A 72,089-nucleotide genomic window follows, 5' to 3' on the forward strand; every position below is an offset into this window, starting at 1 on the left:
GTAGGTAACTAGAGCCTATTTGAAACCTAAATATTTATAAAGTCTAATCAGAGAGGGATATGTAGGGGTATAAAGAATTAAACATCAACTCACCCCCCAAGAAATAAGAAAACTCATCATGTATTTAAAAAGACATATCTAGGTCAAGTTATGATGTTAACTAGATATCCCAACCACTGTATGCTGATATGAGTAAAAAAAAAAAATTTTTTTTAAACCATTTTTGCAAGAGCCTGACCAGGCAGTGGTGCAGTGGATAGAGCGTCGAATTGGGATGTGGAGGACCCAAGTTCAAGACCTCGAGGTCACCAGCTTGAGCGCAGGCTCATCTGGCTTGAGCAAAAAAGCTCACCAGCTTGGACCCAAGGTTGCTGGCTCGAGCAAAGGATTGCTCAGTCTGCTGAAGGCCCGTGGTCAAGACACAAATGAGAAAGCAATCAATGAACAACTAAGGTGTTGCAACAAAAAACTGATGATTGATGCTTCTCATCTCTCTGTGTTCCTGTCTGTCCCTATCTATCCCTCTCTCTGACTCTCTCTCTCTCTGTCCTTGTAAAAAAAAAAAAAGAAAAAGAAAAAGAAAAAGCATTTTGCAAGACATTTCTGGAAGTAAGAGATATGTTTTTATTTAACCAGCAGAATTTCTGTAAAAATTGAAACTGTTATTTCTGGCAATTTCCTAGAATATCCCCCAACTCAAATGCACATCTGACTCAGCCTCATAAGTATCTGTGTAGTAATAGGTGGTGTGTCACTGAGAACCACTGAAAACAAAAGAGTAAAAGGAACAAACCATATATGGAGAAATCCAGATCTTCAAACCCGTTGTCACTCCTGTTCTACTTTCTGATTTCTCCGAGTTGAAGTGGGCTGTGCTTTGTAAAACGGAGGAGCACACTCAGAATCTGCCGCGGCTCTGCCTCCCAGCCTCCCGGGATCCCTGCCAGACAGACCAAGCATGCCAGGGATCACACTTGCTGTAACAGCCTGGATGCTTTCTGTAGCCTCCAGTTATACACATTCAGTAAATAGTTTGCCAGATATCGACAATGAAGCATTTATCAAAGACTGTGTTCACTTTCATAACAAGTTCCGATCAGAGGTGAAGCCGGCAGCCAGTGATATGCTATACATGGTAAGGAAAACATCCGTGTTTGTGGCATGTCCGTCCAAATCAACTGTGTACCGATTTTGGAGGCAAATGGTTGGGAACCCTGCATGTTTGTTTCTTTTAATTTTTTTATTTTTTTTCATTGTGATTAATATACTCAGTAAATTTACCATCTGTGATCAAAACCCAGCCTCATTTTCTTTATCAACAACTCAGCAAATATATTTCATTTCTCATTTTGGACACTTCCTCTTCTATGGTTACAAATAGATTTCACTTCTCTTTTTTGTCGTTTACTTCTCATTTAATTTTTTGTGGGTGTTTTCTTTGTGGTTGTCCGTTTTGTCTCTGAGTTCACTTTTTTGTTGCTGCCAGCAGAGTCCTGCTTCCCCAGGAAGATAGGGTTTTGATTCACTCAGGCTTGGGCTTGAACCCCAGCTCTGCGGCTCTCAGTGGGTTTTTAACCTTTCTGAGCTTCTTAGGATATAAGGTATTGTAGTCATTGAATTTTATAAAACATGTGAAACAGCACATTCAGGTTATTCCTCACTTTTCACTAGTTCTCTTCATGTCACTCTGCGATAATGAAAGACCTACATTCTTACCTGTTTTCTCCAACTGAAAGAAACCTGAAAAGAATCCTTGCTATTATGGGAGAAAAGGTGAAAAGCAAACATAGCATTCAGTGTTTGTTTTGCAGCCCTTACAATAAAGTGACCAATCGTCCTCCTTTAGGGAGGACAGTCCTTCTTTTGTAAGTTCCGCCCTCCCTGAAAAGTGTCCTCCTACATGTCCTCCTTTTTGATATTGGAAGACTAATCTGTGCATGTCCATATTTGATCGATGCAGAGTCAATCCACTGCGTGTGAGGTGCCATATTTGTATTTGACATGACGATTCGTCAAGGATCAGTATCTAAATGAGTACTTTTTTCTTACAAATATTATTAAAAATTAATAGGCATGTAAGTTTAATTACAATATAAAATATTACAAATGTTTTATTATGCATTTATCAGATTATAGTGTATTACAGTTATTGCAATGAATAAAATATTTTTTATTTACGATATTTTTTTCTTCAATATATTTTTGTTCTTTTCTTTGTAAAAAAGTTGGTCACTTTACTTAAAGAGGCAGCATGTGCCCTGAGCACCAGAGCGCCCCGCGCGGCTCCTCCGGGGAACTGCACTCCCCATTTCAGCATCCAGCCGCCATAGCTAGGACCTGTGTATCTGAGCATCTGAGCCTTATTTTGATTTATTTTCTGCTTCCATTAGCAAGATGTGTCCTCAGGTAATAGCTTTCCCACTTTACACTATTTTGGCATACTGAAGGTTTTGTAGGTCGGCTCTACTTTCCAAGAGCGAGGGAACCCTGTAATGGATTTTCAGTGAAATGTTGGTCTGTGTCAATCACTTAGATACTAAATATTGACACTACATGATCATGTTTCCTACTAGCCCTAGAAGACCATACTTATCTAGAGACCCATGGCTCTTTCTCTATTCTTGTCATCACACCTCATTCCCCATTCAAATTCCCAATTTGGTCACTCCAATTTATTGTTGGATTACCAGGTCCTGTTTTTTAGGTTTTGGTTTTGTTTTTTAAGATTTTAATTATTGATTTTAGAAAGAGGAGAGAGAAGGGAGGGAGGAGCAATAAGCATTGACTCGTAGTACTTGCTTCTCGAATGTGCTTTAACCCAAAAGGCCTGTGGGTTTTGAACCAGCAATCTCAGCATTCCAAGTAGAGTCTTTATCCACTGTGACACCATAGGTCAAGCCAGTTCCATTCTTCACCTTCTTATTGTTTAATGTTTATTTTTTTTAGACTTGGGACCCAGTACTAGCCCAAACTGCAAAAACATGGGCTAGAAATTGTTGGTTTGAACATAACAAAGAGCTTCATCACCCCCACAAGTTGCACCCAAATTTCACCTCGCTGGGAGAAAACATCTGGACTGGGTCTCTCCCCATCTTTTCTGTGTCTTCAGCCATCACAAATTGGTACAGTGAAATTCAATACTATGACTTCAAGACTCGGAATTGCAACAATGTCTGTGGCCATTACACTCAGGTAAGGATCTACTCTATATTTTCTGGAAACCACCTTTTCATGGGTGAGGAGTGTAGGGGCCCTGAATAGGAACATAGAACAGGGGCAGAGTTCAGTGTCCTGAGGCAAAGGCCACAGTGGCTTTACTGACAAAAGTACTGAACGCACTACTGTGCTGAATGCAGCACAATAGGGAGAGAATTAGCAATTCTTTTTTTGTTTTAAGATTTTATTTATTCATTATAGAGAGGGGAGAGAGAGAAGGGCGGAGGAGAAGAAAGCATCAACTCCTATATGTGCCTTGACCAGGGAAGCCCAGGGTTTTGAACCGGCAACCTCAGTGTTTCCAGGTTGATGCTTTTATCCACTGCACCACCACAGGTCAGGCCAAGAATTAGCAATTCTGATTAATCAATATGTGGGGACATTTGAGCTACTTCACTTGCCCTTCAACCTGCTCTAAAGAAGTTTCCCTTCCTGACATCCACATTCTCTTCTCCTCATTTTTGTTCCTGCCTCTATTTTTTATGTATCAATAAACACCCATAAGGACTGGGGTCAAGGCTGTCTCATAAAACTTATATAAGGAATTGTAAAGCAGTCTACCTTAGATCTGTCCATGCATGCCATGTGGTCTCTGAGTAGTCATTGTCTCCAAAACAGAGGAGAATACTGGGAACCTAGTGTTAAGAAAATATACGGAAAGTTAGTACATCTATAAATATGAGAGTTGGGGTTATAGGTTTTCTCTTAAAAATAAATAAATGGAGCCTGACTGGTGATGGTGGATAGAGTGTCTACTTGAGACACTGAGGTCCCATGTTTGAAACCCCGAGGTCACCAGCTTGAGCACAGGCTTGCCTGTTTAAATGTGAGATCATCAGAATGATCCCATAGTTGCTGGCTTGAGCCCAAAGGTTGCTCACGTGAGCAAGGGATCACTGGCTCGGCCAGAGCTCTCGGGTCAAGGCACATATGAGAAACAATCAATGAACAACTAGAGTGACGCATCTACAAGTTGATGCATCTCACCTCTCTCCCTTCCTGTTTCTCACACACACACTCAAAAATAATGATTATAAGCCTGACCAGGTGGTGGCGCAGTAGATGGAGCATCAGACTGGAATGTGCAAGACCCAGGTTCGAAACCTCAAGGTTGCTGGCTTGAGCGCAGGTTCTTCCAGCTTGAGCGCAGGCTCTTCCAGCTTGAGTGCAAGGGTCGCTGGCTTGAGCATGGGATCATAGACATGACCCCATGGTCACTGGCTTGAGCCCAAAGGTCCCTGGCTTGAAGCTCAGGGTCTCTGGTTTAAGCCCATGGTTGTTGGCTTGAGCAAGGGGTCACTCTCTCTGTTGTAACCTCCCAGAAAAGGCACATATGAGAAAGCTATCAATGAACAACTAAGGTGTCGCAACGAAGAATTGATGCTTCTCATCTCTCTCCCTTCCTGTCTGTCTGTCCCATCTGTCTCTCTGTCTCTGTCAAAATAATAATAATAATAACAATAATAATAATAGTAATAAAATAAATAAATAGAACAGACTCCAATACAAGAGGGGATAGTGTTTGAAAAGTTTAGTTAAGTGGACAAAGGTAACAAGGCTTTGAATAATTTTGATAACAGCTATCTTCCCATGGGGCTTTATTCCACTTGTGAGCAAAGGACCTAATCAATAGATTTTTAAGTATCAGTGCTCTACAAAATTAGAGGCAGATGTTTTGGAACTATAACATTGGGAGAAATAAACCTCTCAGACAGAATTATTTATAATAATTGATGCTTTCATATCTTCTTATTCTTTCAAACATGGATCAAGAACTTATCAAGTGCCCTGGCCGGTTGGCTCAGCGGTAGAGCGTCGGCCTGGCATGCAGGGGACCCGGGTTCGATTCCTGGCCAGGGAACATAGGAGAAGCGCCCATATGATTCTCCACCCCCCCTTCCTTCTTCTCTGTCTCTCTCTTCCCCTCCTGCAGCCAAGGCTCCATTGGAGCATATATGGCCCGGGCGCTGGGGATGGCTCCTTGGCCTCTACCCCAGGCGCTAGAGTGGCTCTGGTTCGGGGCAGAGCGACCCCCTGGAGGGGCAGAGCATCGCCCCCTGGTGGGCAGAGCGTCACCCCTGGTGGGCGTGCCAGGTGGATCCCGGTCGGGCACATGCGGGAGTCTGTCTGACTGTCTCTCCCCGTTTCCAGTTTCAGAAAGAAAGAAAAAAAAAAAAGAACTTATCAAGTGCCACAAAAGGCAAAACAAAACAAACAAAATAGCCACACCCTCTATGGAGAGGCCAACACGCAAACTTGTATAAACCACGCTGTGGCTTTTCTGCCCCCAAATCGATAGTATTAGTCCCAAAGCCACATTCAGAGCCTCTCACTGAGATGTTTTTTACTCAACCTGGTTTTGGCTTCCTAACCCTAACTCATGTTGGCAACATTATATTTAGAAAGAAATCCCTGGGCAGCATCTTCTGAAGTCTTCTTGATAACCTACTTTCCTATCCTGGACATATTATTTGCTTTATTTCCTGGCAGTCCTGGTTAAACAAAGAACTTTTATTATTATTATTATTATTAAACAAGAATATCAGAAAAGCAAACAACAAGTCAAAGAAAGTTGTTCGATTTTGCAAATGAAATGCAAAACCAACTTTTATTTCATTGGTGAAAATGCACTATACAAAAGGCTGAAAGTACTGGACTATCTGCACGTTAAAGCCTATGAGCTTGCTGATATTGTTACAGGTAAAACAAGTTTGGCACAGTTGCAGGGGCTTATTGTGATAAGAAGGACAGAACTGATTTCAGTGACATTTTCATCTCAAAATTTTTGTAAGCAAGGAGGGGCTATGAAATCATTGGTAGTATTAGTCCATTTTTTGGAAATATAAATAAGGTTCCCCTAGGCTAACCCCACAAATTATCAATTTTGGTTTATGTTTACAGATAAAATTAACCGGAAAATAATTTTGGGGGGGTTTCCACAAGTCCTAGAGGACAAGAAAGCTAAATCTAGATGACCTACAAGTGGCCTAACATCATGCACTATGGTGTTTAAATCTCCAGACATAATTGTCAGTTTGAGGATGCCAACCCTTCTTCAAGGAGCATTTAAGCTCTGCCCTATGCCAGGCACTTTATAAGGCAATGGTCACAGCTCTTAGTCCAGATTCTTAAAAAACAGAAAGCAAGGCCATAATTTGTATGCTGGCACTTCACAGTCACAGAGAAGTAGGAGTGAGGAGAACTGGGGAGGGAACCAGGGAGGAAGGGACACAGCTGGAAAGGCTCTGACCCTCGGGAGTTCACCTTTTGGAAGAGACACATGTGTAAATGGACTTGACAGTGCATTGCCAGTGCAATTTGCAGAACCTGACAAAGTAGCATGTGAGCGAAGAGGATAGAGCAACTCACCTGGCCAAAGGGAGCTATGAAGACAAAGGAGTTCTTCACACAGCAGAAATCATGAGTTGGTTCTTGAAAACTAAGTGAGAGTTTGTCAAATGAAAAGAGAACACCATGCAAAATTAACAAGGTGTAGAAGGTGTACAATGCATACCATGGTCCCGGTACTGCAGAGGAAGGGCTAGTAGTTTAGCAAAGGCTGTTAAGTTGACACAGACTCTTAAACCGTGCAAGTTAAGACGCTCATGCCTATCATTCCAGGAAGCCAAAACTTGATTTTTATGTCATAATGGCCTGATTTTAGAGATAGCCTTCCCCAAATTAACTGAGCATTGTTGTAGGTCTCCCCCTTACATCTAGGGGGAGAAAGGAGGGCTAATATTTGGACCTGAGAAAACTCATTTCCTAAAATCCACTCAGGCATCAGAGCCCAAGATGAGTGATCCTAACCTGTTCTCCTTAAGAGACAGTCTACCCCCACTTCAAAGAGGGACCTCCATTGTGGGGACAGTCTACCCCCACTTCAAAGAGGGACCTCCATTGTGGGGACAGTCTACCCCCACTTCAAAGAGGGACCTCCATTGTGGGGACAGTCTACCCCCACTTCAAAGAGGGACCTCCATTGTGGAGAACATGTCCAGGCACCCCCAGGTCCGGGAAGAAGCACCACTAGCAGTCAGTTGCTTTATTATTTTTTTTAATACGGAAAACACTTCATGAATTTGCACGTCACCCTTGCACAGGGGGCCATGCTCATCTTCTCTGTATCATTCCAATTTTAATATATGTGCTGCGGAAGCAAGCAACATAAATACTGTTTAAGTGAGCATGCTGCTTAGCTTTCTCTGTTCAAGATCTCATTTAATTCTCACTGCAAACCTGTAAGAGAGTCACTAGTCTCCATATATGAATGAACATCCTCAGAAAAGTTAAGAAATTCTCCTCCCGATGCCATTTAGTCAGTAAGAAGGAGAGCTAGCATTTAGATACCAGGTATGGTGTAAAGATTAAATAATACAATGTATGTGAATTATCTAGTAAGTACTAGTATTTAGTATGCACTGAACAAAGATTACATTTTCCCCTGAACTGGTTTACCACCAGTTATATTGAAAGAAGGCTCTACTTGCACAAAACCTTGCTGGGAGATTCAAGATTTTACCATTTAAAATTCATGATGGGTTTGACCTGTGGTGTCGCAGTAGGTAGAGCATTCAACCTGGAACACTGAGGTCACCAGTTTGAAACCCCAGGCTTGCTGGGTCAAGGCACATATGGGAAGCAACCACTATGATTTGATGTTTCCTGCTCCCCCACCCCCACCCCTTTCTCTCTGTCTCTCTCCTCTCTAAAATCAATAAATAAAATCTTTAAAAAACAATTCATGATGGAAACCACCTCAAGTACGTATTATAACCTCTTACTTATTATCATCTTCTATGAATAAAAAGTAAGGTATTTTCAGACTTTCCCCATGAGGGGTAGTTGTATGAAGACAATAAATTCAGATCTATCACAAAGGTATGATACATTTGATACTTCTTAAATCTTAACACTTTTAGCTCTGTCTTCACTAGAGGTGATCTATATTGTGAAAGAATTTTGGCATATTAATATGAAAGAGTATTTAAATTACATATTTTGTTGCCAACACTTCAGCTTTGTCACGTTTGGGGTTCGTTGTTTTACTTCTATAACTGGGTGGGGCCACAGCTTAGGTTTGGCAGTGTTTAGGATGCCCACTAGATGGCACTCACTGTTGGTTTCAGTTTTGTGTTTATATCCACCCTACCCCACCCCAACCCTCTTGACATTTTTGGGTTTTTTACACTCTCACAGAAACAAAGGACGTGTGACACATTTCACAGTTTTTCTAGCTATCTTTTTATATGTTGCACATTTAACATATTCCCGATAATGAGCCAGATGGACTCATAATTGAAGGGAAAAAGATGGTGGGAGGGGTTGTTAGCTAGAAGGGAGAGACATGCCTGCCTCCTCTGAGTTTCCCAAATGCAGTGCTTTGGTTAGAAAGGTAGGTAGTTCCTGGCTCTGCTAAAAGGCGAAGCACGCTGAAGGCATCCTGCTTGGGCCGTGGGCTGTCCCCACAGGACTTCCTGGTCACGTAGATTAAGTCCCAACGCTCATCTATAAAAATCAGGGCAACACCTCATTATTAACTTGTTATGAGGTTAATATGATGTCACATGTAAAGTGCTTAACATTGCCCTGGCACTGGGTAAAATCTCGATCAGTAGCTCTTATTTTTTTATGCTTATGTTATTTACCATATTAAAAGAAATTTTAAAAACACATACAACAGAAATCTGACTGTTAAAAAAGTTTAAAAAAAGGTTTTTTTTAAATATAAGCTTTTTTCTTTTTTAGATTTTATATATTCATTTTAGAGAGAAGAGAGAGTAAATGAGAGAGAAAGCAAGGGAGAGAAGGGGGGAGGAGCAGGAAGCATCAGCTTCCATATATGCCTTGCCCGGGCAAGCCCAGGGTTTTGAACCTGGGTCCTCAGCATTTCCAGGTTGTCGCTTTATCCACTGCACCACCACAGGCCACACTAGTTATAAGACGTTAAACATGAACATTTGCTGAGTGCTTTCTGTGTTTCAGAAGCTGTTCCAAGCATTTTCTTATTAGCCCATTTAAAATGTCAAAATAAACCTGTGGAGTTGGTGTTATCCTCATTTAATAGCTGAGGAATCTGAGGCCAAGGTCACACACTGAGTGGCTGAGCTGGAATATGAATTCAGACTTTGTCTCTCCAAAGCCCCAAAATTTAACCCAGACACTGAAACACCCACGAAGCTTTTATAAAGAAACCAACTTGAATGGGCTACATTAACTGTGGTATATCCATACAATATTATTCAGCAGTGAAAGAAGTGGCTACTAATAGATTCAACAGCATGAATGAATCTCAAAATGCATATGCCAGATGAAAGAAGCCAGATTCAAAAACTACATTTAAACTGATCCCATTTGTATAATATTCTGGAAAAGGTACAACTATAGCGACAAACAAATCAGGGCTTGCCAGGGGCTGGGGGTGGGGCAGTGGCTGACTACACGGGGGTCACAGGGAATTTGGGGGGTGATGGAAGTGACCCAGATCTTGAATATGAATAAGGCTACACAACTATATGCTTTTGGCAAAATTCATTGAAGTGTACACCTAAAAGGATGGATTTTACTCTATGTAAATCACAGCTTTAAAAAAGAGACAAACTAAAACACAAAGTGAAAACTAATGAATATTAGCACACTCTTGGGAAAAAGAGGCCAGAAATAAAAAGAAAGTAGATAAAGAAAAATAGCATAAAGCTTTAAAAGTGGTGGTGGTGGTGAGGCGGGCGGGCAATGAACACTGATATGATGACACTGAAAGAAAGTTCTCAAAGACCACAGGGTAAAAAGAAAATACAAAATGAACTGAAGTGATAGGAAAGGATTGAGATAATAGTGAACCCAGTCAGCACGAATCAGAATCACCAGAGTTGAAATAGAGATTTCAAGGGCAATTCCAGTAACCATCAGTGGGTCAGTCAGTCAGTCTGAGAGGTGTCCAGAAATCTGCATTTTAAATACAGAACTCCAGGTGAAATCACTTTGAAAGGCAGTGAGTAAAACTTAAGAAAAGTTTAAAAATAAATGCAAAAAGATTGGAAAGTAAAAGTACAAAGAGCAAACCTGAGAATTAACGGCCATGAAGCCAGGCTCTCTCAAAGAGAGAGAGGCCTAAGCCGCTTGGGTACTTGGAGCCCCTGCCAGGGGCTCCTGTGCGTGAGACAGGGAGCAGGGCGGGGCTGTCGCCAAGAGGAGCGCCCCTCTGTGGGAGACCCTAGCTGCCTGCCCGGACCCTCCCCAGCTGTCAAACTGAGGATGAGGACACAGAATGAAGAGCACCAGCCTCCTAGTCTTTGCCAGCCACCTGCTGGCCTCTCCCTCGCCCAGGACCCACCTTTAAGCTTTGGGGAAGCTCAGACTCCATCCTCAGTTCCCCTCTAACCTCACTGTGTGCTCTCTCCCCAGGGAGTGCTTTTTATTATTGATCTTTTTTTTTCAAGTAAACTTGATCTTGTCCTGCAGCCGTAATTGTCTCAGTCCTGAGTCTTTCTCACTGTGGGTCCAGGAGAGGCTGCGGTCTGCTGGAAGACTTTTCCTGGCTCTCAGACAGCTCCCTCCGGCTTCAGCTCCCTCACTACCTGGGGCGGGTCCTCTGCCATAGACCCCCTTACACCCCCTGCTCCCGGCACAGCTTCAGACCTGCGTAATGGTCAGACCCCCTCACAGTCAGACAGCCTGAGGGACAGCTGTTCTCTGCATCCTGTAACGGCACCACTGGCTCCAGCCCAGTCACCTCTCATCCTCCATGTCTGCACGGTCCTGATCACAAAGATGTGAAAAAATTTATGAGTAAAAATAATTTAAAATGCAATTTGGTATCACTGTAAAAAGGAGTGCTTTTCATCACTGGCTTAGCTCCATATACAGTGTGTCCGTAAAGTCATGGTGCACTTTTGACCAGTCACAGGAAACCAACAAAAGACAATAGAAATGTGAAATCTGCACCAAATAAAAGGAAAACTCTCCCAGTTTCTGTAGGATGATGTGGCAGCATATGCACATGCGCAGATGATGACATAACACTGTGTATACAGCAGAGCAGCCCATGGCCATGCCAGTTGACATGTGGACAGTACAGAGGGAAGTTCAGTGTGTTCTGTGGCTCGCTAAATTTGAATCCATGACCAAAGTGCAACGTGAATATCGGCGCGTTTATAATGAAGCGACACCACATAGGAATAATATTACTCTGTGGGATAAGCAGTTGAAGGAAACCGGTAGTTTGGTGGAGAAACCCCGTTCTGGTAGGCCACCAGTCAGTGACGAGTCTGTAGAGGCTATACGGGATAGCTACCTAAGGAGCCCTAAAAAATCTGTGCGTGAGCCCACATCAAACTGCACTGAATAGGTATGAAACTGGGAGAGTTTTCCTTTTATTTGGTGCATATTTCACATTTCTATCGTCTTTTGTTGCTTTCCTGTGACTGGTCAAAAGTGCACCATGACTTTACGGACACACTGTACAGACTAGCTCTTTAAAAGTACTTTTTTTCTTTAGGTTCTGTGACACCAGACACTACAAGATGAGCTATATAATTTGAGGGGCCCAGTGCAAAATGAAAAGGTGGAGTCCCTTGTTCAAAGAGAAGGGGGAAAGTGCCAGTCGGGGTGCTGAAATGTGCGGCAGCAGCACTGGCTTACACCCACTGCGCAGGGTTTCTGCTCACAGGGTCCCTGTCCCCGCGGCTGGCTGTGCCCGCTGCCCTCCTGCGTCACTGACCACTCCACTCCCTCTCCCCTTCTGCCTGTCGTTCTTTACCCCATGCTCTCACTTACTTTTTCCGCTATGACCTTTGCTTGTGTGGTCTAATCTAGTCCCATGTCTTCCAGATTCATATCCCTGAACTGCATGCAGATGGCTCCGTCCTGCAGCCACATCAGTGCCCCTGGACACGTGACAGGCATCTCGAAGTAACAGGACCTGAACAGAACCTTGTCCTGCTCCCACCCGTCCTCCTCCTTCCGTGATTTCCCCACCTCAGTTAATGCTGTTGGGCCTAAACATGAACATGATTTTTCTCTCTCCCTCTCAACCTCACACTCAGAGGAAAAGGAAATCCTCTCAGCTTTACGTGTATGCTGAACCACGAACCTGATCAGTTCTCAGGAACTCCACGCCGTCATCCAAGTGCATCTTCTCTTTCTTGTACCAGAGACAGCCTCCCAACCCTTCCCCTTCTTCCTTTCCTCTTCTCAGTCCATTTACTTCATAACAACCAAAGGGCTCTTTCCAAGACAGGAAAGAAGAGCCCATGACTCACACACACACACACACAGGGTTCCCTGTGACCTGCTCTTCTGCCTCTGACCTCATTGCCTCTGAACCTCCCTGGCTCACTGGATCCCAGCTCTGCTCTCCTCCTCGCCGCAGGCCACAGCCCGGGCCTGACCCTGCGGGCTCCCTCTGCACAGTGCCCTTCCTCCCTCAGGACACAGCTCAGGTCTCAGCCTAAATGCCCCCTTCCCAGAGCTATTTTCCTGAACACCCAAGTTAAAGCTGCCTCCTCCACCCCATCAGTCACTCCCTACCCTGTTACCGTTTTATTTCTTCATTGCACTGTCAAAAATGATCTTATTCTGTATATGTTTACTTCACACACAGACACACACTCACCAATAATAATTTGTAAGTCTTGATTCCACCTGCATTCTGAGCACTTAAAACTTCCCTGATGGCGTGAATGCACTACCTAACTAGAGTGCCCACACCTCACCATGTTTATGAAGGCTCACTCATGATCAAATGTTCATATCTCTCTTTTATTTTTTCAGGTTGTTTGGGCAGATACTTACAAAGTTGGCTGTGCAGTACAATACTGTTCTGCAGTCGTCACAGGTGCTAACACTATTACCAATGCGGCACATTTTATATGCAACTATGGACCAGCGTAAGTGCCCAAATCAACCTCTTTCTATACATTTTTTTAAATTCTATTTTACAAGTATTTATCTTCATTACAGAAAATCTAAAATAAAGTGTAAAAAAGAAAACTAAGATTAGCCTTACTTCCTCTTCCTAGAAACCTACCTAGCCATTAACATGCTGGTACATTTTCCTGTGTGTTTGTGTGTGTGTGTATGTATCCACCCTTTATAAAAACTACATGAATACAGACACACATTTTTAACAGTAACAAGACTAAAATATCTTCAGAGACATAGATTAGTTGAATATGATAGAAACACCACAAAATGAGAGATTGGTGTTACTTTATAGTTATTGGTTTATTACAAACTTGACCATTTTTGCACAATTGACAAAACAGAAATGACTCTGATTTGAATTTCTCAATTTACTGAATTGAATTGTTCTATTTATGTAACCTATTTCATTCACTTTTGACAGTTTTGCTTTTGAATGGATATAATTCTAAATGACCAGAATAATAATACCACTTAATATTTATCAAGTAATTATGGAAATTACATGAGAGCCCTGGCCAGATAGCTCGGTTGGTTAGAGCATCATCCTGAAGTGTAAAGGTTGCTGGTTCGATCCCCAGTCAGGGCACATACAGGAACAGCTTGATGTTCCTGTGTCTCCCCACCCCCACTTCCTCTCTCGCTGAAATCAATAAATAAAAATCTAAAAAAAATAAATAAAAAGAAAATTACCTGAGAAAGCTTTGTAAAACACCAGCTATATGCAATGCCTGGCAATGGTGTTTGAGAAGTATTCATAATTACAGTGGTCCCTCATCTATCGCGGGGGTCAGGTTCCAGAACCCCCCGCGATAGGAGAAAATCCACGATGTAGCAACCTTATATTTATTTTATTATTCATATATATTTTAAGGCTTTATAAACCCTCCCCACACTCTTATAAATCTTTCCCACACTGTTATTAACCTTTCCCACACTTATTTTGCTTATTTTACTGCAAAAATAAAATAATAAGTATATAAAAATACCTATGTACTGTAAAATCCCATGATATAGCAAAAAAATCTGCAATACAAAATTAGATATATACAATTTAAAAATCTGCAATGCAGTGAGATCATGAAAAGTGAACCACGATATGGCAAAGAACGACTGTATTATTATTATAATAATGAGGCAGAAATGTGAGTTCTCCTGGCTCAGGCTCACTTTACTTGCCTTCAGAGTTATAAACAATATTAGGTTGTGAAACATATAATTAGCTATAATGTTTCTATCAAGACTAATATTCACTTAATCATACAAAGGTATGCATATGTACATTCAGTTATTCAGCAAATCTATTTATTTACTGAGCTTCAAAGGAGAACAAGCCAAACACAGTGCCTGCCCTTATGAAATTTATATTTATGGGCCAGATAAACCATTAAAATACAAAGATAACTGCATTATGATAGGAGTAATGAAGAAAATGTAAGTAATACTATAATCAATACTATCAATAGGCAGGGCCCTTATTTAAGCTAACATGATCAGAAAAGAGTTTTGTGATATATTTAGGCTTAGGAGTAAAGAATGAGAAGGAAACCTGGCCTGTGGTGGCACAGTGGATAGAGCCTCGACGTGGAGCGCTGAGTCACTGGTTTCAAAGCCCAGGACCAAAGACAGAGAGTGCTTGGACCGCTGAATAAGATGACATTGGGAAGAGGCAGCTCAGATCTTGCAGGGCCAGGTAGGTCGTGGCAAATTTAACTCCATGCACATCACAAGAGGAAGCCACACAAATATTTTAAGCAAGGGAGTGCAAGGCTTGATTTAAATGTGGAGTTCATTCTGTATGAGTGGTGGAGGATGGATTGGAGGGCATGGGGGAAATTGGGAAGCTCAGTTCTCATTCCCTCCTGCTTTCTGAGCGGGGTATTCTTTTCTTCTATAAACAAAATGTCATAGGCCCGCATTCCACATAATTCAAAGAGGTCCAGCATCCCCCCTCCCCCAGTACTTTTGAGGTTCCCTCAGAATGTGTGATGTGTTTAATTCTCCAGTCACCTGTACTCTGGCTCTGGAGTCCGGCCCTCAGCTCATTTCCATCGCTCAGGACAGTTTTGACCCTTCTCCTGCCTGCTTCAGGTCTCTCTGATCTGTATTTATCCCAAACACGAACACAACTCTCCTCTTCATCCCCTGGGCCCTACTGAGCAAGGCTTTGCTGTGGAACAGACCTTCACTCAGTGGACGAGTGGGAGAGAGGATTATAATACAGAAGAGGAAATGACAATGTTGACTATCAAATAGTATCTAGTCTACCTTGGCCACCACAGCCTTGGGAACTCCCACTCCTATTCATCTTTTTCTTTTTCTTTTTTTTTTCAGAGACAGAGAGAGAGAGAGGGATAGACAGGAACGGAGAAATGAGAAGCATCAATAATTAGTTTTTGTTGCGCGTTGTGACACCTTAATTGTTAAATGATTGCTTTCTCATATGTACCTTGACTGTGGGTCTTCAGCAGACGGAGTAACCCCTTGCTCAAGCCAGCAACCTTGGATCCAAGCTGGTGAGCCTATCTGCCTCTTTCTTGGACAGAATACTTTAGGCCCCTTTGTCTTAATCATTCCCATGTGGATAAATCAGGTCTTTCCAGTAACATGGTTCTCCCAAGGCGAGTTCTGCCATTTCCCTAGGAGTCACAACTGCTTCGTTTTTAGCTTGTTTTTGAAGTAGCAATTTTCCCCTCTTCTTTATAATTTGGAATGCACAAGTAGACAAAGAGTAAAATGGCATAAAGGATTTCATTAACAACATTCTAGAATTTAACCACTCAATGGGTATTGTCCTTTTTAACAATGAAAGCTATTCTGATGATTAATGTCCACTTGGGACAACTTTTATTGTTATCAGAATCTCTACTACATTCCTTGACTGTTTTCCATGCTCTAGAGTAAGCACAAGGGTAAATTTAATATCCAAAACAATTTAACTTGGAGCCAAATGAGATTAGAACATATATTTTGGATTGGAAATGAGATGTTAATATGATTCTAAAGGGGGGGCTAATTTTGGAGGTAAATGTATATAGTATTAGGCGAGGGGAGTCCATGAACTTGGATTAGAAAAAAAAAATAACATCTTTATTTTCACTAACCTCTACTGAAAATAACATTTCATTATAAATGAAAGTAACACTCCAGTCTCATCAGCAACACCTGTGACTTTTGTATTAGCAATTATCTTTGTAAATATCACAGATATTTTCATATCACATTCCAGTTGCTACAGATTCTCAAAATAGTTTTTATCATTACTTTGAAATTAAACTAATTAGTAGATTCCCTGCCTGATCTTATCTGTTATTTCATAGAGAAGTACATATTACTATATTGAATATTTTTACCATTTTGACAAGTTTAATTGGTTTTCTTTATAATCCTCTGAATTTTATTTTATGTATTAAAAACAAACTATTTTCAGAAAGAGTACATAGGCTCCACCAGGCTGCCTAAAGGTACCATGGCAAAGTTAAGATCTTTTTCAAAAACAAACTTTCAAAAACGTTTAATGAAATTACAAGTTCACTGAAATGCATGCAATGCTCTTCACTACTACTCTGAAATATTCATGGGGATATGAAATGTTTGGATATTATTTCACTTTCTTTTTTGTTGCTGTTTTTAGAGAGGAGAGATAGAGAAGGGGCGGGGAGCGGGACCTTGTAGTAGTTGCTTCTCCTGTGCCTTGACTGGGGAAGTCCGAGGTTTTGAACCGGCGACCTCATTATTCCAGGTTGACACTGCATCCACTGCACCACCTCAGGGCAGGCATTTCACTTTCTACTTCCGCTCTATGTCTCAGCCTCTCGCTATATAATGGGAATAAATAATTGTATCTTCCTCTTAGAGATAATGTGACGATTCATTCACTAAGGCTTAGAACAGTGCCTAGCACATAAGGAATACTCAATAATTATTATCTATTATTCATATCACATCTCATCTCTGTGAAAACAAACTGCACTTTAGAAATTCCCCCATATCTCTAATTTTCTTGTGTTAAGCACTTATCCAACCAACTAGTTCCCATGCAATAAAAACGATGGAGGCTAGTAGGTAGACCGAGGAGAGTAAATGTGGGTCACAATACCCTTTCTAAGGTGGACAGTGTTTTGGATGGCCTAATCACACAGGCCCAGCAGCAAGTACAGAGAGCATTGCCTTGGAGCCAGACAAATCGAGGTTTCGTCAGACTGACATATATTGTAATATATACTGTGATTTTCAGCAAGTTACTTAATCTTTAGCAGGCATCCCCAAACTACAGCCCGCGGGACACATGCAGCCCCCTGAGGCCATTTATCCAGCCCCTGCCGCACTTCCAAAAGGGGGCACCTCTTTCATTGGTGGTCAGTGTACTGGAGTATACTGTATGTGGCGGCCCTCCAACGGTCTGAGGGACAGTGAACTGGCCCCCTGTGTAAAAAGTTTGGGGACCCCTGCTGAGCTTTAGTTTCCTTATAACATAGAAACAAAAATATCTTCCTCCCAGAATTGTCTTAAGAATTAAATGTGGCTGGACCAGGCAGTGGCGCAGCGGATAGAGCGTCAAACTGGGATGCGGAGGACCCAGGTTCGAGACCCTGAGGTTGCCAGCTTGAGCGCGGACTCATCTGGTTTGTGCACAGCTCACCAGCTTGAGCCCAAGGTTGCTGGCTCGAGCAAGGGGTCACTCGGTCTGCCGAAAGCCCACGGTCAAGGCACATATAAGAAAGCAATCAATGAACAACTAAGGTGTCGCAACGAAAAACTGATGATTGATGCTTCTCCTCTCTCTCCATTCCTGTCTGTCTGTCCCTACCTATCCCTCTCTATGACTCTGTAAAAAATAAATAAAAATCTTAAAAAAAAAAAAAAAAAAAGAATTAAATGTGATGAAGTAGATTAAGATACAGGTTCTCAAGACACAGAAAGTATTAACAGGCTTCCATTTCTGCTTCCCTTACCCCACTTCTCTTACCAGCCTTCTGAATCTGTGGGCTTCCATCCTATGGATTTAGTCAAGAATTCATAGTAAATTGCAATAAAAAACATCTCTCCTAATGGACAGTTTTCTTCTACTTTATAGAGGAAATTATCGCAGTTCTTGGCCATACAACAAAGGATCCACCTGCACTGCTTGCTCCCCAAATGACAAATGTTTGGATAATCTGTGTGGTGAGTAAAAGAAACAATCTAACTATAACAGGCCTGACCTGTGGTGGTGCAGTGGATAAAGTGTCAACCTGGAACTCTGAGGTCGCTGGTTTGAAACCCTGTGCTTGCCCGGTCAAGGCACATATGGGAGTTGATGCTTCCTGCTCCTCCCCCCTTCTCTCTCTCATTCTCCTCTCTAAAATGAATAAAAAAATCTAAAAAAAAAAAAAACTAACAATAATACAATGATTTGAAAGTATTGTATTGTATCTTTCTACAGTTAAGAATGCAAACATTTGGGCCCTGGCCGGTTGGCTCAGCGGTAGAGCGTCAGCCTGGCGTGCGGGGGACCCGGTTTGATTGCCGGCCAGGGCACATAGAAGCGCCCATTTGCTTCTCCACCACCCCCCTCCTTCCTCTCTGTCTCTCTCTTCCCCTCCCGCAGCCAAGGCTCAATTGGAGCAAAGATGGCCCGGGCGCTGGGGATGGCTCCTTGGCCTCTGCCCCAGGCGCTAGAGTGGCTCTGGTTGCAGCAGAGTGACGCCCCGGAGGGGCAGAGCATCGCCCCCTGGTGGGCAGAGCATCGCTCCTGGTGGGCGTTCCGGGTGGATCCCGGTCGGGCGCATGTGGGAGTCTGTCTGACTGTCTCCTGTCTCTCCCCATTTCCAGCTTCAGAAGAATAAAAAAAAAAAAAAAAAAATGCAAACATTTGTTTTATCCTAATAGCTGTTTACAGGGAACCTTATATCTGGTCACAATCAGACCAATGGCTTATTGTTCTACGAATGAATGTATGTTTAGAATAATTTTTTTTTAAGGAAGAAGAAGGGACAAACAGAAACATAAAGTGATGAGAAGCATCAATTCTTCATTGTAGCACCTTAGCTGTTCACTGCTTGCTTTCTCATATGTGACTTGAGGGGGGGCGCTCCAGCAGAGCAAATGATCCCTTGCTCAAGTAAGCGCCCATGTAGTCATGTCTATGATCCCATGTTCAAGCCAACAACCTTAGGCTCGAGCCAGCAACCTTTGGGCTCAAGCCAGCAACCTTGGGCTCAAGCCAGCAACCTTTGGGCTCAAGCCAGCTACCATGGGGTCATGTCTACAATCCCATGCTCAAGCCAGCGACTCTAAACTCAAGCTGGTGAACCCATGCTCAAGCCGGATGAGCCCACACTCAAGCCAGATGAGCCCGTCCTCAAGTCGGTGACCTCAGGGTTTTAAACCTGAGTCCCCTACATTCCAGGCAGATGCTCTATCCACTGAGCCACCACCTGGTCAGGTTGTTCAGATTTTTTTTTTTTTTTCAGAGAGAGAGAGAGAATCAGAGAGAGGGATAAATAGGGGCAGACAGACAGGAACGGAGAGAGATGAGAAGCATCAATCATCAGTTTTTCGTTGCAACACCTTAGTTGTTCATTGATTGCCTTCTCATATGTGCCTTGACTGTGGGCCTTCAGCAGACCGAGTAATCCATTGCTCAAGCCAGCGACCATGGGTCCAAGCTGGTGAGCCTTGCCCAAACCAGATGAACCCGTGCTCAAGCTGGCAACCTCGGGGTCTCGAACCTGGGTCCTCCTCATCCCAGTCCGATGCTGTATCCACTGCGCCACCGCCTGGTCAGGCTAGAATATATTTAAGGATGAAAATAATATCCATTTTATTCAGCTCTGGTCAGTCCAACAAAAAAATGACTATGGTGTTGGAAACTATAGACTCAAGATTTGCTAATTTCAGTAAGATCAAAAATTTGTATAATGAGGATATCCAAAGTAACAGAATTCTGAATTTTGTTATACTACTTGTCCAAGGCACTCAAGGCTTGCATTTTCATCTATAGAATTAAATATATAAAGCTGTAATGTGACACTTTTTAGCAAAACAACATTTAATGAAAAACTGTGTAGAAATAGAAAGCCAATGAAGGTAACTTCAAGGATATTTTACTAAACATCCTAACAAAATTACACTTTGTAATTTTGAAATAATCCATAATTGACCAAGAGTTTATTTATGGATCCTCTTCCAGACACATTCCTTTTCTTCGAAGTGTTTTTAAGTTTTCCCCCATGATGTGAAGAAAGGAAACCTAGATTAATCTATTAGAGTTGTACAAATCCTGTAGTACTTTTTAATTTTTTCCTTTTTGAGAAAGAGAGTGACAAACAGGGACAGGCAGGAAGGGAGAGAGATGAGAAGCATCAACTCATAGTTGCGGCACCTTAGTTGTTCATTGATTGCTTTCTCATATGTGCCTTGACCAGGGGGTTCCAGCCGAGCCAGTGACCCCTTGCTCAAGCCAGTGACCTTTGGGCTCAAGCCAGCGACCTTTGGGCTCAAGCCAGCGACCATGGGGTCATGTCTATGATCCCATGTTCAAACAGGTTACTCCACACTCAAGCCAGATGAGCCTGCACTCAAGCCAGCAACCTCAGGGTTTCAAACCTGGGTCCTCAGCATCCCAGACCAATGCTCTATCCACTATGCCACCAACTGGTCAGGCAATACTTTTTAATTTTTAAAAAATGTTTCATTGATTTTTTTTTTCCCAATTGATTTTTAGAGAGAAAAAGAGGGGAAGGGGGGAAGAGAGAGAGAGACAAGTATTCATTTGTTGTTGCATTTAGTTGGGTATTCACTGGCTGCTCCCAGTATGTGTTCCGCCCAGGGATTGAACCGACACCTTGTCATTTCAGGACGATACACTGACTGAGCTATCTGACTGAGCTAACTGGCCAGGGCTCTTATAGTACTATTTGCGTCCACATCTGTAACCAGCTGAACTCTTTGGAACTCTAGGGCCAGGGTGGGGTTCTTAAAGTAGAGGCAGGATAGAGTGGACCAAGTTGAATTGCATAAATTTTGTTTCCAAAAGTGTTGCACTGCTTACATGTATTTAAGTCCCTTCTAGGTATAAAATTATAGAATTCTTTCAAACTGTTCATTCCCTTTCTCCTGATATAATAATCACTTAAGTTCATCATTACTCCAAGAACAGCCAACACTACTGATGAGCTTTCTGAGCTGGTCATTTCACCCCAGTTCAACCATTCTTTTTTTTTTTTAACCATTCTTTTTCTTTTTTGAGAGAGAGAGAGAAAGATGAGAAGCATCAACTCATAGTTGCTTCACTTTGGTTGTTTTTGGGGGGTTTCTTTGTATTTTTCCTAAGTGAGAAGTGGGGAGAGGCAGACAGACTCCCACATGCACCCAACTGGAATCCACCCAGCATGCCCACCAGGGGGCAATGTTTGGCCCATCTGGGGTGTTGCTCCGTTGCAACCAGAGGTGCCTGAGGCAGAGGCCTTGGAGTCGCCCTCAGCCCCCAGTCCAACTTTACTCCAGTGGAGCCTTGGCTGAGGGAGGGGAAGAAAAAGAAGAGGGGTATGGGTGGAGAAGCAAATGGGTGCATCTCCTGTGTGCCCTGGCAGGGAATCGATGGTTTTTTTTTAATTGCTTCTCATGTGTCTTGACCAGGGGGTTCAAGCTGAGCCAGTGACACCTTGCTCAAGCCAATGACCTTGGGCTCAAGCCAGCAACCTTTGGGCTCAAACTAGCAACCATGAAATCATGTCGATGATCCCATGTTCAAGCTGGTGAGCCCATGCTCAAGCCAGCGACCCTGGGGTTTCAAACCTGGGTCCTTTGCATCCCAGGCCAACACTCTATCCACTGCGCCACTGCCTGGTCAGGTTTTTTAGGTAATGTTTTTATGCACAGGAAGAATCCCTTTAAAAATCAGTGATTCAAGCCTGACCAGGCGGTGGTGCAGCAGATAGAATGTCAGACTGGGATGTGGAGGACCCAGGTTCGAGACCCGAGGTCACCAGCTTGAGCACGGGCTCATCTGGCTTGAGCAAAAAGCTTACCAGCTTGGACCCAAGGTCGCTGGCTCAAGCAAGGGGTTACTCGGTCTACTGAAGGCCCCTGGTCAAGGCACATATGAGAAAGCAATCAATGAACTAAGGTGTCACAACGAAAAACTGATAATTGATGCTTCTCATCTCTCCATTCCTGTCTGTCTGTTCCTGTCTATCTCTCTCTCTGACTCTCTCTCTGTCCCTGTAAAAAAAAAACAACAACTCTAAAAATCAGTGATTGAAACTGAGACAATTTAAAGAGTAATTTAATTGTTGTCATTGGTTGGTTGTGTCTTTCCCACTCAACTCTAAATTTCAAACAGGTAGAAATTATGCCTATTTAATTTACCTCTATACCTAAGATGCCTATTCTGGCTGGAAAATAAGCAGTAATAGAGTGCATATTTCCTAGGAAAACAAAAAAAATCTTCCTTTAAAAAAACGTAACTAGGCCTGACCTGTGGTGGCGCAGTGGATAAAGCGTCAACCTGGAAATGCTGAGTTCGCCGGTTCGAAACCCTGGGCTTGCCTGGTCAAGGCATATATGGGAGTTGATGCTTCCAGCTCCTCCCCCCTTCTCTCTCTGTCTCTCTCTCCTCTCTCTCCCTCTCTCTCTCCTCTCTAAAAATGAATAAAAATAATAATAATAAAAAAAAAAAAACGTAACTAGCCTGACCAGGCGGTGGCACAATGGATAGAGCATCAGACTGGGATGTGGAAGGACCCAGGTTTGAGACCCCGAGGTTGCCAGCTTGAGAGCGGGCTCATCTGGTTTGAGCAAAAGCTCACTGGTTTGGACCCAAGGTTGCTGGCTCGAGCAAGGGGTTACTCAGTCTGCTGAAGGCCCGTGGTCAAGGCACGTATGAGAAAGCAATCAATGAACAACTAAGGTGTCGCAAAGCACAACGAAAAACTAATGATTGATGCTTTTTTTTTAAAGATTTTATTTATTCATTATAGAGAGGAGAGAGAGAGAGAGAGAAAGAGAGAGAGAAGGGGGGGAGGAGCAGGAAGCATCAACTCCCATATGTGCCTTGACCAGACAAGCCCAGGGTTTTGAACCGGCAACCTCAGCGTTTCCAGGTTGACGCTTTATCCACTGTGCCACCACAGGTCAGGCCAATTGATGCTTCTCATCTCTCCATTCCTGTCTGTCTGTCCCTGTCTATCCCTCTCTCTGACTCTCTCTCTTTCTCTGTTAAGAAAAAAAAAATTTTTTTTTAATTTTAAAAAAATGTAACTAGTCACCACACAATAACAAGAAAATTACTGGAGTTTTACATTTTGCTATAGAGATCCAGTTTAACATGGTCTCTAATCTTATGGAATAAAAGTCAGAAAACTAAAGCTACAGTCCAATAATAGAAAGACTCAAGACTCTTAAGAAAGATAAAGGGGCCTGATGGGTGTTGGCACAGTGGGGAGAGTGTCTACCTGAGACACTGAGGACCCAAGTTCGAAACCCAAGGTCAACAGGCTCATCCAGCTTGAGCACAGGGTTGCTAGCTTGAGCAAGGGGGTCACTGGCTGGTTGAAGCCCCCCTACTTCAAGGCGTGTATGAGAAGCGATCAGTAAAGTGCCACAACTACAAGTTGATGCTTCTCATCTCTACTTTAATGACTCTCCCTCGCAAAAACACAAAGATAAAGGGAAAATATATGCTAACTTTCATAAGGGGTAAGGGTTAGAGGATAAAAGATTATATTCAACAACAGATCCTGTCTCTGACAAATTAAACTATGGCAATTACTAAAGGAAAATTTCCTTTGTGGTTCTAGATATTGTTGGTAGGTTCAATGAATACCATGGAGGCCAAATCAGGACGGCTTTGAAAACTGTGCTGGGCATATGGATGGAGCATAAGATGACTTTAGCTACTGCATGGATACATTTGTCTCAATGTTCAAGTTGAATATTTAAGATTTGAAATATATATATGGGCTGTGGCAGGACAGCTCGGTTGGTTAGAGTGCCCTCCCATGACACAGAGGTTATGGGTTCAATTCCCAGTCAGGGCAACTACAGGAACAGGTCGATGTTTCTATCAGTCTCTCTGCCTGCCTCTCTCTAAACTAATCAATAAATAAATTTCAAATAAAAAGTACATATGTAAGAAAAAGTAAAATTAGCACACATTATTGAGTTCGTGAATATAATTGTCAAAAAAAGTCAAAGGAGCAGTAGCTTCATAGTAATTGGCCACAGCAAAAGCCCAGTGACAGGCATAATGATCAGGGATGCTCACAAGTACCTAGAGGGTCACAGGGACCCACCTGCAGCGGGAGTGGGACTGGTGTGCAGGTGTCTAACTCACACACAAAAGTATCAAGAAGGCTAAGGCAGATGGGGAGTTTTCTTCCTAGTGCTCTGAATGTCAAATTCTGAATAAAGCTTAATGAAAGAAGTAATTATGGCTTTATGATTGCCAAATGCCCTATTTATAAATTAATAACATAGTGAAATGGATAAAAACTTATTTTTAGGAAAAATACTTTAATAAATTGTTCACACTGAGCATTACAATATTTAATTATTTTATTTTAAAATTTTAATGTTTTAATTTTTATTTGAATTGTATTCATTATCTGCTAGATTGCTACACAAAATGATTTCCATTTATAGTAGTGATATATAAAAAAGTTTAAAGTTTATATAAAAACTTGCTTTAAAAATTATCAAGTTACTACAATAAAATCTTTAGAAATTAACCTTTGAAAATCACTGCAGGCCTGACCTGTGGTTGTGCAGTAAATAAAGCATCAACCTAGAACACGGAGGTTGCTGGTTTGAAATCCCGGGCTTGCCTGGTCAAGGCACATATGGGAGTTGATGCTTCCTGCCCCTCACCTTTTCTGTTTCTCTCTCTAAAAATGAATAAAATCTAAAAATAACCAAAAACAACAACAAAAAAAGGAAAATCACTGAAGTAAAGCCAAAGCAACAGTTACTGGTTATAATGAGAAACTTGGCTTTTTAAAATGAAAAGTCTCATTAGTATCTACTCTTTAATTTTTTTCTTCTCTCTGATTTTATAGCTAATCCACAGCGAGACCAAACCACACGTATGTATATAAATCTTAATTGTTCCATTAAGATCTTTGTGAATTATGTCACTGCATTATGAGACACAACATATAAGAGCATTCTTGTCTGTTTGTTTCACAGGTTACTACTCTATTGTGTATCCAGACTGGCCGATATATTCACGTAATATATATTTATCTCGCTTTCTCATTGTTAGTCCACCAGTAATAATACTGATTGCTCTTATTACCATTTTGGTCAAGCACAGATAGCCTCATTTAGTTCTTTTGGACTAACACAAGCCATAAAAATGTTTACAAACTCATTTCTATGACTTCTGGAAAATAACAATCAATCCTTGACCAGGTGGCTCAACTGGTTAGAGCATTGTCTTGATATGCCAAGGTTGCTGGTTCGATCCCCAGTCAGGGCATGTACAAAATCAACCAATAAATGCACAACTAAATGGAACAAGTCAATGTTTCTTTCTCTTTCCTCTCTCTAAAATCAATAATATAAAAAAAAATTTTTTTAAATACATTGCTCTAGTAAAGCCATAGCCAAAAGATGAAACTGTTCAATGTTCTAACTACAGTAATAACCTCAATGAGTAAGCTAGATTTTGGTGAGTTGTTTTCTGTTTTGTTTTTTTTTAAGTGAGAGGAGGAGAGACAGAGACAGACTCCCGCATGTATCTGACCAGATCCAGCCACCAGCCTTCATCTGGAGTTGATACCTGAATCAACTGAGGTATCCTCAGTGCCTGAGGCTGATGCTCAGACCAACCAAGCCACTGGCTGCAGGAGGGGAAGAGAGAAAGAAGGGGGAGAGGGAGGGGAAGAGAAGCAGATGGTCACTTCTCCTGTGTGCCCTCACCGGAAAATGAACCTGGGATGTCCATATACATCAGGACCACGCTCTATCTACTCAGCCAGCCAGCCAGGGCACAGATTTGGGTGATCCTAAATAACTCCACTGGCCTTCCTTAGGAAAAACATTTCTATACAGCTTGTTGATTCAGCACTAAACATCCAGTTTTACCCATTTGCAATTTAATGTCTTTCTGATTCCCCAGACTCAGAATAGTAATTAAGAAATTTGACTTAATAAGCCTTGTGTTTTTTGCGTATATGTTTTTAAATCTTGGAACAAACCATAAAATAAGATTACAGAAAGGAATAAGCCTAAATAATTGTTACCAGTAGAGAGGAGCACTGAATAAATTGCATTTATTTTCTTCAAAACCAAATGCTGGGACATAGTTATCTAGAGTGGGGCAAAAGTAAATTTACAGTTGTTCTTATGGAAAAGAACACAATAATTAATAAATAATAATAGAATAAACTCTACGTTTCACATACTCACAATTATAAACCTATTTTCGTCCCCCTCCCCCGTATTTAAAGACTAACCAGTTTCATCATTCAACTTGATAGATAATTACAATAGCCACATTTAAAAAATCTTTACATAAATGACCTAAAGAATTACTACTAAAATCATGCTAGACCAAACCTGCCTAGAACAGATTAGGTGCCATGTATACAAAAAGATATATATACCACTCTCTTGTATAAAATTTTTCAAAAAACATAGTAAGAATATTATAATTTATAAAGAACAGCTGTATATATAAACACCATCATAAAGAAGAAAACAAACTCAGAAAAAAGTAATCAGAGTATTATTCTTACACGAGGCGACTAATGCCCTAGTATCTCAAAGTCCTTTACAAAGGAGCTAGCTGAAGAAGCTCTAGTTCAGGCTTTTTTTGTGTATTACTTTTTTTTTCTTCTTTTTCTTTTCATCTGCATCCATTTTAAGTTTGACTTCTTCTGCTGTAAGAGCTCCCAGTTTCTTATTCTTTGCTTTCTTAACCTTTTCCTTGATGGCAGCCACATCAATTTTGGTTTCAGTAGAAGCTAGACAAATTAAAAATACAATATATGTAACTATAGATTTTACTAAATAAAACATGTAAAATATGTACTCAGGAAAATAATTTTAGAATACTGATATAATTTGAAGATCATTTTATAAAATACAAAACAATTGCAATCTGACTAAAAAAACCTAGAAATTTCTTTGAGAAAAAAAATAATAAAATACTCTAAAAATACATTAAAGTATAAATGAAAATAGCTTTATTGTTTAGCTATGTGAACTAATTACTTGATTCAACTATACTACATTTTCTACACTTACAACATCATACTTGAATTTAGATATTTTTACCTGTATTTTTCATATTTTAGAACTTTTAAGTACCATTAATAGGCCAGTTTTCCATTTCCACATTAAAATAATTTAAAGTCACATTTTATGAAGAATATTACATGTAGTCAGTCTTTACAGCTTCAATAATTTTAATTAACTAAGCTTAATCTAATACCACATAGAAACTTAGTTTTCCAAATGTTAGTTCAAAAAATGACTAGTAAAAATTAGTAAAATTTTATTGAACAAGATTTTGGTAATAAAAATAATTATCTGAAAGTATTTAGAGGCCCTTTTAAGAGAACTCAACCATCTAATCAATGCCAAAATCTTAAAATAAAGAAAGCAGCAAAAAACTGCAACTTTATCTTACCATTTAAAGAACAGTATTCAGAACACAAAAACTTCACAAGAAAATATCATGCACACTACCCAGCAACTTGAGGAACAGAGATTTAAAACCTCCACTATAGTTAAACAGCTACATTTTTTATCCTAATAAACTGAAATTTAACTATTGAACTACCCTCAAAGTACAAAACTCACATGTTGTACAAACTGGAAATACAATGCTGACATTTTTAACTTTCACATAACCAATGACCTCCATAGAATACAGTATTTTTACAGCAGTCCACACGTAATATAAAATAGTAAAATAATTTATATCTAGTTTTGACCAAGAGATCGTGTGCAATGCTGCCAATGACACCCTTCCCCTCACCATGCCACTGGCCACTTTGTGAAGTTACTTGAGGAACAGTACAAATGTTACTAGTGGGAAAGGAAATGCAAAAGAGGGATGATTCAAAATGAGGCCAGGAATGGAGAAGAAAAGGTGCCAGTGTTTCCGCTGAGCATCTGTTTAAGAGCCCCTGAATAAAACCTTTCTATTATTCTGTTGGTGTCTTTTAGCCCAAAGAGATGGGAAACCACGTTAACAATATAGAAATAAAATCCCTGACCTGTGGTGGCACAGTGGATAGAACATCGACCTAGAATGCTGAGGTCGCCAGTTCAAAACCCTGGGCTTGCCTGGTCAGGGCACATACAGCAAGCAATGAATAACTAAAGTGAAGCAACTTTGAGCTGTATTTCTCGCTCCCTGCTCTCTCTCTGTAAAATCAATAAAGAAAATCTTAAATAATAATAATATAGGATCAAACTTTAAGCCACAGATCACATAAGAGAAGAAAAGTACAACTTATGATAAGCTCTTTCTGAGAGCTTTGGTAGTACAGCTCAGAAATCTCAAGGTTTTATTCTCACAGGAGTCACTACTCTGGTTTATATCTTTTCTTTTTTTTAAGTGAGAGGAGGGGATTTAGTGAGACAGACTCCTGCATGCACCCTGACTGTGATCTACTTGGCAACCCCTGTCTTGGGCCGATGCTCAAGTCAACCAAGCTATTTTTAGCACCTGAGGCTGATGTTTGGACCAACCAAGCTTCCTCAGGACCAGGGGGCCCATGATCAAACCAACTAAGCCACTGGCTGCAGGAGGGGAAGAGGGATAGAAGAGGGAGAGGGTGGGGAAGAGAAGCAGATGGTGGCTTCTCCTGTGTGCCCTGACCAGGAATCAAACCCGGGCCATTCCTATGCTGGGCCAACACTATACACTGAGCAAACCAGTCAGGGCTGGTTTATACCTTACAAACCCAAAGGTCCTTCCCGGGCATACCCAGAGGTTAGGAGAGGGCTATCTGTCTGTGACACTTACATAGGCATTAGCTGCTACTCAATTATAAATTACTTCAGTCTCTTGTCCCTAGGACAGTGGTTGGCAAACTCATTAGTCAACAGAGCCAAATATCAACAGTACAACGATTGAAATTTCTTTTGAGAGCCAAATTTTTTAAACTTAAACTATACAGGTAAGTACACTGTTTTTAACTTAATTAGGGTACTCCTAAGCTGGCCAAAGAGCCACACTCAAGGGGCCAAAGAGCGCATGTAGCTCGCGAGCCACGGTTTGCCAACCACTGCCCTAGGAGTAGTGATTAATGAAATGCTAAGCAAATTAATGGAAAGTACTAGTTATTTCTTTACCTAACACTCTAAGAGATTTAGGTAAGTTCACTAAGGGTTTAGTTTTCATATAACAGACTTCTACATCACACCAAGAGTTAGGAAACAAGTTTTACCTTCCTTCGGTTTCACAATGGGTTTTTCTTTAGGTGGAATAAAAGCTTTGTTTCTTTCCTCTTGTCTCTTACTGAGAGCTTCTGCTTGCTTAGCCTATATTATTAATAAAAAACACAACAGTAAAACACCGTTTATAGTTTAATAAGAGTTCAAGTTTCTATGAATTTTGCTATTAATGTGTGCTAGACACAGTCTTACCTTTATTGCTTCCATTTTCTGTCGCTTCTTTTGACTTGCCTTCAGAAAGTATTCACCACTAGCCAATTCTTTATCAGTCTGTTGAAATCAGTATTACAATTACATCAGAAATAATGTAGATGGCGGTCATTTCCTAAGAAAGGAATGTCCATGAGGTAAAGACAGTGGGGTCAAAAATCTATGATTAGTTCAGAAAGGGAGCATGGGAGCGAGAAAAAGGAGGAAATGTACTCTAAGCTGAAGGGAACACGTGCACAAAAGCAGGGAGGGAGGAGAGCAGGGGATATGCTCACTGAATACACAACAGACTGCTTTATGTAGAGGGAAGGTCACCGATTCAGAAAAGTGTAACAGGAAACTGGAAAGAGCTTTGAGGAAGCCTGAAGAAGCTTGAACATCAGGCAAAGGAGGTGGGACATGATTTTGAAATGACTGAAGTTTCTAAGAGTGAAGTGACCAAAGCAGCACTGTATAAGGTACAGAAGAATGGGAAAGAGAGAAAAGCCTGGAATAAAGGCAGTGTCATGCAAAATGAAAAGCAAGACTGGTCAGGATTTGGTGACTAATGAAACACTAGTTAGAAAGCTACAGCTCATTCATTCACTATATAGTTGACACTGAAATTGATCTATCTTGCACATGCGTAGCAATATTGTATCTAAGGCAATGTTCTAGACTCGTCACGGTTGTAAGCACTTTACAATTACTAATCCATTTAATCCTCACTAACAATTCCTTGAGATACCCATACCCATTTTATGAATGGGTAACCTGTGGCATGCACAGGTTAAATAAATTATCAGTAAATAAGTGGCAGAATAAATCAACTGAGACATTACAGTTGCAGGGGAAAAAGATAAGACAACCTCTACCTACAGGACGGACCAGTAAGGCGGCAGGTAAAACGGAAGTATGGGTAAATCACTGGGTTACTCCGCTTTCCCTCAACCAATTTCTTTCTGGCTTCACTGTCTTCCCTGTCCCTACGATACCTCTGATCCAACACTTTCATTGTTTTTTCACCATGACGATCATCATTCTTTTCCCTTTGACCTCTCATCAAACTTTCCCTGGAAAACTCTAAACACAGGACTGTGGAGACAGACATGACCCAGAAAGGGATGGGTTCACATGTTGAGCACAAGTAACAAGGGGAAAGGGAAGAATTTCTGATGGAAGGAGCAAGATCCCCAGGAGATAGGTCAAGGCAGAATTAAAAGAGCAGAAGGGATTGATACAGATAAAAAAAATATAGATGAGAGAAAAGGAAGTTCCATCTAATGGTCTCAGATATTTCAGTGAAATAAAATTCAGTGTCATCTGCAGGAGTGGGAGGGCGCCCAGGGGACGAAGAGGATGCACAGAGCCGCCAGCCAGCACAGGCCTGTCTCAGGCTGGAAGCGTGAACTGCCAGTGGGTGTTAACCACAGGCATGCCGATCTCCACCTCTACTTGGGAGCCACATCATGGAAAAGAAGCCAAGTTTTAGACTGATCCAAGTTTAAGTTTTTCTGGACAGATGTGATAGAAGGAAAAGAGAGCATACAAAAAAACAATGATGGGCAAGATAAAAAAAGAAATATTGGAGCCTGACCAGGTGGTGGCACAGTGGATAGAGCATCGGACTGGGATGTAGAGGACCCAGGTTCAAGACCCCGAGGTCACCAGCTTGAGCGAGGGCTCATCTGGCTTGAGCAAAGCTCACCAGCTTGGACCCAAGGTCGCTGGCTTGAGCAAGGGGTTACTCAGTCTGCTGAAGGCCCACAGTCAAGGCACATATGAGAAAGCAATCAATGAACAACTAAGGTGCTGCAACGAAAAACTGATGATTGATGCTTCTCATCTCTCTCCATTCCTGTCTCTGTCCCTATCTATCCCTCTCTCTGACTCTCTCTGTGTCTCAGAAAAAAAAAAAAGGAAATATTGGAAAGGAAATGAAGCCAGAACAGTTGACAAAATGAGTGGTATTCTAATTTAGAAAAAGGATAGCTATTAGAATTTAAGATTTCAAAACTGGAACAGACATAGACATATAGCTCATGGTCATAGGAATTATGTAAAGTACAGAGCATTTTGGGCTAAATTGTTGAATTTTTTAGAGTGGCTACAGAGACATGAGTGATACCAACCACCTGATATAGTCTGCACTCACCATGTGAAGTCCCCCACCCCATGCACTTCCCTTCAGTTTCCTGTATGTCTACACACACAGAGCAATTCCACCTGAAATACCCTCAAAAAAGTTTTTGACAAAATTAATCATAACAGTTTCTCCCTCATATGTAGTGAAATTCAACACTGCATACTGACCTGACTTACACTGCATACTGACCTGACTTACCCTGCATACTGACCTGACTCTCTGGCTGTGGTGGTGGGAATGGTGTATATTCTTTCTTAACAGTCTTCTTCTTGGGTTCCTTGCGTTTGTTCACATTTTTGTGCTTGAACTGTGGCAAAAATCTTTCCCAACTTTGTGATTTTAATTCAGCATCTTTTGCTAACTCTCGTTTAATCATTAGGGTCTTTAATCATGCAAAATACAAACAACATAAAAATTTTAATTTCAAGTAATACATTTGTAAAACTAAGATATTATAAACATTGTTTTTTTTTCTTTAAATTTATTTATTGATCTTAGAAAGAGAGGAAAGGAGAGAGACAGAAACATTGATCTGTTCCTGTATGTGCCCTGACTGATGGCTAAACATTGTTTTTATAAATAGTTCTTAGGCTCTAGCCTGTAAGTTCAGTGGACAGAGCATCAGTCGACCCAACATATGGACATCCGGGTTTAATTCCAGGTCAGGGCACATCATTTGCTTCTCCCCGCTCCCTCCTCCCCTCTTGCAGCCAGTGGCTCCACTGGTTGGAGCATCGGCCCAGGCCATGGGCCTGGCTGATTTGAGCTTCAGCCCCAGACGGGGGTTGCCCAGTGGATCTCAGTAGGAGCGCATGTAGGAGTCTATTTCCCTCTCCCTACTTAAAAAAAAGTTGTTAGGCCCTGGCCGGTTGGCTCAGTGGTAGAGCGTCGGCCTGGCGTGCAGAAGTCCTGGGTTCGATTCCCAGCCAGGGCACACAGGAGAAGCGCCCATCTGCTTCATCCCTCCCCCTCTCCTTCCTCTCTGTCTCTCTCTTCCCCTCCCACAGCCAAGGCTCCATTGGAGCAAAGTTGGTCCGGGCACTGAGGTTGGCTCTATGGCCTCTGCCTCAGGCACTAGAATGGCTCCGGATGCAACAGAGCAACGGCCCAGATGGGTGGAGCATCGCCCCCTGGTGGGCATGCTGGGTGGATCCCGGTCGGGCACATGCGGGAGTCTGTCTGACTGCCTCCCTGTTTCCAACTTCAGAAAAATAAAAAAAATAAATAAATAAAAAGTTGTTAGTCTCTTAGGTGTAATTAAACCAATTCCATAAATAAAATAATATTTAACAATAAATAAAATAATATTTAACATCAATTTTTAATTAGGCATCAGAAAACCATTAAAAATTTAGATTAAGAAATTCAGAATTGGGCCCTGGCCGGTTGGCTTAGCAGTAGAGCATCAGCCTGGTGTGTGGAAGTCCCAGGTTCAATTCTCGGTCAGGGCACACAGGAGAAACAACCATCTGCCTCTCCACCCCTCCCCTTCTCTCTCTCTCTCTGTCTTTCTCTCCCTTTGCCACAGCCATGGCTCAAATGGTTTAAGCAAGTTGGCCCCGGGCACTAAGGATGACTTGGTGACCTCACTTCAGGCGCTAAAATAGCTCGGTTGCCAAGCAGTGGAACAGCAGCTCCAGATGGGCAGAGCATCGCCCAGTAGGGGGCTTGCCTGTTGGATCACGGTCAAGGCACATGCAGGAGTCTGTCTCTGCCTCCCTGCCTCTTATTTAATTTAAAAAAAAATTAAATAAAAAATTAAAAAAAGAAATTCAGAATTTTTAAAATAAATTGAGAAGAAAAAAACTAATTCAGCTTTTCATTATTATTTCATTCATCCTTAAAATTCAACTTAACAGCAGGGAGAGTTCTTAATAGTGTTCCCTGCAAGTAGGAAGCTTTCAGTAGCATCTGAAATACCACAGGGGGAAAAAAGAAAACTTCCTCATGATCAGACAAAACCAATATCCTCACATGTTTCTGACTCCATTTGAATTTTATAGATATTGGAACATCAAAGGATGCAAACCACGAATCAGCTGCATGACTAGCTCTCTTTATCTTTAATGTCCCAATGTAACTTAAAACTGTTCTTCCACCCCAATCTAAGAGAAACTTTTTAACTGAACTCAAATGTACTGTTCAACAACAGCTTCTTATAGCACAGTTACATTTTCAAGTTCAGTCAGGATCTTTGTGCAGGGGATATAACAGATCTCTCAAAAGGCTAATAATAAAACAGACAAAGCAAAGCTATAAATATTCTGGGTAAACTAAATAATTTGAGTGTTAGAGAAAAAAAAGGTTTTAATGCAACCTGAAATATTCTAGGCTTTATTTAATTGTAAAAGGCAAAATTCTGAAAGATCACATCTTTAAATATAGTACATGGGCTCACAATTTAAGAAAACAGGATTAACCCTGACCAGATACCTAAGTTGATCAGAACATCTTAAATTTAAGGCTGCAGGTTTGATCCCTGGTCAGGGCACATACAAGAATCAACCAATGAATGTATAAATCAGTGGAACAACAAATCAGTGTTTCTCTACACCCCACTCTCTCTAAAGTCAATAAATAAAAAGATTTTTAAAAAGAAAATAAAAACAAGAGTGATAGTACCTACGAAAAATTCTATGAATCCTTTCTCCTTTTTTTTTTTTAGATTTTATTAATTTTTAGAGAGAGAGAGAGAGATGAGGGACGGGGGAGCAGGAAGCATCAACTACCACAACTCCCACATGTGCCTTGACCAGGCAAGCCCAGGGTTTTGAACCAGCAACCTCAGTGTTCCAGGTCGATGCTTTGTGCACCTCCACAGGTTAGGCAAGATTTTCTTTGTATTAGCACTAAATAATAATTACAATGTCCCTGTCAATACTGGGCTCCACAGAGATCTAAATTTCCAAGGAAGTAACTATAGGACTGGGGTAGAGTTGAGTGGGCTGAATTCTACCTCTAATTTACCCAAAATAGTTGCCCTGGCAAGTGGCTCAGCAGATAGAGCGATGGCCCAGCATATGGACATCCGGAGCTCAATTCCCAGTGAGGGCACACAGAAGTAACCATCTGCTACTCCCCCGATCCCTCAGTCAGTGGCTCAACTGGTTTGAGAGCGGCCTGGGTACTGAAAATAGCTCTGTTGAAGCGCATCAGCCTCAGGTGCTAAAATTAGCCTGGTACTCAAACACTGGCCCGAGGTGGGGTGGCCAGGTAGATTCTGGTTGGGGGGCATGAGGGAGTCTGCCTGTCTTTCCTCCTCTTACCTAAAAAGAAAAAGAAAGAAAAAGGGGGAAAAAATAGTTCACTCTTTCTGTTTTGTATATTGGACTTCTATAAAAATTTAATTTTAAGAAAGGTTTCTGGCCTGACCAGGCAGTGGTGCAATGAATAGAGTATCAGCCTGGTACACTGAGGACGCAGGTTCAAAAACCTGAGGTCGCTGGATTGAGCATGGGAGTCATCAACTTAACACGAGGTAGACAGCTTAAGTGTGGGATCATAGACATGACCCTCATGCTCACTGGCTCGAGCCCAAAGGTCGCTGGCTTGAAGCCCAAGTTCTCTGGCTTGAACCCAAGGTACTGGCTTGGGCAAGAGGTCACTGGCTCAGCTGGAGCCCTGCAGTAAAGGCACGTATGAGCAAGATTAATGAACAACTAAAGTGGCGCAAATACAAGTTGATGCTTCTCCTCTCTCTCTTCCTGTCTGTTCCTCTCTCTCTCTCTCTCTCTCTCTACTTTGCTTTAAAAAAAAAGAAAGGTTTCTAAAAGAAGTCTGACAACCACTGTTATAGCAACATGTAATTAACTCACTTTAATATTATAAATTGGATGAATATTCTTCATAGTATCTAGGACTACTTTTCGAACCTGAAATTTGCAAAGAAAAATGAATTAGTCACTTTAACAAACGAGGTAGAAGGCCGAAGGGGATTATCATATTGCAAAAAATCCTACAAACCAGACAATGGCTACCAAATTGAATATAATAGTTCCTTCAACTGCTCTTAGCGGCCGCTAGATGTTTCATACTAGTCAACCTCCCGTGGGTACAATAGTGATACTCAATTGTACTGCTAAAATATGACATATAGAACTAGTACAACACTCTGGAACTGTGATGTAGGGGAAAGAGAGCGGGATTTAGTCAGAAAATTAGGGCTTAAGTAACAGGATTGCCACTTCATATGGGAAAGTCACTTAAATTTTCCTGTTCCGGCTTCCTCATTTGTAATTCAGAAATTAAAAGACCTCAAGGGTCTTTTGTAAGAGGTGAACAATATATTTAGACTTTATAGTATTCAGTGTATTTAAGTTACTATTGGCCCATGAGGAAAGAGCAGATAATTTACAAGAATGAGGTCCAACAGAGTTCTTTTAAAGACCCTGGAAAGGAACAAACAAGGCCTCACAGATTCAGACAACAGTATCTACTCCATAGATTTTCTCATAACAAGTTAAAACAAATATTGATGGAAACATTACAAAATAAACATTACAATAAATTCAAACAAAAGAAAATGTATCTTAAAGGAAAAGAAAATTATGTAGCACATAACTCATATGTGCTACAGTCTAACAGCTTAAATACCAATTTAAAATTGGAGTGGAGGCCCTGGCCGGTTGGCTCAGCGGTAGAGCGTCAGCCTGGCGTGCGGGGGACCCGGGTTCGATTCCTGGCCAGGGCACATAGGAGAAGTGCCCATTTGCTTCTCCACCCCCCTCCCCTCCTTCCTCTCTGTCTCTCTCTTCCCCTCCCGCAGCCAAGGCTCCATTGGAGCAAAGATGGCCCAGGCGCTGGGGATGGCTCCTTGGCCTCTGCCCCAGGCGCTAGAGTGGCTCTGGTCGTGGCAGAGCGACGCCCGGAGGGGCAGAGCATCACCCCCTGGTGGGCAGAGCGTCGCCCCTCGTGGGCATGCCGGGTGGATCCTGGTCGGGCACATGCGGGAGTCTGTCTGACTGTCTCTCCCGTTTCCAGCTTCAGAAAAATAAAAAATAAAAATAAAAAAAAAAAAAAAAAAAAAAAAAAAAAAAAAAGAAGGAGGGTATTGCAGGATTCCCCTCCTTCTTTAAAAAAAAAAAAAAAAAAATTGGAGTGGAAGGAATGATGGTGTGCAGACCTTCTAATCAAGAAATGGATGTCTCTATAATTGTCAAAGGTTGGCCATAATATGTCGGGTACAGGAGCAATGGAATCCCTCATACTCCAGGAAGTACAAAGTATTAATTAAAGATAAATACTAAAAAATATAGTAATCATAAAAGCACACTCTAAAAAAATACAGTAATCATAAAACAATATATTATAACCAAATTATTTAATCTGTTCTCTGCTGAAAATTAACTAAAGATATTAAGTAATTCTCACCTCTTTTAAACCACTAAAAGGTCCAATGGCTGAAACCGTGTTTCCCTGTACCATAATGTAACAGTTTGTTAAGAGTTCCAACGCCTATATCAAAGGAACAATAAGTTGAAGTTCAGTTGAAATACACTGAGAAAACCAATGACGAAGGAAGATACTAAAGTTTTCTACTGATAAAAAGTACCTTCAATGTAGATCCTTTGGGACCGATAAGCCGTTGTCTTCTTTTTACAAATCTTTCTTTATTTCTTACTAAAGAACCTATTTTAATGATGTCGCATGCAATATCATCCTGAAGAATTCGTACTGCCTTTTGAAAAAATAAAGAAAATATTCCACCAATACTCTTTACAAATACATTTCTTTTCGAAGTCTACCTGATATCTAAGCAGAATAATGAAAACCATGGCGGGAGGGTGGGAGGAAGAGGGGTGGGGGGATGGAGAGATGCAGTATTCTCTAATACTCTCTAATGTTGGCACAAATAAGCAAAACCTCTGTAACTGTAAATTTACCTGTTCAAACGAAACACTCCTTGCTAATAGTTTTATTAGGTCTCTGGCCCTAATGATGATATATGGATCAAACGTCTTCTTTGTTGTACACACAGTCATGCTGCCCTCGATCAGGTCCAGGGTTGCAGTAATGTGCTGCAAGAAGGAAAGAGCAAACAGCTGTCTAAAATGAATTCAATTTGAAATAATTACAGAGCCTGTTCTAATCTAGCAATTACTTTCTATGAATTAATCTCTTTCTAAAATTCTACCTACTGTAGTGCCCTGGCCAGACAGCTCAGTTGGTTAGAGTATCATCCCAAAGCACATAAAATGCTGGTTGAATCTCAATCAGGGCATATACAGGAACAGAGAGATGTTCCTGTCTCTTTCTCTCTCTCTCCTTCCCTCTCTCTCTAAAACTCAATAAATTTAAATTTTTAAAAATTTTACCTACTCCCTCCTTGAAGAGGCTGGGTAGTCAATATAAACAATGCTTGATTACTTTCATACTTCAAAGAATATAGAAGCTCAGGCCATTGAAACCATTTATACTTACTTGGCTTTAGAATACTTTGTATTTGCTGAACTAAAGATTAATTAGCTCTAGTTTAGAAACTATGTATCAATCTAGCCCTGGGTGGACAGCTCAGTTGGTTAAAGCACCATCCCAATAAGCTAAGATTGCAGGTTCAATCCCCAATCAAGGCACATACAAGAATCAACTGGTAAACACATAGATAGGTGGAACAATAAATCAATGTTTCTCTGTCTTTCTCTCTTCCTTCCTCTCTTCTTAAAATCAATCAATAAATTAAAAAAAAAAATTTTGCCGCCTGACCGATGGTGACACAGTGGATTGAGCATCAGCCAGGGACGTTAAGGGCCCTGATTCAAAACCCCAAAATTGCCAGCTACAGCCCAGGGTCACTGTCCTGAGCACAGGCTCATCAACCCGATTCTGAACATCACTGGCTTGAAGCCCCAGGTTGCTGGCTTAAGCAAGGAGTCACTGGCTTAGCTTGAGCTGCCCTCCCCGCCCTCTCCACCCACCAACCCCCCACTGCACACCCCCATCAAGACACTTAAGAGAAGCAATCAGTGAACAACTAAAATGAAGCAACTACAAGTTGATGATTCCCATATCTCAAAATAAAATTTTTTAAAGAACCCCTAAAATGCAAATACACACACACACACATACACACACACTTTATATATGTATGTATGTATGCATCTCAACCAATCCAAATGAGGCCATACTTAAGACCTCAGGTAAAAATGTAAAGCTATATGGCTTCCCTATCCTGGACCTCAGCCTAATCCGCCATTTGCTCCTTAGGGTGAAGATGGACTTCCCTTTCAAACATGTTTTCAACCTGGTTTGAATTAGCTAAATACAAAGTAAAGACAAATTTTCGCAGGTCCAGAAAAAAAACCAGTAACTGGGAAATTGTGCATCAACTCTCAGGGAAAAGAACAAGAAATCAACAAAACAAATAAAAATGCTATTTTATGACATGTGAGAACATTCTGAAGACTATTTTAACATAGTAATGAACTATTCAACACGAGGCTGGGTCTCTATAAATTGGGGGGAGGGGAGCGAGTCCAATCCCAGATGTAGACAGCTATAAAACACAGCTTACAGTTTGCCAAGCCACCCCCATACCCAGTGGGCATGGACAACCTGAGAGCAGTTCCTCAGTTTCAGAAATAATTTTTTTTTTTTTTTTACAGAAACAGAGAGAGAGTCAGAGAGAGGGATAGGTAGGGACAGACAGACGGGAACGAAGAGATGAGAAGCATCAATCATCAGTTTTTCGTTGCGACACCTTAGTTGTTCATTGATTGCTTTCTCATATGTGCCTTGACCGCGGGCCTTCAGCAGACTGAGTAACCTCCTGCTCGAGCCAGCGACATTGGGTCCAAGCTGGTGAGCTTTTGCTCAAACCCGATGAGCCCACACTCACGCTGGCAACCTTGGGGTCTCGAACCTGGGTCCTTGGCATCCCAGTCCAATGCTCTATCTACTGCACCATCGCCAGGTCAGGCGAGAAATAATTTTATATCACAACCTAGTACACATATACATATATACACATAAAAATGATCAAAATTAGAGGATTAGAGTGAGGTCCAAAAGCTTCAAAAAAATGATCCTTGCCCCATGTGACATTCATTTTTTAAAAAGACTAGTTATGGCCTGACCCGTGGTGGCGCAGTAGATAAAGCGTCAACCTGGAATGCTGAGGTCGCTGGTTCGAAACCCCGGGCTTGCCTGGTCAAGGCACATATGGGAGTTGATGCTTCCAGCTCCTCCCCCTGTTCTCTCTTTCTCTCTCTCTCTCTCTCCCTCCTCTCTCTCTAATAAAAATGAATAAATAGCCCTGGCCGGTTGGCTCAGTGGTAGAGCGTCGGCCTAGCGTGCAGAGGACCCGGGTTCGATTCCCGGCCAGGGCACACGGGAGTAGAGCCCATTTGCTTCTCCACCCCTCCGCCGCGCCTTCCTCTCTGTCTCTCTCTTCCCCTCCCGCAGCCAAGGCTCCATTGGAGCAAAGATGGCCTGGGCGCTGGGGATGGCTCTGTGGCCCCTGCCTCAGGCGCTGGAGTGGCTCTGGTCGCAACATGGCGACGCCCAGGATAGGCAGAGCATCGCCCCCTGGTGGGCAGAGCATCGCCCCATGGTGGGCGTGCCAGGTGGATCTCGGTCGGGCGCATGTGGGATCTGTCTGACTGTCTCTCCATTTCCAGCTTCAGAAAAATGCAAAAAAAAAAAAAAAAAGAATAAATAAAATCTAAAAAAAAAAAAGAAAAGAAATGCTCCCTAAATAAATAAATAATAAAAAGACTAGTTATGTCCACTAAAATGACTTTTGGACCCAGTAATGGACTGCAACTCACAGTATGAAAAACAAAAACAAATACTACTATACACCACTCTAAGGCATGGCAGCAGCAACATCTTTCATTTAAAATGAAAATTAAGCAATTAAACAGGAACATGCCTCAATTCAAACTGTACAGGTACATGGCAAAGACCATAGCATAGAGTAGGCCAGTGATGGGCAATCTTTTGAGCTTGGTGTGTCAAAATTCGCCAAAAAACCGAGCATAACTCGGGTGGTATGTCACTTCGAGGAAAAAAACCATAATTTCGCGATTATTTATAGTTTAAATAACAAAAATATATAATTGTAATATATGACTGTATTAAATAAACCAAAAACTAATTATTTAGTGACTTCTTTGTTCATCTGTCAGTCGGTTTCTTTTGTTGGTCTTGATATTATTTAACTTGTGTGGGGTGCTGTGAACTAAGATAAGTGAGGGGGAGGGGGAATTCTTTAACTAACCTGCCTATTAGTGACTTCTTTGTTGCTGAATTTCATTGGCTAAATCTTCAATTGAAGGTTGACATTTTGTACACTTCAAGCCCAAGCAAGCACTACTAACTTCATCTGTCAATCTGTTTCTTTTGTTGGTTTTGATATTATTTAACGCTGAGAATAAGGTCTCACAAAACTACATAGAGGGAAAAATTGTGAGTTAAAGCTATTGCTATATTTTTCAGGGTGCTAAAAGTGTCTGGTAAACGGTGCCAGGCACTCCAAATTTCCTGTTCGTAGTGGCACTCCTCTTGATTCTCCAGGCAGCACCTTTCCAGATTCTCAAGCTCTGACCTCAAGTCGACAAACACCTGAGCCCAGATGTCGTCTTGAAATTCTGCAAGTTGCATCTTATGTAAATTAAGGTGGCTGCGCTATTTCTAATGGCGGGAAATGGCACCCATAGCACAGGCCCTCGCCTCTCCCAGCCTCCCCCTCACTTATCTCAGTAACGATGGTCAATTAGAAATCCACGACACCCCAGAACAGTAGATTGGATGATGGTTGCTGTGATTATGTGGTTGCTGGTAATGGCGATCACAGGGCCCCCAGAGATGCATCCCGTCCCCCGCCCACCACCCCCTGCATTCAGCTGCTCCCTGCTCCGCCGGCCAGAACTGAGGTCAAAGATCCCCTAATGGCCTAACCAGAAATCCCAGAACTAGACACTCTGTGCCAGAGTTCTGTTGTTTTGGCCTACAGACCTCCGGCATAGAGTGTCTACACTACAGCAAATGTTTTATCTTCGGCTAAACCGAGGATGAAACGTCCTTCTCGGCATGCGGCCCCATACTTCTCTGGTATGCAGCCGCGTGTCATCAAAAATGGCTACGCGTGTCAGTGTTGACACACGTGTCATTGGTTTGCCATCACAGGAGTAGGCATTGTGAGACTTGTAGTTCCTAGATGAATTTCAGACAATCCCTGAAATCCCTACAATTTTAAAGGTATATAAATTTTTCAAAGTGCCATACTCTATTAAACAAATAGATTACCAAAATAAAGCTTATCTAGGCTGTTTAAAGTATCAAAGGAAACAAATTAACCAATTATGCTAGCACCTTAAAAGAAATACACCAGCACACACACATATACTTAAAGTAAAGGTATAAGCAGGAGCAAAATCTCAAAAAATATATATAAAATATGCATACATGTTCATTCAACGCTTTCTGTACCAATGGCCAGCATTCTTTCAGGTAAGCCTCTCTGTATTTTGGGAACAGAGTGGCAAAACTGCTCTCCTCCAAGAGTCCTCTGGGATTGTCGTCTTTGGAAAAAGCCGGCTCTTTCCAACCATCAGGAACAGTGAGGAGTTCTGATTCATCTACAGGAAAGAATTTGCATATCAGATTTTAACCTACTTTTGGACATTCACATGCATACATTTTTTTACAAGCTATCAGTACTCTCATTGCATTTTCTCTTCCTATGCTTTTTAGATTATTCAACAGTCAAAGAACAGGCTTCTATCATTATCATCAACACACTATATTAAAATTAATTGTACATATTACAGTTGCCTCATGAAGCAAAGTTCTTTAAGAGGAGGGACTCCCCCCCATGAGTCCACACTAATTACCATATGCCTGACAGTAGGTACTCAAGTAATTTCCATTGTACTATACTGTGTTAAGAGTTGAAGATTCAAATACCATTTTGCTTATAAAACTATTTTAAATATATATAAGTAACTTTTCAATTTTTATTGAAGTGAAGCATGAGTATGTGTATGTATATATGTATACATATTTCCATGTGTGTACATGTGCATAAAACTTTTTAAAAGATAATACTCTGGTGTACACTTTCAGTTAATAATCATTGGTCAGAGTTTTAGGTTTTCCAAAGAGTTTTCATGTGCCTTATTTCTATACACCTTTCGTGATAACTATGAAAAACAGGAAGAACCAGTGTTATTTTTCCCATTTTATAAAAGACATTCAGTCCAAAATGATTAGTGACTTGTCTAAGTGTAGGGAATCATCCATCTAACCTTGAACCCTCTATGACAGGGGTCTCAAACTCGCGGCCCACGGGCCACATGTGGCCCGCCGAACAATTTTGTGCGGCCCGCAGACTAATCCACGAAGTTCAAAATATTTTGGATAAAATTAAGTAAGCCTAGGGGCCTACTTGTATTTTTCATTTCTCTAGCATCCTAGCTAGATATTAGCTTAGTTAACAGCAGTTGTGATGCGAACTACAGTTTCTGGTCGTTTTGTGACACTGAGTAAACTGCATGTACGATTGTGCTTGTTGTACTGATTTTTTTTTGTTTTCAACTGCAGTGAGAAAAGTGTTGCGTAACAGTTGCCTTTTGTAGACCTAGTGCGGCCCGCTGAACGGCTGTGATCTTGCTCTGCGGCCCACATGCTGAGTTGAGTTTGAGACCCCTGCTCTATGACTTGGATTGGGGAACTTTAGTTAAAAGCCCTGAGTGAAAGTCTATTGATGCAAACACCAAGAAAGTAGAGTGGGTGACGTTTGAGTGCAGACACAAAGGAATGTATGTGAGGGCTTTAGAAAACTGTCCCTTCCTTTGTGCTTGTTAATTAGCAAAAGAAAAAGAATGTTCTAACCAAATGAGCCCTTTCTCCAAGTCACCAAAACGGCCATTAGTCATTCTCTCCACTTGTCACCTGGTCTCCCTTCCCTGTAATCCTGTGACCTCTGTTCTGCTTCTGATCGATAAAAGCTGAGGGAGAAGGAGATGCAGGAGGTCTCTCTTTGCCTCCCTTGGCAGACCTCCCTCTCTCTTCCTCTTGACATAAGTTTGTGTCTTGAGTAGGTTTTTTCCATGCGACACTGGTAGTTCCCAGCGGGCTGGAGGACTACATCTAAGGAGATATAAAGGTCCTTCATTAAAACAAAATGCCCCTGAAGGGCCATAATTTATCTGTCACACCATTTATTAAAACTAGGACTCTCTTAAATCCAAAAGCTCGAACTTAAATCAATACTACTCAAAGGTATGACCCACAAGCATGAGCATAAACTGCGAGTGTCTTAAAAAAGAAATTCTTGGCCTCCATCCCAGACCTACTGAATCTGAATCCCTGGTTGAGGCCTGTAAAGCCGGTAGCCGCAGCCACCATCACAGCTGCATGGCCCATGCAGGATCGCATTGGATTCAGACAGCCGTAATGAAAGTGATAGATACGTGAATTCCAAACTGCCCTCTTGATGTTCTGCTTATCTGTCAGACCTCACCCTACTGGACATCGCCCCTGAGACAGAGGAATTCCAAGAAGCTGGCAAGCGCCCCAAGAAGGAGCATTCCAGAAAGCTGAAATCCTAAAGCTGTCAAAGGGAACATACCAGGACTTTTGCCTCAGTATCCCCTCAGGCTCTCCTAAACACTCATAACTCACCCTTAGTCTGTAACCGGTACCCTTCTCCCCCAAGAAGTACCCGGCAGGGTTCCTTTCTTCCTTTCAATAAAGCCTGTTATTCTGGTCTTTCTGACTCCCATGGATTCCAACAGAAACAATGGAGCCAAGAACTAACTGGTGGGCCATTATCTTTAATTCTAGCTTGCACCTGGTGGGCAAGTAAAAACACACACTGGGCTCCAAAACCCACTCATTCAGTGCTCACAAAGCTACTGACTTATCCAAGTTTCCTAGAATCAAAGGTTTCTAGCTCACCAGACTTATTCACCTCTGTTTCCCATCTCCTTCTCTCTGCACAAACACTACACAAACTGGCTTCTCATTCAGCATCCACCATCTTGGCTGCCTCTCCTCTCCTCCACGTGGCCTTTCTCTGCTCTCCTCTCTAATGCTAATCTCAGGAACTCAGAGAGAGCAAGCTCCTGGTGTGCCCCACTTTATAGTGTAGAAATCAAAACCTTTAATCCAATATACAAACAAGGAAGTCTCTGATACAAAGTCACTTATCTGAGGCACAAAGGGATTCCTCATGAGAGTGCACCACCTACATCATGCAGTCAGTCAAGGGTGTAGGGAAAAGCTTAGTCTTAAAACTAAGCCTTAGGCTATAACCACCCTGCCACCTTACAGCCTGTCCCCCACACCCAATGCAAACTATAAGCGAGCAAACATATATCATATTTACAAACTTATTTGACCAACAAAGCCCAAGAATCTCTTTCTAAATAATCTCATCAGGAGATTCTTATGAACACTGAAGTCTGGGAAATGGGTCTTTGTTATCCACCCCAGTCAGGTAAACCTGTTTTCTGTTTCTTTTTATTTTCTTCTTCTTTTTTAATAAAGAACAACTTTTAAAAGGTCTCAACTATGCCTCAAATTTTAATAAGATGCCCTATACACATATTTGCCACTAAAAATTGAAATAGCACATCAAAAATTTATTTGCAATCCAAATTTTTGAAAACTAGAATCTAGTTAATGAGCCCTGCACTATGCAATATTTTCTTTTCATATTCCTCCTACACAAGTTACTTGCTTCTAATTCCTTTTTTTTTTTTCCTTTTTAATTCTTGATGTTGGATTTCATCTCACTGACTTCAGGCTTCTAAAACACAACACTCAAGATCTATTAGTGCCTCTTTGGGTCAAACAGAAAAGGAACTGGAGTCATTCAAATGCAAACTACACAGATTTCTTATAAGTTAATGGAATTAAAGTAGACAAGAAAAAGATGCAAGAAAAAGACTTCACAGAACTTCTATCATAGGTTATCAAAATATTGGTATACAGTCTATTCTAGCACAGAGTAGCTTTCCTAAGCTGTTGCATAACAACAACAAAGTACAAAAATAAAGTTTATGGCTAAATCGACTCCATATCAAAATTATTCTCCATGCTCATATTATCAGAAGATTCTTCATGATATAGGCCCGTGATGGCGAACCTTTTTATAAAAACAGCCCACTTTTGCAGTGCTGGTCAACCTGGTCCCTCCCGCCCACTAGTGGGCGTTCCAGCTTTCATGGAGGGTGCTGGGAAATACAGATAGCCCAAAAACATTGGCAATAATGTGCAACCTCACTAGTAATAAAAAAGTTCAGTTTGACTAGGCGGTCAAGCAGTAGATAGAGTGTCAGCCTGGGATGCTGAGGCCCCAGGTTTAAAACCCCGAGGTCATCATCTGGCTTGAGCAAGGGCTCATCAGCTTGAGCACCGATCACTAGGCTTGAGCCCAAGATCTCTTGCTGGCTTGTGCAAGAGGTCACTGGCTCAGCTGGAGCCCCTCAGTCAAGGCACATAAGAAAAAGAAATCAGTGAACTAAGGTGCTGCAATGAAGAAATGATGCTTCTCGGCCCTGGCCAGCTGGCTCTGCGGTAGAGCGTCAGACTGGCATGCGGGGACCCGGGTTTGATTCCTGGCCAGGGCACATAGGAGAAGCACCCATCTGCTTCTCCACCCCTCCCCCTCTCCTTCCTCTCTGTTTCTCTCTTCCCATCCCGCAGCCGAGGCTCCATTGGAGCAAAGATGGCCCGGGTGCTGGGGATGGCTCCTTGGCCTCTGCCCCAGGCGCTAGAGTGGCTCTGGTCGCGGCACAGCGACACCCCGGAGGGGCAGAGCATCGCCCCCTGATGGGCAGAGCATCGCCCCTGGTGGGCGTGCCGGGTGGATCCCCGTCGGGCGCATGCGGGAGTCTGTCTGACTGTCTCTCCCCGTTTCCAGCTTCGGAAAAATACAAAAAAAAATAAAAATAAAAAAAGAAATGATGCTTCTCTTCTCCCTCCCTTCCTGTCTGTCCTTGTCTGTCCCTCCTGCCCCCTCTCACTAAAAAAGGGAAAAAAAATTCAAATAAAAATCCCAACTAGATACCACTTCATGCTTACCAAAATACAGAAGTTCATAATTCAGATAATACCAAGTATTAATGTGGATGTAGAACAATGAGAACTGTCATCTACTGCTGGTGGGAGTATAAACAGGCACAAACTCTTTGAGAAAGATTTAGAATCACCTGCACATACCGTACACTAAAAGGATTCCAATCTCATGTACATAACCTACAGAAACTCTTGTATATATAAACCAAGAGACATGTACAATGTTTACAGTAGCATTGTTTATAATAACAAACAATGCAAGCAATGCAAATGTCCACCAGTGGTAGAATGAAAATATAAATTAGCATATATTCATAAAAGAAATGTCATATAGTAGTTAAAGAATAAATTAGTTTCAAGTATTGTCCTGATTAAATAACAAAGTTAAGCCTAAAAAGCAAGACATAGAACCTTGCCTATAATCTTATCTCATTCATATGAAATTCAAAAACAGGCATAATTAAACTGCTCTGTGCATAGGTGGTAAAGATAATGCAGAAAAAAGAACAGAATAATTAACATGATTTAGAACAGTTACTTCACGTCTCAAAAAGAAAAAGTATGTTTTGAGAGGTGCTTATAGGGGGTTTTTGGAGTATAGTAATGCTTTCTTGTGCTCAATGGTCTGAGCCGAATGGTTTTATTCTTTAAGCTATATATACTGTATACTGTACTCTGTTGTGTACATTCATAATTAAGAACAACACCTTTAATACCTTCCAAAAATAATGGTTGCTGAGGCCCGGGGTTATTTCTCTAGGCTTCTTCCTATCATTCATAACGAAGAAAATGGATAAAAACAAAACAAGACAGTAATTTAAAAGCAGGACAGTCTCAAGAGTAGAAGTCGTGTTGTCTAGTTTTAACACCGTGACAAACAATAATAATGATAAATGTGCCAAAATTTCTTCAGGAAATCACAAACTAGAGTTCAGGACACATCAGATATCTCCTCCTCATCACTACGTCTGTCTCACTCCTTCATTACCCGCCTTTCAAACAAATAACGACCTCCTACTCCTACCGCCTCCCTCAACTTATCAAGGACTTGCCGCCGTGGCCGCAACACCCTCCGCAATTCCTGAACCCTCATCCTACAGAAGACGAATTCCGCAACAACTGCACTCTGGGGCCTTTCACAACAGCGATTGGTTAAGCGCACGTGACTGACAGTCTCCGCCGGAGGGTTCCGCAGGCCCGGCCTAAAATCCAGCACTTGATAGGTCCTCACTTGAGAGAACAGACTCCAGGCGGTGTTGCACGTTCCCCACAAGCGAAGAAAGCAATCTAATCTGGACACCGAAACCCAGGCTTCCGTTCCCACACAGCCTTACCTCGGTTCTCTGGCTTTGGCTTCTGGTTACGAAATTCACTTTTTCTAGCCCCTGTAGCTGTCCCGTTCAGTTTGGAGGACGCCATTTTCAAGTCGGTGCCGTAGTTACCGGAAGTGGGCAGGTCCCCAAATCTCTCCGGCTAAACACCCTGTACCCAAAATATCAGTTCGGCAGAACGCAAACGAAGAGATCTACGCAGCCTCTGTGCGTGCGTACGCTAGAGCCCGCGGATTTGTCCAAACTACATCGCTTCTCCTCTGTGGCCAATGGAGAGCCGGAGACTTATTTTCCAGGATGCACTTCAACCACGGAGTTTGACTGCATGCTGGGAATTGTAGTTGAGCATTGTTAGCGAGGTGGAGATGGATTTTTGTCTGTAATTTACCCTCGACTCCAAGTCTAAGTTTAGAGGAGGAACACCAGCGTTTGGCCCTAGAGTGCAACCTAATTACCCTTGATGTCTCTAGTTTGATAAATACTTAAATGGTAGTCAAGTACAAGGGGTCTTCGGGTTACAGTCTCGACATACCTTTGGAGTTTACAATGCTCACGCCCCTAAACTTTAAAAAATTGAGACGTGGGTGTCTCGGCTTAAGCTGTTAGCATTGTCCTTACGGACAACGTAGGTGAACTAGTTTGGTTGCGTGTGGTGGAAGAATGTACAGTAATGTGGCAGATGAGTGCGGGAGTTAGCATCCCCCAGTACGTACAGCATTTTGGACTGGTAAAAGCGCGATTGTTCTGTTTGTGTTAGGTGAGGCTGTGTTTCTACTTACACCAAAATTCAGGTTACATCACTGTCCGAGGAGCAGAACTGTCGTAACCCGAGGACCCCCTGGTAGGCATTGGGGGAAGGTACTAGTATGAGAATGTGTAGTTCTCAATGGCAGGAAATGCAGTAATTAGCTACCATTTACTGAGAGATTATTTTGTGCAAGGTATTTTATGTGCATTATTTCTAATCATTAAAACAAAACCAAATTTATAAAGTGGGAAAACCAAAGTTAAAACAAAAATAATTTTTGCAAGGTAGGTTTTGAAAGACCTTGTTTCTGGTGTTAATATTCTAGGGTCTTGGTATTTGTCTTTCTAAGCTAGAGGGATAGTAATTAAGCAACTCTTCTGAAGTATTGTAATTCACCTACAGTAAGATTTTCTAAAATGACTATTCCAGGCTACCCCAACACTGTGTATCATCTGACTGATTCAAGATGTGAGCTTCATCACTACTACAAATCTTTACACTTCTAGAAATCTAAAAGTTTTTAAACTTGCTAAAGATAACACTTCTTTTAATGATTGGTTTTATTGCTTGCCTGCCATTTAGAAAATTTTCTGCAACCCAAATAGGAAAAAGTTTTGAGCCTGACCAGGCGGGTGGTGCAGTGGGTAGAGCGTCCACCTGGGACACTGAGAACCCAGGTTAGAAACTCCAGGGTCCCCACCTTAAGTGCAGACTCACTCAGCTTGAGCACAGGGTCACTGGCTGGAGCATGGGATCGTAGACATGACCCCATGGTCGCTGGCTTGAGCCCAAAGGCCACTGGCTTGAAGCCCAAGGTCATTGGCTTGAGCCCAAGGTCGCTGGCTTGAGCAAGGGGTCATTGGCTCAGCTAGAGCCCCCAGTCAAGGCACATATAAGAAAGTAATCAATGAATAATGAAGGTGCCGCAACGAAGAATTAATGCTTCTTATCTCTCTCCCTTCCTGTCTCTCTCTCTCTCTCTCTCTCTCTCTCTCTCTTTCTCTTTCGCGTGCACATATGCGTGTGCAAAGAAAGAAAGGTTTTGATGGGTTGAATTTCTCAAATCAGTGAAATGGGAAACAGCTATCTGAAATCCATCCTTGTGTATCTTCTATAAAAGATTCTTATGAGATACATGTAGAAAACAGATTGTTGGTTAGGAACAAAAGATTCCAAGACTCATGATTATGTTAAGTTTTTTGCTTTTATTCTATGTGTCTTACAAATGACAGGTAGTAATTTCATTCCTATATTCTTGCAGTTTGCTAACACACAAAAAATAATGGCAAATTCCCGTAATAGAACACTTAACAGGTGAAAGTTATAAAATGAGAAGCAATTCCTCTAATGTTCCCAGAAATCTTATGAAGCAGGTTTTTATTTTCCTAATTTCAGGAACTCAGTCACTAATAAGTAATGAATTAGACTTCAAGTCCAGGCAGTCTGACCATTAGTAGCTCTGTGGGAAGGAGGGCTGAGTTTTCACCCTTGTAGCTTTTGGACTTGAGCTGCACCAGCAATCCTTCTCTGGGTTTCCAGCCTGCTGGTCCACCCTGAAGATTTTGGACTTTCCAGGCAAACACAATCACATGACTATGCTCTCTGTATAGTGTTTCTCTGGAGAACCCTGACCAATGTGACAGTTTACAGCAGAGCAAATCCAATTGCTGATAAACATATGCTGAACCGCATTACTGTCAGAAAAGCATACAGATATAATACCACTTTTCACCCAACAGATTGGCAAAAAAGAAATAATAAAAATATTTTAATAATAATATGCTGGAAGAAAGAACAATGTCACACAGGCTAGTGGAATTTCTAAATATAAATCATTAGCAAATAATCATGATAAAAAATAATACCTTCATTTAATTTCTTGCCAGCTGAGGCCAGGCAGAGTAGAAGCATGCTGAACTCAAGGGTGTGTAATTTTAGAATTGAGCAATTAAACTCTGGGAAGATGGGAGAAAAGTTACTGTGGCAACCTGATCTCAGGACCTTGTGTGCAGCCATATTTCTTTAGTGTTGAGTCACAGAGGCTGGTTATTATGATTTACAATCCAGGCAATTTGGGGGTACAAATAGGGAGTTTCCCTCATGCAAGTTTAGAAAGGACAAGTACTTTGGAATCCATTGTATGTGATCTTCAGTGAAGTGACACCAAATTAATGAAAATAATTAGTAGCAGCTAATAACATTTAACTTAAAACTATGTCATAGAGCCTGACCTGTAGTGGTGCAGTGGATAAAGCATCGACCTGGAATGCTGAGGTTGCTGGTTCAAAACCCTGGGTTTACTTGGTCGAGGCACATATGGGAGTTGATGCTTCCTGCTCCTCCCCTCCTTCTCTCTCTCCCCCCCCCAAAAATGAATAAATAAAATCTTTTTTTAAAAAAACTACCAGTATGTCTAGAAATAATGGTATGGGCTCTGTAAAAATAATTACATTGAGCCTGACCAGGTGGTGATGCAGTGGATAGAGCAACAGACTGGTATGCAGAGGATCCAGGTTTGAAATCCTGAGGTTGCTGGCTCGAGTGCAGCTCATCAGCTTGAGCGCCGGGTCACTGGTTTGAGCATAGGCTGATAGACATGACCCCAATGTCGCTGGCTTGAGCAAGGGGTCACTCGCTCTCTGTAGCCCCCTGCTCAAGGCACGTATGAGAAAGCAATCAATGAACAACTAAGGTGCCACACGAAGACCTGAAGCTTCTCATCCCTCCCCCTTCCTGTCTGTCTGTTCCTATCTGTTCATCTCTCTGACTCTCTCTGTGTGTCTGTAGGGAAAAAAAGAAAGAAAGAAAGAAAGAAAGAGAGAGAGAGAGAGAGAGAGAGAGAGAGAGAGAGAGAGAGAGAGAGAAAGAAAGATTTCATTGAAATTTAATAGTTAAGTGTAACTGTATAACTCATCTGTATTCATCCACAATAGTGATTAAACCCTAGTATGTGCCAGACCCTGCTGTGGATGCTGGGATTCAGTAAACAAAATAGGAGAGACAAACAATATAGAGTTAATAAATAATACATGGTATTTAATGTATTAGAATGTGATAAGAACTATGAGGAAAAAATAAAGCAGGGCAGCGGTTTTGGGAGTGCTGGGTTTGAGGAGGTGGTAAGGCAATTTTGAATTGGGTTATCAGAAAAGGCCTCAAAGAGAAGATGACATTGAACAGACTCACGAAGGTTCATGGGATGACCTATGCAGACATTTGGGTGAGAGAACATTGCAGGCAGAGGTAATGCCAGTTCAAAAGCCCTGAGGTAGAGTTGTGATTGTCATGTTCAAGGGATCAGTAGGAAACTGGAGCAGAGTGAGTGAGAAGGAAAATAATTAAAAGGTGAGATCAAAGTAGTAACTGGGCCTGACCAGGCCGTGGCGCAGTGGATAGAGCATCAGACTGGGATGCGGAAAACTTGGGTTCAAGACCCTAAGGTCGCCAGCTTGAGCGAGGGCTCATCTGGTTTGAGCAAAAAGCTCACCAGCTTGAGCCCAAGCTCACTGGCTCGAGCAAGGGATTACTTGGTCTGCTGAAGGCCTGCAGTCAAGGCATGTATGAGAAAGCAATCAATGAACAATTAAGGTGTTGCAACGTGCAATGAAAAACTAATGATTGATGCTTCTCATCTCTCCGTTCCTGGTTCCTGTCTATCTGTCTGTCCCTGTCTATCCCTCTCTCTGACTCTCTCTCTGTAAAAAAAAAAAAAAAAAGTAGTAACTGGGCAAGAAAACATAAGGCTTTGTAGGCCACTCAAAATATTTTGGCCTTTATTCAGAGAGAAATTTGCCGCCACTAAAAGAGTACAAGCTGAGGAATGAAACGACCAGTTAGAAGTCAACAGCAGCTTGACCAGGTGGTGCCGCAGTGGATAGAGCATCGGACGGGGACATGGAGGACCCAGCTTTGAAACCCCAAGCTTTCTGGCTTGAGTAAGGGCTCACCAACTGGAGTGCAGGGTCTGCTGGCTTGAGCATGGGATCATAGACATGACCCCATGGTCGCCGGCTTGAGCAAGGAGTCACTCACGCTGCTCTAGCCCCCGGTCAAGGCACATATGAGAAAGCAATCAATGAACAACTAAGGAGCTGCAATGAAGAATGGTTACTTCTCATCTCTCTCCCCTCCTGTCTGTCTGTCCCTATCTGTTCCTCTCTCTGATTCTCTCTCTGTCTCTGTCACAAAAAGAAGAAGAAGAAGAAGGAGGAGGAGGAGGAGGAGGAGGAGGAGGAGGAGGAGGAGGAGGAGGAGGAGGAGGAGAAGTCAACAACAGCAACTAAGTGGGTAAATTATGGTCACCAGGGGTTTAAAAGTGAGAAGTAGTCAGGTTCTGTGTATATTTTGAAAGTAGATACAATAGGATTTCCAGATAGATTTGATATGGGGCATGAGAGAAAAAGGAGAGTCAAAGTGATGACAAGATTTGGAGCCTAAGCACCTGGCATAGTGGAATTTCCATCATGTGAGATGGGGGAGACTATGATGAAGTGGGTTTGGCGGTGATGGATGGAGTGCGAGAGCAGAATAAAGTTCGAGATATCAATGAGATATACAAGTAGAGAAAGAGAAAGCAGTCAGGTATACAAATACAGAGCTTAGGGGAGAAGTCCAAGCTGGAGCTATAAAGTTGGGAGTCATAGGGCAAATAAAGACACAGGACTGGGCGATGCAACCATGGGACAAACAAGGAGCCAGACTGAGCCCCCAGGCTCTGTAACAGTAGGATGCTGAGAAGAAAGGATAAACCCAGCAAAGGCCTAAGCAGCAGTTAAAGAGATAAAAGCAAAACCAAGAGGGCATAGAGTCCTAGAACCCAATGAGAAAAGCATTTCCAGAAAGCGGGAATGAGCAGAGGTTTTAAAGGCTGCTGACATGGTAAATACCACTAATCTCAGGCATGTGAAAGTCACTGGTGCCCTTAACTTATCCACGTGATAAGGGTGAGGCCTGACTCAAGTGGATGCAAGAGAATGTCAAGTGAGTAATTGGAGACAGCCTGCAGACAGACACCTATTTTGATGAGTGGTCTTTTGGGGTATTATCTAGATGGAAAGTGGAATCATGAGGTTTCTGTTTGGGGGTTTTTTTAAATAGAAGAAATTAAAGATGGATAAAAACAGCATGTTTTTATGCTATATGTGTATAAAAACACTACTTTCTTTTGTGTGTGTAACAGAGACAGAGAGAGGGACAGAAAGGGACAGACAGGAAGAGAGAGAGATGAGAAGCATCAATTCTTTGTTGCAGCTCCTTAGTCTCCTTAATTGTTCACTGATTGCTTTCTCATATGTGCCTTGACAGGGGGAGGGGGCGCTACAGCATAGTGAGTGACCCCTTGCTCAAGCCAGCGACCTTGGGCTCAAACCAGCAACCATGGGGTCATGTCTATGACCCCACACTCAAACCAGCAACCCCGCGCTCAAGCTGGATGAACCCGCATTCAAGCCAGAGACCTTGGGGTTTCAAACTTGGGTCCACCACGTCCCAGTCTGATGCTCTATCCACTGCACCACAGCCTGCTCAGGCTAAAAACACTACTTTTTATTTCTGGTTATTTTATATTAAAATTTATCTTTCAGATATATCCCTTATCCTTAGGACTTACAATCAGTGAAACCTTTGTCCTTCACTTGGGATGTTGATGCTTTGGTGGCTACCTGGGTGTCTTTATTCTGCCTGGGTAACATACTCAGTCTCTCATTCTGAAATTTCTTACCAACAGGGACTCTAAATGCCTTTGCCTTTCCAACATGCCCAGTGAGCCACTCCAACCACACATTCTCAGCCTCTATTCCTAGTCTCAGGTTCCACAGTGATGCTGGAGGAAGATGCCAACATGCAGATGTGATCTGCCACTCACCCGCCATGTTCAGCACCATCCAGGCCCTGGGCATCATGCTGTATTTCCTAACTATCTCTTGTTAGTTGCCTATCTAATGTATGCCAGTCACTGTTGTAGCCTAGGCTAATGGGAGCATTTTCAGGTCATATTTTGCCTAGAAGTTTTACCTTCCTAGCCAAAGGACAGGATGGCTGTAAAACCCAGCAGCATTACTGCAACCCAACAGAGGCAGAGTTCATAGGCAAGCAAGAGAGGGTGAAAGACAGAAACTGTGGGATGAACCAGAAACACAAGGCTAGTGTGTTTTAAAAGGAAAGTTTATTTTAAAAGCACCTGGATGCAAGTGGGCTGAGACCAGCAAAGGGTGTCAGCACTGAGCTGTAGGAGAGAGCAATAGATATAGGTGTTGCTGCAGGCATTTGCTGGCCTCAGGTTGCCTGCACCTGGACATGTTTAGATTAGTATATTTTGGTTTGTTGCCTTGGTCTTTGGTCACAGACTGTCTCCCTTTCCTAACCATCAGGTCCCTTATGATGGCCTTGTCCCAAGGACATTTCTCAGAACCTCCCCAGGGTTAGGAGTTGCTTAAGGGGAGAGGGGTTGGAGGAGGGGGAGGTTGGGTGAGGGGAATCTGCGTTTTAAAGGGACTCTGGATTTAAAGGAGCGCTGAACCTAACCCTAACAGAGGGGTGTGCCTTTCACACCACAGCAGCTGGCATTTGTGGGAAGACTCACAGGAACAGTGCATATCTATTTAGAAAGATAGTGTGATGGTGCTCTTGGAGGATGGTGAGCTCTGAGTAATCACCAGCAGAAACTGAGAATCCCCTTCTATGTGTACAAAGCCCCTATTGCTGGAGATGGCCATTCAGAAGCTGTCAAGGAGAGAGTGAGCCCCAGGGTGGGAGCAGATACTGCCCAACCTGTCTGAAGAGAGACGAGGAGCCACACTGAACCAGGACTGAGAAGTTTCTTTTGCTGCCCATGGGCCCTAGCTGTAGAGTTGAGTTAACCATATGCTTCTTGGCTTGCTTGATACCTCCCTGCCAGGCCCACCTAACAGACTTGAGATAGGGTATGTGGCAAAAAAAAGCAGCAATCAATAAAACTACAAGAACTATCTGGAAGATAGTAAGACCACCCCCACTGGATTTATGGCTTAAAACCAGCAGAGACCAGCTTGATCCAACATGGTGACTAATTTCACCTAAGAGCCTTATTACATGCTCATTGTTAAGGTGACCAACGTTTTTTCAATGAAAAGGAAGACAAAAATAAGTTTAAAAAACAATATCACAAATAAAAGAAACATTTTATTCATTGTAATAATAATACACTATAATATGATATATGCATAATAAAACATTTGTAATATTTTATATTGTAATTATGCTTGCATGCCTATTAATTTTTAATAATTATAAGAAAAAGTACTCATTTAAATATTATCTAAATGAGCACTTTTCCACTGAATGAATATTTTTTGTCAATGTATCACCTTGTAACAATATATTGGAAATATCTGAACAAGAAATATCCTTCATATTGAATTTTTTTTCTTCATATTGAATTTTAAGGCAAGTGCTGCAGTTAGAGTATCAACATTCAATCTCGATTTCTCACTTGTCCAAAAATCATTAGCAATTCAAAAAACTCTTTCAACTGCTGCATTAGTTCCAGGGCAGCACAATGTAAATTGAACAAGAATAAATAAATTTTCAGATGAAGTATGTTCATTTTTGAAATGACTGAATATTTCCACCCATCTTTTATCAATTTCAATGTGTTCATTTTCCCATTGTATTAATTTTTCAGAATTTAAATATATATTCAGTCTTCTAATTTCTTCAAAGAGACAATTGTCATCTGTTTTGATGTTTGGCATTTCTTTAGATAAAAACTCAAGACAAGATTCAATATCTGTCCAATATACTTGTGATGAAGTCAAAAAACACCATTGAAAACTGTTATTTTCCATGATATTTGCTTCAAGCTATTCTTCGATATATTAAAAAGATGTCTGGGCCTGACCTGTGGTGGTGCAGTGGATAAAGCATTGACCTGGAAATACTGAGGTCGCTGGTTCAAAACCCTGGGCTTACCTGGTCAAGGCACATATGGGAGTTGACGCTTCCAGCTCCTCCCCCCTTCTCTCTCTCTGTCTCTCTCTCCTCTCTCTCCCTCTCTGTCTCTCTCTCCTCTCTAAAAATGAATAAATAAAATAAAAATTTTAAAAAAAACAGATGTCTGGTAAAAATTGTGCACTTCTTTGATAAACTTTTCTGTTGTGCCCAGATTTGATTCCTCTAAGTCTGACAATTTTCTTTTTATAATTAAAGGAAGAAATTTTTCTTCAAAATGAGATTTATATTGAAGGATAAAGTCATTCAAAATAAGACAACTTCAGTAGCTGAAATGTCTTCACCTTCAATCTTTTGAATCGTTTTGTGAAAAACAGATGCTTGTATATGTACAAAATACATTAATATCTCAGATATTTTATTATTGAAAAATTATTCCAACATTTTAGGACATTTGTCAAAACTTAAAAAAGATAAGCCTGACCAGGCGGTGGCGCAATGGATAGAGCGTCAGACTGGGATGCTGAGGACCCAGGTTCGAGACTCCAAGGTCGCCGGCTTGGGCGCTGGCTCATCTGGTTTGAGCAAAAGCTCACCAGCTTGGACCCAAGGTCGCTGGCTCGAGCGGGGGGTTACTCGGTCTGCTGAAGCCCCTTGGTCAGGGCACATATGAGAGAGCAATCAGTGAACAACTAAAGTGTCGCAATGTGCAAAGAAAAACTGTTGATTGATGCTTCTCATCTCTCCGTTCCTGTCTGTCTGTCCCTGTCTGTCCTTCTCTCTGACTCTCTCACTGTCTCTGAAAAAAAAACAAAACTTTAAAAATATGAACAGAGAGGCTCAAATAATTGTAGAACACACTGTATAGCAGGTGTTAGAGCAAGCCATTTAAGTTTTGAATATCCTAAAAGTTTTTTGTACTCAATATTTGCTTCTTCACAAAATTGTTTTAAAGTAGTAACATGAACAGTAAAATGACTAAAATGCAAATATCGATAAATTGTAGTTATTATTACTTCTACATCAATTGGCATGGCACATGATGCTATGTTGATAGCATTTGACAAAATATGTGCATTACAACCTATTCCTAGTATTTTCCTTTGGAGTAACTTGTAATTTTACATACACATTATTCACCCCTTTGCATCTTCATCCACCCGAATTTGTATTTGTATTATCAGCCGTTAGTGCAACAACTTTGGATTTTAAGTTGTTTTCATTTATTACTCTGTATAGATGGTTTAACAAAAGTTCAGAAGTTTCACCCTCAATGGATTCTAAATTTAAAATTTTTAAGTGAATGCCCTTGGTAACATTAAAATATCTTATTATTATTGGATACAATTTAATTTCATTTTGATTTGATGCATCAGATAAAATCGTAACAAGTGCTGCAGTTTCCAAGTCCTCTGTAAGTATTTTGTCACAGTAATTTTTAAATACTAATTTCAAAATAGCCTCGCATTTTGTCCTGGCACATGAAAATTTTGCATTGTGAAACTTTTTCAATAATTTAGTTGCACAATCCATACTATAAAAACTTTGATTGTGAATTATAATATAAAATGCAACTGTTCCCTCCATTGCAGTCAACTGTTTTTCATCTTCAGAATAATTTGAAGTTTTAAAAAACTTGTTACTTTACAACTGGAAACTAATGCATCTAATGATTGTTTATGTTTGTTGGTGGTCAAGTGTTTCATTATCACTGCTCTGCCCCCAACTGCAATACAAAATTCTCCACTGCAAATATTGCAGAAAACAATGGTATCTTTCTTTGATATGAAAAATGGAAGTTCTTTTTTCAATTTATCATTGAAATGGCATTTTCTCTTTTTTTATTTTTCCATCCCTTAAATGAAATTAAAAATTAAAAATAAAATATAGAGCTACACAAACAATGCAAGCACATTAGGAACTGAAAACATTACATCATGGCAGACAAATTTTCTGGAAGCTAAATTAACAAAAACTAAATTAACAAAAACTAAATTAACAAAAACCACTAATTTGGAGTGATATTCAGGTGTATTTATCATTTTCTAATTTAAAAATGTCTATTTTGTGCAACTATTTAATCAAAATGCATTATTAATAGATATGGTTTGAGGTTAGATTTCCTCTTTAACACTCGAATTTTGGGAAAATAGTTGTAAATAGAATTATACGTATTGGAAAATGATTAAATAGATAATGAATTAATAAAATGTGAATTGTGCTTATCTATCTATGATTGAATATTCACTGAGAAAGAAACAATCGTGAGTCTACAATGTCATATGTGCCGTGTAGTGTTTCAGTAAGAAGTATACAAAGCCATTTGCACGCTTGGTATATCGCACGCTCTCTCAAGGTCTCCTGTGGGAAGTGCATGAGTCTCATAATCGTGTCTCACTGCACTGTACTGATTCATCATGTCAAATACAAATACGTCACATCACACACAGTGGATCAACTCTGCATCCATCAAATATGAACATTTACAAATTAGTCTTCCAATATCAAAAAGGAGGACATGTAGGAGGACACTTTTCGAGGGAGGACAGAACTTACAAAAGAAGAACTGTCTTCCCTAAAGGATGATGATTGTTCACCTTATTATTGTAATACATTCAGTGGTGGGATTCAGCTGGTTCATACTGGTTCAGCAGAACTAATACCTAATTTTTTGTTAAGTTCAGCGAATCAGTTGATAAAATGGCACTTGTAATCAGGTTTCTCTCTAAGGCAGCGGTTCTCAACCTGTGGGTCGCGACCCCAGCAGGGTCGCCTAAAGCCATTGGAAAATACATAATGCATATCAGGTATTTACATTCCGAATCATAACTGTAGCAAAATTACAGTTATGAAGTAGCCACCAAAATTATTTTTTGGTTTGGGGTCACCGCAACATGAGGAACTATATTGCAGGGTCATGGCATTAGAAAGGTTGAGAACCACTGCTCTAAGGTGGGCACCTGGGAAGCCGCCCAATGTGGAAATTACAAGTTTACATTCTTTACTCTTTTTTAACATTCATCTGTGCAACAGCATATTCTAAGCACCTGTAGTAATGTTCATTCCGTTCATAGATGAAAAAAATTGCAAGTGAGGACACCAATCAAGAAGCAATATGAAAATATTTTAAATATGTTTTATTGTTTTTGTCAGGTATTATTTAATATTTTTATTAATATCTTAAAACTCTTATAACATAATCTAGTTTTGTGAACCCCTTTTACTGTTCTTATTTAAGTATTAAATGCATGAAATAAGCCTGACCTGTGGTGGTACAGTGGGTAAAGAATCTGGAACGCTGAGGTCACCAGTTCAAAACCCTTGGCTTGCTGGTCAAGGCACATATGGGAGTTGATGCTTCCTACTCCTCCTTCTCTTTCTCTCTCTCTCTCTCCCCTCTCTAAAATGAATAAATAAAATCTAGAAAAAAGAAGCAAAAAATGCATGAAATAATAAACTACCTTTCAGTATATCAATTTTTTATACTTAAAATGGTCATTAGGGTAGAGAGCCAGGTTTTTTGTTTGTTTGGTTTTTTTTTTTGTATTTTTTCTGAAGCTAGAAATGGGGAGAAACAGACAGACTCCCGCATGCACCCGACCGGGATCCACCCAGCACGCCCACCAGGGGTGATGCTCTGCCCACCAGGGGGCGATGCTCTGCCCCTCCGGGGCATCGCTCTGCTGAGACCAGAGCCACTCTAGCACCTGGGGCAGAGGTCAAGGAGCCATCCCCAGCGCCTGGGCCATCTTTGCTCCAGTGGAGCCTTGGCTGCGGGAGGGGAAGAGAGAGACAGAGAGGAAGGAGGGGGGGAGTGGAGAAGCAAATGGGCGCTTCCCCTATGTGCCCTGGCTGGGAATTGAACCCAGGTCCCCCGCATGCCAGGCCGACGCTCTACCGCTGAGCCAACCGGCCAGGGCCTAGAGAGCCAGTTTTTAAATTATTTGAATACCACCACTGAATACATTTAGCATGGTAAACGACACACCACATACCACTATGACTGGAGTTGGGCGAATAAGTTTGTAAAGTTTGTGTTATTTGGTTTTGCTCACTTTTATTGTTAAAGATGGCCACTGCCCACATGGGGCAGCTGATTACCTTCTGCTTGGGAAGGGTTTTGGTTATGCTAATGTGTGCTGGAGGAGGGCTTTAGCTCAAAAAAGTTTTGAAAGGAGGAGCCAGGAGGCCATTTTGGCAGAGAGGAAGCAAGCAAGAGAGGAGGAGACCACATTGTTGCAGAGGGAGAGGCCACGTGGTTGCAGAGGAGGCAGGGAGCAAGATGGTGAGGAGCTTAAGGGGAACAGAGTGAAGTGAAGCCTTTGATTCTATGAAAAACCGGAGAAAGTCAGTGACTTTGGGAGCCCTGAATGGAAAGGGAACTATTTTCCCACTGTCAGTCAAATAAGTTTGTAAAGATGATATATATCAGGGGTAGTCAACCTTTTTATACCTACTGCCCACTCCTGTATCTCTGTTAGTAGTAAAATTTTCTAACTGCCCACCAGTTCCACAGTAATGGTGATTTATAAAGTAGAGAAATAATTTTACATTATAAAATTTATAAAGCAGAGTTACAGCAAGTTAAAACATACAATAATAATTACTTACCAAGTACTTATATTGGATTTTCACTAAGTTTGGCAGAATACATCTTTATAAAACAACTTACTATAGTTAAATCTACCTTTTTATTTATACTTTGGTTGCTCCACTACTGCCCACCATGAAAGCTGGAATGCCCACTAGTTGGTGGTTGGGATCAGGTTGACTACCACTGATATATATATTTGCTCGCTTATAGTTTGCATGAGGTGTGGGAGACAGGCTGTAAGCTGGCAAAGTCCTTATAATAGTGGTTCTCAAAATGTGCACCAAGGTGTACTGGTGCACCCTAGAAGATTTCCAGGTGCACACTATGGAATTCCAGAGAAATATGTGCTGGGTTTTTGGAGTTTAGATTTTTGAGGGACAGAGATGTGAGGAATTGGCTGTAAGCTGACAGTCTGCCCAAACTCCCACCTCATTTGCCTGATTAGGTTGCAAAAGGCTGTTAAGCTGTGGTACTGGATTGTTTATACTACCCCCCATGTTCCCCGGAAAGACTGGAGGCAAGTTTCTTCTATCCTTTGTTTGGTGTAAAGTTAAGATGATATGTATGGTGGGGGTTTTCTGTACTCAACACAATTAAAAAGAGAGAAATTCTTCAATGTATTGACAAGGAAATGAAAGTTTGCCTTTCAAATATATGCCCAAACATTGAAGAAATTGCCAGGACACATCAGGCTCATGTTTCTCATAAACACAAGAATGAAAAAACTTAACACATTTGCGCCAGGACCTGCCGAATTTACTAAATCTTACTAAGAATGTATCTATATATATAAAAGATAACTTTTTTGTCATTTTTTTATTTTTTAACTCCTCTTTTTTACGAATTCTAAAAAGCAAAACAAAAAATGTAACATAAAAATGTTTTTTAATGTCAGAATAAATTTAATTTTGTCATACTTATTTCATTTAATTACCATAAAAGCATGCTTTATATTTTTTCTTTAATATTTGACTTAATTATTATAACATATTTCTCAGAAATTTGTATATAGTGTACCTCCAATTATTTGTAGGATTTTAAATGCACCCGACTTCAAAATGTTTGAGAACCACTGCCTTATAGCCTAAGATTTAGTTTTAAGACTAAGCCTTTCCCACCCTTTTAATACTAAGATCTTTTCAATATCCTTCTAATACTAAGATCTTCTCAAAACTAAGCTTTTCCTCACACACTTGACTGTTGCATGATGTGGGGTGGTGCAGTCTTATGAGGAATCCCATTTATGCCTCAGATAAATGCTTTTGTATCAAAACTGCCTTATTTGTATATTGGCTTAAAGGCTTTAATTTCTACACTATAAAATAAGGCAGACCGGGGGCTTTCTCTCAGATCCTGCCATCAGCATTGCATAGGAGAGGTAGCCAAGATGTCAGAGTGCTGAAGGAAAAGCCAGTTTGTGCAGAATTTGTGCAAAGAGAAGGAGATGAGGAACAGAGGTAAATAAGGCTTGTGGGGCCTTTGATTCTATGAAAACATGGATGAATCAGTGGCTTTGGGAGCCCTGAATGGAAAGGGAAATGTTTTCCCACTGTGTATATTTACTTGCTTGCAGGGTGCGAGCTAGGATTAAAGGTAATGGCCCACCAGTTCTTGGCTCCATTGCTTCATTACAATCAGCCCAAATCAAATGCAAACCTGCAAAAACCAGGTAGCCACTGTGATGGTGGCTGCGGCTACTGGCCATACAATAACCGAGCACATTCTTTTGCTTTTTGTAAAATGCTTCGTTGAGCACTCTCTTCCTAGATTGTTCCACTGATAACCAAAAGCCTGTTTCACTTCTGTAAAATGGCTTTGGCTAGGTGCTCACCCCCTCCCCTTGCATCTTTTTGCCTTTAAAAGCAAACCCCTGAGTTCAGGGCTGCGAGTTCTTTGTTCTTTAGGATGCGAATCCACTCGTGGTTGCCGGCCTTAGAATAAAGACTCCTTAATCTGACTACTTGATTGTGTGGCAAAATGTTTGTTTCCTCACTGTCCAGATATAGCAGTCTACACACTTGTCCCCATGTGCTTAAACCGTTTAATGTATCTATTGTCCTTGAAAATAAATTCAAACTCATCACCAGGATCTTTGATTACTTCACTTGCTTTTCCAATTTCATCCCAGATTTCCAGTTATTTGAAAGTACATGAAAGTTGTGAATCACATGGGATGATGCATGTTTAGTAGAGAACTTGGCACTCGTGCCAGTTAGTCTTTCATCTCCAAACAACCTATAGTAGTTCCCCCTTATCTGTGATTTTGATATCGGTGGTTTCAGTTCCCCACAGTCAACCACAGTCTGAATATATTAAATGGAAAATTCCAGAAATAAACAATTCAGAAGTTCTAAATTGCATGCTGTTCTGAGAAGCAGAATGAAATCCCAAGCAGTCCCACTCTGTCTCATTGGGGACGTGAGCCACCCCTTTGCCCAGCATGTCCACACTGTGTGCACTATCCACTCTTCGTCACTTAGCAGCAATCTCCGTTATTACATAGACCAGGGTTCCCCAAACTTTTTACACAGGGGCCAGTTCACTATCCCTCAGACCGTTGGAGGGCCGGACTATGAAAAAAAACTATGAACAAATCCCTATGCACACTGCACATATCTTATTTTAAAGTAAAAAAACAAAACGGAAGTAGTACTGTACATGAGCGACGCTGCATTTTGCGGCACTGCCACATACAGTACTCCAGGATGCATCCTGTGCTCATCTCACTGACCACCAATGAAAGAGGTGCCCCTTCCGGAAGTGCAGCGGGGGCGGATAAATGGCCTCAGGGGGCCGCATGCAGCCCGCGGGCCATAGTTTGGGGACCCCTGACATAGACAGTCCCAATATTACAGAGCTTGTGTTCAAGTAATTCTAACTTTACTTCATAATGACCCCAAGGTGCAACAGTAGTGATACTGCCAATTTGGATATTCCAAAGGAGCATAAAGTGCTTTCTCCAAGTGAAAAGGTGAAAGTTTTCCTCTTATAATAAGGAAAGAAAAAAACCGTATGTGAAGGTTGCTAAGATCTATGGTGAGAGCAACTCATCTATCTGTGAAATTGTGAAGAAGGAAAAAAGAAATGTGTACTAGTTTTACTGTAACACCTCATATTGCAAAATGTATGGTCACAGTGTGTGTCAAGTGCTTAGTTAAGATGGAAAAGGTATTAAATGAGTGGATAGAAGACGTGAACAGAAAATGTGTTTTGATCCACAGCAACATGTTGTATCAGAAAGCACTGAACTTATACAAAGACTTAAGCAATGGAATCTCTGACACAAGTGACACCAAACCATTTAATGCAAATAGGGATGTTTGCACAGATTCAGGAATAGATTTGGCATTTTATCATCTCACCTCATCACAAGAAGAATGGTGAGTGCAGTACAATAAGGTATTTTGAAAGAGAGAGAGAGAGAGACCACAATCAATTCATTAACTTTTTTTTAACTTTTATAAGTATTTTATTTGCTGCTGCCAGTATATATAAAATAATTACCCTTGTGAAACAGAAATTCGTGAAAATTCAGAGAGGTAGATGTTAAGAACTGACAGAAGCAGAAGTTTTGTGTAGTATGGCACATGTTACAGGAATAAGCTTTTTGTACAGGCTTCATATTTCGGTCTCTTTGAATATTCTCCAGCCATGAAAAGTGGTTTAGAACATCTTCAAAGATTAATTTCACTACAAAAAAAGAACAGACTTTCTGGGGTCTGAAGGGATTTGTACTTGAAGATACTCCAGTCAGCAGGGGGTCATGTTGTGCATTCTGCAGACAGAATTGTTTCAAATCTGCAGCTGCCTGGGAAACCTTCACGCGGTTGAGCCCGGCCTCCAGCAGGAGCTGTTGAACTACTTTCTTCATAGTGGTGACACTGGAGGAACCAGACATGGTGCATGCGAGAGTCGGGCAGATTTGTTGGTAGTGGGTCGGTGGATGGCGAGTCCGCGAGGCCAGATGGCGGGGCAAGTAGGCAAAAGGTGGGGCTCCTCATTAACTTTTATTACAGTGTATTGTTGTTGTTCTTATTAGATATTACTCATCTCTTATTGTGCCTAATTTATAAATTAAACTTATAGGTATCTATGTACAGAAAAAAACATACGGTATATCCAGGTTCAATATTATCCGCAGTTTCAGGCATCCACCGGGGGGTCTTGGAACATGTCTGTTGTGGATAAGGGAGACAGTTATATATCAGCCTTGCGATCCTGAGACAGGGACCTTGCACTTTGTGCTTTGCCAGCTAGCTCGCTGCTAGGCTCTGCTTATAGCGGCCACTAGAGGGAAACTGCAAGCCTAGAGGAGAAAAAAGTAGCTCACTCCTGGTGTCCTTCCATGTCCTGAAAGCCTCATTCACCACCAAGCTTTTTCTCCACAGCAGCAGTCTTCTCTGGCAGCGGTCACATCCAATTTGCAGTTTCTGAAGCACCGGAAGCTCCAGCTTCATCACACTCCCTAGCGACACCTGCACCAGCAGAGGTCTGTGGGGTGAGATGTCTCCTCCTCTGCATTTCTAAGTTTTAATAACTCCAGCTTCTTCTCTTTGTTCCCCTAGCCCTAGGGTCATAACTGCCTTAGAACAGCGGTTCTCAATTAAGGGAGAGTTTGCCTCACCCCCGGGGATATTTGGCAATGTCTGCAGAGATTTTTGGTTGTCACAATTCAGGAGATGTGGGGTAGAGCTACTGGCATCTAGTGAAGAGAGGCCTGGGGCGCTGCTAACCATCCTATAATGCACAGGATAGTCCCCTTCATAGAGAAACATTTGGTCCAAAATGTCAATTGTGTCAAAGTTGAAAAACTGCTTTAGAACTGTGGGGAGGAGCAAACTCGCCTCTGCCCTCAAGGTTTTCCTGGCTGTTCTGCTCAAATAGACCTGAGACAGCTTAGCAAGAGCAAATAGCCAAGTTTAATGCAGACATATCTATGGGGACCCCACATACATGAAAGAGCCAGAGACTCCACATGTGTGAGAAGTTCAGAGACAGAAAGGAACTCTGGGTAGATAAGACATCCTGAACTAGGGATGAAGTAATGCACCTTGGGAGCTTCAAAAGGTCAGTGTAGGATGATAAGAAGAACAGACGTTTAGTAAATAGAAGTTTGTCTTGCCATAAAAGTGGATCAAAAAATAGATTTTCATTGATAATCTCTTATTATGGGCAAGTTTTTCTAAAGGGAGGGGTAGAAATTTCTCTCTTTTTTTTTCATTGAACTTATTAGGGTGACACTGGTTAACATACCTACACATTTTCAGGTCCCCAGCTCTACAGCACATCTCTGTACACCATATTGTGTGTTCTCCCCCGCAATCAAGTCTTTGTCCATCACCATCTATCATCTCTACACCCTCCTCCAAAAGGTTTCTCTTGAGCCTGAAGCTAAAATTGCTTTTAGCTCCAAACAATCCGAATACCACAGAAGCACATTTGGAGGTGACTGGCTCTGGACCCTCACAGAGTCTTCTTTTTTGCCCTTTTCAGTTAATTTTTATACATAAACAAGCTTTCATATTAAATCCCCTCTGATAAAATAATTGTGGTTTTTAACTGAATCCTGACTGCATCAGCTCTCAGGATTGGATGACTAGTGCAAAGTTGAAGGTATCTGTGGTTGAATCTAAAAAATACAATTAACTTTAAATGAGTTTCGTCTTTATGTATCATGATGTGAATTAGGTAATATCTAAGTCCACAACTTATCGCCTGAGGGGCTGAGGGAAGTGGAGCACAGAGTGCTGCTTTTCACTGGAGTCTCTTCCACACCATTGTGGGAAGGAAATCCATGCTCACATATTATTCTGATTCAAGTATTTTAAGCAAACTATGCTGTTACATATGTCCTACTCTATAAATATTACACAGCTGACACCTCAAACTGGAAGCCAATGGATGTGTTTTGTTTAGCCTTTACTGTATTTTTTTAAAGAGCTAAAATTGCAAAAATGTATTATTTTGCGTAAAAATCCAGTTTAAAAATTTTTTTTCTGAGAAATCAGAAAATTTGGCAGCAACAAGCCCTTATTTGCATATGGTAATGAGCAGCTATGCTTGGGTGGCTGCCCACTTTACACAAAGTATGTGCTACAGTTTTCACCACTCCCTGCTATTCCTGAGTGCCTACAGCCAGCTTTCTTTCTTTTTAATGGTTTATTTATTAATTATTTTAGATAAAAGAGAGAGAGAGAAAAGGAGGGAGAAAGCATCAACTTCCATATATGCCTTGACTGGGCAAGCCCAGGATTTCGAACCAGCAACCTCAGCACTCCAGATTGACACTTTATCCACTGTGCCCCCACAGGCCAGGCTACAGCCAGCTTTTTTTTTTTTTTTTTTTTTTTTTTTTTTTATTTATTATTTTTTTTACAGGGAAAGAGAGAGAGAGTCAGAGAGAGGGATAGATAGGGATAGACAGACAGGAACGGAGAGAGATGGGAAGCATCAATCATCAGTTTTTTGTTGGGACTCCTTAGGTGTTCATTGATTGCTTTCTCATATGTGCCTTGACCACGGGCCTTCAGCAGACCGAGTAACCCCTTGCTCGAGCCAGTGACCTTGGGTCCGAGCTGGTGAGCTTTTTTTTGGCTCAGGCCAGATGAGCTTGAGCTCAAGCTGGCAACCTCGGGGTCTCGAACCTGGGTCCTCTGCATCCCAGTCTGACGCTCTATCCACTGCGACCCCACAGGCCAGGCTACAGCCAGCTTTCTTATTTGGCTACTGGCATGCTTTTGTAGGCAATGGAGTTTGTAACCCCCGATGTATAGTAATACATAATCTTTAGTGTCTTTTACCATGGTATCATCAGCATACAAAACAACAAATGGAATCTAAGAGTAACCAGTTCAGGATTGGTGTGAGCCTGGTGCCATTGATTTTAAGTGAAGGGAGAGAATGGCTCTTTGTGCATCAACTTCTTATAATTTATATGCCAGGCAGTGTTCTAAGTAATTTACTTGTTTTAACTCAGTTAATTCTCACAACAATCCAATGAAGTAGATAATATGCATTTTACAGATGAGGAAACCGAGGTATGGAGAGGTTAAGTAACTTCCACAATATCACACAAGTACTACCCATAAGTCATCTATTCTTAAACAATATTTAATAAAACAACGCATATGGTTTGTTCAATTGGTCTTTGTGTTAGCCTGGATTGTTTCTGCTCTATATCAGAAAGCCAGCTCAAACCAGCTTCAAAACAAAACACCTAAAATGTGGGTGAATTGGCTCACACAATAAGCCGCAGGATACCAGGGTTGGAGCTGGCCCCAGAGTGACTGCAGCCAGCCAGTTCTCTTAGTTGCTGTCTTTCCACCTCTAACAGAGGTTCTCTTTGTATGTCGGCTTTATTCTTTCAAGTTCTTCTATGTGGTGGGTGTTGCAGGCTGGAAAGAAGACCCTGAGAGGGAGTTTAATGCTCAGGATGTTTATTAAGGAGCCCCCTCCGGATTAGTTCCTATGGAAGAGAAAAGCAGGATGCAGGACTGGGCAGAGAGAATATTTGAGCTGTGATGCAGGCCCCGCAGGCCCCGCACGGCCTAGAATGACCCTATAATAAACTACGAAGTTAGAATGGACCTGCAGAATTGTCCTGCGTTGAACTGAGATGGCTGGGCTCCACCAGTCAGTCAGTCTGTGGATGTGGGCTGCCCAGAGGACGGGGTGAGTTTGGACAAGGAGGCTCAGGAAATCCCTAAGGACTGACAGTCAAATGCTGTGTGCCAACAATACTCCCAGAAGCTACGGCAAGTCCTTCACTGAAGAAGCATTTTGGCCGGACATCCCGTGAGGAACGTGACTGTCAGTCATTTTTGAGTCACATTTTCATTTTCGGCTAAGAAAAGGAATGATCTTCCTTGAACTCTACTAAATTCCAGGGAAAATCTCTTGTTTGCCTTGAATCATATGGCTAATCCCTGGGCCAATGCTCTGGGCATGGGGTGCAGTATTATATGATAGGTGCGCTATGCATCATGCTCACCCTTGTGAGCAGCTGGCTGTTCAGCGAAGGAGTGAGCTTGGCAGTCCCATAAAACCCCGTAGTGCAGGGGTTGGAAAACTTTTTGGCTGAGAAAGCCATGAACGCCACATATTTTAAAATGTAATTCCGTGAGAGCCATACAATATATTTAACGCTAAATATTTATACAAGTAAATGTGTGCATTTTATGTAAGACCAACACTTTTTTTTGTGTGTGTGTGTGTGTGTGTGTGTGTGTATTTTTCTGAAGTTGGAAACAGGGAGGCAGACAGACTCCCGCATGCGCCCGACCGGGATCCACCCAACATGCCCATCGGGGGCAATGCACTGCCCATCTGGGGCGTCACTCTGTTACAACCAGAGCCACTCTAGCACCTGAGGTAGAGGCCATGGAGCCATCCTCAGCGCCCAGGCCAACTTTGCTCCAATGGAGCCTTGGTTGCGGGAGGGGAAGAGAGAGACAGAGAGGAAGGAGAGGGGAGGGGTGGAGAAGCAGAAGGGCGCCTCTCCTGTGTGCCCTGGCCGGGAATCAAACCCGGGACTCCTGCATACCAGGCCGATGCTCTACCACTGAGCCAACCGGCCAGGGCAAGACCAACACTTTTAAAGTACAACAAGTCTCTGAATTCTTTTTAATAAAATTGTTATGCTGTTGCTAACCAATGATGAATAAAGTACTTCTTACCATTAATGCAACTTCTGGTGCTGCATGCTTTTGCTGATGGCTTTGTAGTCTGGTTGATACATGGTAAGGTTAAGCTTCATGCAGGCATTGAGACTTCCATCCGTTAAACGTGATCGTAGGTTGGTCTTTAGATGTGAGAAAAACTGCTCACATGCATACATAGAGCCAAACATTGTCAGTACAGCAATACTCACATGCTGCAGTGTGTGGTATGGGATGGAAGTGCATTCATGAAGTTTTGACAATCAGCTGGTCTGTGGGTTGAAGTTTTTTCATTTCTCCCCACTTGTGTTTGCTCATCAACTTTGCTTGCTGTCATGCAAGTCTTTCCAAATCTTCATTCAGTGACTTGAACTAATTCACCCACATGTCTGAGGCCTTCAGGTCAGCAGCTTGTAGCTCAAAATCTCTGATAGAGACACTGGGGATGTAACTCAGGTCAGCGCTGTCCACTGCACACTCATGTGGATGGGTGATGAACTTAAAAAGACAAATGCGCTCATGAAATTCTCCAAAGCACGCTTTGAATGACTGCAGGAGATTAGATGTGAAGCCCGCTGGCTGCTGGAGATCAAGATGTTGAGCAGGGTCACTTACTGTGCAGCATCTTTAAACTCTCCCAGTTTTTCAAAGAGTAGTAAACGACCTGTTTCAATGTTAGCGATGAAGAGTTCCAGCTTGTTTTCAAATGCAAACATTGCTTGTTGAAGGGATAAGACTGTATTTCCAACACTCTACATTTTCACATTGAGCTGGTTCAGATGTTTAGTCCTGTCCACGAGATAGTAGAACTTCAGGAGCCACTCAGTGTTAGCTAACTCAGGATGCTTGACATTTTTCATTTCAAGAAAAGTCCGGATTTCGCTCAGAGAAGCCGCAAAATGGCTGAGCACTTTCCCTCTTGACAACCAACGCACATTGTTCTGCAGAAGCAGACCAGGATAATTATTCCCAACTTCATCCAGCAGTGTTTTAAATTGGCGATCATTTAAAGCCCGGGCAACAATAAAGTTGACCACCCAAATGACCAGCGACATCACCTCACCAAGCTGCTTGCCACACATCTGAGCACAAAGCGCTTCCTGATGTAGGATGCAGTGAAAACTTAGGATGGGTCTCTTTTCATGTTCACAAAGAAGTGCTACGAATCCTCTGTTTTTCCCCACCATGGACAGAGCACCATCAGTACACACTGAAATAAGTTTATCCATCAGTAGATTTTTTTCTTTAGCGAACTTAGTGAAAGACTTGAATAAATCCTCCCCTCTTGTTGTCTCTTTCATAGGCAAAACAGCAAGACTTTCCTCACGTAGTGTGTCACCAACAGCATACCTTGCAATCACGCTGAACTGGGATAAATGGCTTACATCTGTTGACTCATCCAAAGTGAGAGAAAAGAATGGTGCTGCATTTCTGTCCTTCATTTGTGTTGCCTCAATTTGATTTGCCGTCATGATGGTACAATCGTGAACAGTTCTTGCCGACAGAGGCATGTCTTTTATTCATTTGATTTTCTTGTCTTTATCCGAAAAGTCATCAAAAAGTTCATTGGCAACATCAAGCATGAATGTTTTGGCATAATCCCCATCTAGGAATGGCTTTCCGTTTCTCACAATTGATAAAGCACCAGCAAAGCTAGCCGAATTCCAGTCACCTTGTTGGGTCCAAACACAGAGTTGCTGCTGACTAGCTTGCACTCTGCACAGTAGCTCTTGACATGCTTTCTTCCTGCTGTCCCTTGCTGGATATTTCGATGCAAATGTAGTATGGCGTGTGTCAAAGTGCCGCTTTATATTTGACGTTTCATCGATGCAATTTTATCATTGCATATTAGACACACTGCAGAACCTGCTCTCTCCACAAAGGTGAATTCCTCTGTTCATTCCTGCTGAAAAGTACAATACTCCTCATCTTTTTTTCT

At 41.6% G+C, this 72,089-nt stretch overlaps 2 protein-coding genes and 1 non-coding gene across 3 annotated transcripts; 1 reads left to right on the plus strand and 2 right to left on the minus strand.

Annotated features, from left to right (window-relative positions):
- The first annotated feature begins 867 nt into the window (after positions 1-867).
- On the plus strand, positions 868-25,697 carry GLIPR1 (GLI pathogenesis related 1). Its single transcript, XM_066368699.1, has 6 exons — positions 868-1,135; positions 2,947-3,192; positions 12,988-13,103; positions 18,215-18,303; positions 25,179-25,205; positions 25,309-25,697. Exons 1-6 carry the CDS (start codon positions 959-961, stop codon positions 25,437-25,439), a joined length of 786 nt encoding a protein of 261 aa, XP_066224796.1. The 5' UTR covers positions 868-958; the 3' UTR covers positions 25,440-25,697.
- Positions 7,275-7,378, minus strand: LOC136396500 (U6 spliceosomal RNA). Its single transcript, XR_010749785.1, has one exon. It is a non-coding gene; the product is annotated as a U6 spliceosomal RNA (small nuclear RNA).
- Positions 25,698-26,560: 863 nt separating the features above from the next.
- LOC136394883 (KRR1 small subunit processome component homolog) lies at positions 26,561-48,394 on the minus strand. The gene is made up of 10 exons (XM_066368696.1): positions 48,229-48,394; positions 42,275-42,447; positions 37,753-37,887; positions 37,422-37,547; positions 37,241-37,324; positions 35,686-35,742; positions 32,082-32,252; positions 29,728-29,805; positions 29,529-29,622; positions 26,561-27,089 (listed from the first exon to the last, which is right to left on the minus strand). The coding sequence occupies exons 1-10, from the start codon at positions 48,311-48,313 to the stop codon at positions 26,923-26,925; spliced, it is 1,170 nt and encodes a 389-aa protein (XP_066224793.1). The 5' UTR covers positions 48,314-48,394; the 3' UTR covers positions 26,561-26,922.
- Positions 48,395-72,089: the final 23,695 nt, after the last annotated feature.

This window comes from Saccopteryx leptura, chromosome 2 (genome assembly GCF_036850995.1).
Source record: "Saccopteryx leptura isolate mSacLep1 chromosome 2, mSacLep1_pri_phased_curated, whole genome shotgun sequence".
In the NCBI taxonomy this organism is placed as follows: domain Eukaryota; kingdom Metazoa; phylum Chordata; class Mammalia; order Chiroptera; family Emballonuridae; genus Saccopteryx; species Saccopteryx leptura.

Coding starts and splice junctions, on each gene's coding strand:
- GLIPR1 (XM_066368699.1), top strand. CDS start 959: ATGCCAGGGATCACACTTGCTGTAACAGCCTGGATGCTTTCTGTAGCC. Junction 1,136..2,946: donor CCAGTGATATGCTATACATG/GTAAGGAAAACA, acceptor TATTTTTTTTAG/ACTTGGGACCCAGTACTAGC. Junction 13,104..18,214: donor ATATGCAACTATGGACCAGC/GTAAGTGCCCAA, acceptor TCTACTTTATAG/AGGAAATTATCGCAGTTCTT.
- LOC136394883 (XM_066368696.1), bottom strand. CDS start 48,313: ATGGCGTCCTCCAAACTGAACGGGACAGCTACAGGGGCTAGAAAAAGT. Junction 35,743..37,240: donor CTTTTAGTGGTTTAAAAGAG/GTGAGAATTACT, acceptor TGCAAATTTCAG/GTTCGAAAAGTAGTCCTAGA. Junction 29,806..32,081: donor CACCACAGCCAGAGAGTCAG/GTCAGTATGCAG, acceptor TGATTTCAACAG/ACTGATAAAGAATTGGCTAG.